Below are 72,089 nucleotides of genomic sequence, written 5' to 3' on the forward strand. Positions count from 1 at the left end.
GTAGCCGAGCTGGGACTCACTTGACAGTTAATAGAAGTGGAGGTGGCGGCGGCTTAGGCTTTAATGACCTAGGGCTCTTGAGGAAGTTCTGGTAGGAGCCTTGCAGCCTGACCTCCACAGGGCCGAGAGGCTAAGGGGTCTCTGGTGGGGCACGAAAGGATGCAGGGAGAGTCAATCATCCGGCACCAGCTACCTGCCCCGGCAAGCCGGGTCCAATAGGACCAGTGCGCGAGCCGCACCTCAACCTGCCGGAAACGTCATGACGCCGGGCTGACGTCGGACCAATGGGAGGCCGTCCTGGCCAGGGGGCGGGGCCTGAGGAGTTGGGCCGCTGAGGCAGTTGGAGGAGTGTGTAGGTTCTGCCGCCGGGCTGCTGCGGAGCCCCTGCCGCCGGTCTGTCCCGGTCTCCGCGTCCCGCGTGCTGCAGGCTGCCCGCTGAGCTGCGGCGAGGCCTGACGGACGCGCCTGCCGGCACGCCGGGCTCGACGCTTCCCTTCGCCTGCACTTCTTCCTGCCTCAGCGCGGTGCCGGCTGGGCAGGCGGGATGGCGGCCGCGGCCCGGGGGAGCGGCCGGGCCCCGACGCGACGGCTGCTCGTGCTCTTGCTGCTTCCGTTGCTCTGGGCCCCGGTCGGGGTCCGCGCCGGCCCCGAGGAAGACCTGAGCCACCGGAACCAGGAGCCACCGGCGCCCGTCCAGCAGCTGCAGCCGCAGCCCGCGGCAGTGCAGGGCCTCGAGCCGGCCCGGGCCGAGGTGAGAGCCGAGGCTGGTGGGGATGGGGCGGGCTGAGGCAGCGGAGCCGGCTGCCGGGTACCGGGCTCCGGCGCTGGCGGCGCCGCCCTCTTAATGAAACGGCTGGGGGAGGGGAGCCGGCCCCTGCTAACCTCGCTGGGAGGAGGGTGACAGACTGCTTTCCCAGGCGCGGCCTGGCTTTGGCTGACTGCTTGGGGGAAGGGAAAGTGAGAACTCCAGCCTGGGGTCCCCGGAGGTCCTCTAGATCCCTGGTACCGACAGGCTTGCTCTGGATTCTGCGTCCTGCTGATCAAATGTGCCAACCTGAAAAGACTGGAAATAGTCATCCCAAGTAGAAAGTTTTTAGTCCAGAGCAGCTGGGAGACTGACTTCTCTCAAAGTATCATCAGCATATCCGTCGTGTCATGGTTGAAGCAACCCAACCAGAGATGCTCACCCGAATTCAGCTCGGCACACCCTGTGGTTCTGTGCCAGATACAGTGTCTAGAGATTATGCATTGCCACCCTCCCTTTTTAAAAACGTGCTTTGGCTTGAAGGAAGTTGCCCTTGAACGTAGAGACTTGTGTCCGATGGTCCAGTGCTCTATAGTGAGGGATTCCAAGACTACACTTATAAGTTACCTAGAGCCTTGTGGTTTCTTTAACCTTTACCAGATAGCTAGAAATTAACCTTTAATCTATGTTTGTAAAATTTCTCCTTTCCATGCTACTTTCCTCCGAGTTAGACTTCATTTCCAATTTTGACTCCTGCATTCTGGAGTTTTTTTAGTCTCTTACTAGGGTCCATTCAATTTTCTGCTTCTGTCTCTATCTGCCCTCTAAGAGAATGGCTGTCTTGACTTCAGTACAGATCAGGGTGACGGCAGGATAGATGATGCTCTCTTCACCATTGTGTTCTAGCTAAACCCCAGTTCTTTTAGGGACCCACCACTGCCTCACTGTATTCTAAACCACTGGCGTCCAGAACTGAAACCTGACATGTGCTCTCTTGCCAGTTTCTCCTAAACAAAGACCTTACAACAGAATCCAAGCTTGAGGCCTGTGGGTCAGGATCATTCCCATCTTCAAGAGCCAACAGAAACGTCTGGAACATTTCCCAAGATGCCCTTGTTAGAAGAGCACTTTCTGAGTAATGGGAATTTTCATTTCTTAGTAGTTCATGTTATATTGTTTGGCCTTTCCAGTATTTTGTTTTTTCTATGTAGTATCAGGAATTTCTGTGATTCTGAGTTTGGTCTTTACACAGCAAGTACTTTCTAAGAATTGCCTGTCCAGAATGTAGTAATGGTCTTGAGAAATAAGGAAAAATTCTCCTTACTGGAAGTACTCAGGAAGAAGTCAGATAAATAAGCACCTGTTAGGAAATTTAGTTAGAGTGAAGTTAAGATGTGTTGAGAGCTGTTAAGCAGGCAGAGCAGGTGATATTTCCTGGTTGTGGATGGGGCAATGCAGGTCTGAGAAGAGTGGTGGTTCAGAAAACCTAATTCTTAGCAGAACCAGAGCTGGAAACCAGATTCCTGTTTCTCATCCCTCCAGGTGCTGTCTGCAGTCCTTGGTTTTGCTTGAATTCCCGCCTCCACCTCCCCAGCCATTTGTTTATTCTAATGGGTTTTTGTGTTGCTGGATAACACATTCAGCCTTTTCTCTTGATGCCCACCTCCCACTCCTTTTGAGAGCTTTATGTTTTATCTGTTTTTACACTCTTGCTTCTGACTTGGTTTCTTGGTTTCTGTCTGCTCTTCAGCCTGTTGATGACTTGAGAGCATTGTTATATCTTACTCTTTTTTGTCTCTTTCCAAAGACCTTGTATGTTGTTGGCATTTGCTAAGTAATTTTCTATGAGAAAATTCTAAGATTTTACATTTCAGTTCTTATCAGGTTTTAGTTACCTTTATGGAAAAACTATAAAATGAACTCAAGCAGGAAAAAAAAACTTTTTTAAGAGTATATATCCAGCCTCCTTTTACTTACTAAAGGATTTACTAGATGAAGTTAAGAAAAATTCAGCTTATATTATCTGCTACCTGTGATTTTGTTCATTAATTGATTGGTTGTAGCTTAGAAAATGAACTGCAATTGATTATTTAGCTGTTAATTCTGGGACCCTTGTAAAGTTTAACACAGACACTCAGACACACACGGTATGAGTGTATGGGCAGATCAGAAGTCTTTGAACTAAAGTAATAAGTGGCCTTCAGGTAGCAGTACTAGCCAGGTGGCAGATGTAGAAGTGGGAGTCACTGGCCCTCAGAGTTCAGTGCTCTAGTTGTTTGGCATAGAGGCACTGGGTGGAAGGGGCTTCTCTGCTCACTCTACCTCCTTGGATCAGCAGCATTGCTGCCATTCAGATGACGCTGTCAGGCATGGTCTGTCTCTATAGATCTGGTTCTGAACCTGCTCTGAAATGCTGAGTCGTCGTTGAACGACTGCCACATAGCTCAGCATCAGAAGCTTGCTTTAAACCAGTCACCACTGGGAGTGAAACAGCCCTAGGTGCCAGAGTGCAGTTTATGAATGTATAACTTTTTTGGCACTTCATGGACAACGTTGTAGTCGTACTACAACTTTTGAGACAAATGCTGGTAGGCACAGCTATATTTATTACAGCCCTTGAGGGGATGCTGGAGAAAATCTGTCCATGTTAAGTAAAGGTCACAGTGGTAAAGACAGTATGTGTTGGCCTCAGTTAAGTGGTCTTATGGATGCTTGTCTTTACAACCAAGGGGTTGGAGGGCATCCTGGTGCAGACGCTCTGGTTCTTTATTTTAATATTCTCATTTATTTTGGTAGTTCTTTTCCACTAGGAATTGACAGTTTACACTTAATAGCAAAACATTGTCTCATTTTATTTGTATAACTTTTCACATAGAATGGGAATTGCATCTTTGTTGTCATTTCCTCTTGATAATGGTGTGGTGGGTGACACACTATAATCTCAGCACTTGGGAAGCTATAATAGGAGGCTTCAAATTGAGTGCAGCCTAGGCTATGTAGTGAGACCTAGTCTCCCAAGAACCAGAGTTTCCTAAGTGAGGATTTATGTGTAGGAGTGTGTGTGTGTGTGTGTATGTGTGTGTGTAATATAAGAGAGTGAACACAAGTGTGCCATGATATGTGTATGGAGTGAGAGGGTGACTGTTGTTTGTCTTGAATTCTTGCTGTCCTCCATTTGAGGCAGGGTCTCTTGTTTTATGCTGTGTATGCCATGCTGGATGTCCTGCAAGCTTCTGGGGATTCTCTTGTTGGAGGAGCACTGAGGTTCTAGGCCTGTGCCTCAGCCAAGACCGAGCCGTCTCCTCAGCCCTCTGCAAAGATTGTTTGTTTCAGTACAAGTTGCTGATCCTGTTCTCAAGATGCAGTTTTTGGTTCACATATTAAAATACTGACATAGTGGAGTCTATGGAACACTCTAAGCAAACACTCTAGTATTTCATGTCTTCTTGTGGTGCAATGTTGTGTAACTGAGAAGTGAAGTGCCTGGCTTGAAACTGCACTCCCTTCAGCATGTTGGCTCCTGTGTTCATTCTGTCTTTTCACCTTTTGGATCAGGCTGTCATCCTTCCCCTTCTTCCTCCTCCTCCTCCTCCTCCCCTGTTTGTGATAGGAGGGGCAGTGTTGTGGGCTGACCCAGGGTCTGTGCCTGTTAGAAAGTGCTCCATCATTCAGCCACATCCCAGCCCTTCTCTGCTCTGCTCTCCTCTGACCTCCAGTGCATTCTGCCTTTGCTTCTTTCATTCTCTCCCCTCCTGTTGTTTCCTTTAGTTCCACTTACACAGTTTCTCCTATTTTGAGAAGGGAAGAAGAAATGAGGGACCTTTATTAGCACTACTTGGGTCCCATTAGTTTCTGTTCTGCTGCTTTAAAACCACTCTGCTGGAGAGATACCTGTCAGCTAATCTTTGCTTTAATCTTTCATCATCTGAGTTCCCTCCTTGCCCCTCTGTCCTTTTGAGACTTACTTATCTATAAAGAATACTAAGAGCAGCCGGGACTCTCACCTGCGGCGCCTTCTCTACAGGCCTCCACACCATCATTTTGAAGCACACTTGTAACCTAGCCAATTACTAAGACCAGAGCTCTTTTCCTGTCTTCATTTGACATGACTACCTGCTCTCTTTAACATTTTAAGCCTAACACCTCAGGTTCAGTTAGGATCACAGCCTTTATGGTTTTCCGCCAGTCAAGTGAAATGATGTGAAAATGACTGGCATCTACTTAGTAACGCAGGGACCCACTTAGTAACTGGTAGTTGCCCTGATGTTTGGTATAGTAATCAACAGTGTACTGTCACAGCCCAGTCAGCCTTTTCATTTCTGTCTGCTTGCTTGCTTGCTTTTTTTTTTTTTGGTTTTTCGAGACAGGGTTTCTCTGTGTAGTCCTGCCTGCCTCTGCCTCCCAAGTGCTTGGATTAAAGGCGTGTGCCACCACTGCCGGGTTTTCTGTCTGCTTTCTTCCTTTCTTCCTCTACCCCCACCACTAAATAGGCTTCCTAAGGTATCATATTATATCCCAAGTTTCTCTTTTAAAGAGAGGTTTTGCAGGGATTTGACAGTTGTGGAGACTGACCTGGCAAGTTAGTTATCTACAGATAGGTTGGTTATCCAACAAGCAAGATAATTCTCTCAGGTATGGCCTCAACATACTTTGGCAGCTGTACTTTGTGCTTTGTAGGAAAACCTCCACTTTGCCTTATGGCCTTTTAAATGATTGAAAGTGCTGCTTACATTATTCCAGGTAATCTGTTACTTAAGGCAGCTGGTTATAAATTATAACCACATCTGGAAATTGCCTATGTTGCAACACCATACTTAGTGTGCACAGGTGGGGAGACTAGAGCCCAGCTAAGGACATTCATAAAACTCACAATCCCATGAGCTCTTCCACTGGAAATGAGGAACCAAGACAACAGCGGTGCACTGGAGTGCTGTGGGGAGAACAGCACAATTGTTTTCACTGGAGTAGAAAATAGCTTCACTAAGCAAACCAGTTCATGTAGAGCATGGGTGCATGTGTAATCCTAGTCTGTTAAGTTCTACAAAGTAATATCCTATGTCTATAGGACCCCAGAAGCATGCAGCTAATACTAAAGGATGAATTTCTGAAAATATTCCTATTCTTTAGGCTTCTTAGCTCTAAGGCATCTCCCAACCCCGGGGTTTATATAAAGAAGAATATGACTATGATTTTACCTTGAACATTAAGGAAACTCAACTTTCTGGTATATGGTTCTTTGTATATGGTTAGGATGGCAAGGAAAAGCTATAGGAATAAACTATTTCTATTAGATTACACATAGTTGGGCAAGCATGATGCCTCAGATGTTTGAGAGAAGAGCTGGAGATTTGGGAAATAAGTTTTATATTTTAAATATTGTGATTTTGGGTGCAGATCTGTAGATGAATTCAGTTGAGGCATCCTTAAGTGAGATCCTCCTTTGGAACACTCAGCAGCATTGCCACTCAAGTGTTAAAGTGTAGCCTGTCTTAGTTAGGGTTCTACTGCTGTGAACTGATACCATGACCAAAGCAACTCTTATCATTTAATTGGGGCTGACTTACAGGTTCAGAGGTTCAGTTCATTATCATTAAGGTGGGAACATGGTGGCATGGTGCAGTAGGAGCTGAGAGTTCTACATCTTCATCTTAAGGCTATTAGCAGAATAGGCACTTTCAGGCAACTAGGACTAGGGTATTAAAGCCCATGCCTATAGTGACACACCTACTCCAACAACCACTCTCTGATCCAAGCATATACAAAACATCAAATAACCATTCTCAGAACAATGAGAAAAGCATCTGGGAATAAAAATGAAAAGACAGGTGAGTCTATGACTCCAAGTATGCTCTGAAATGAGGCAAAGGGAAGGACATAGCTAGAACTTTACCCTTAGTGTGGACTGGAGTCAAGTTTAGGAGCATGAACTTTGCAAGTCATGTGTAACCTGGGGATGGGGCAATGTTGTGATTTTCCCCTGTGCTCTCTCCATTTCTGATGCACAACACCCAGGTTGTCTGGAAGGGTGTTTTGGTTTTTGGGGTTTTGTTTGTTTGTTTGTTTGTTTGTTTTGTTGTGGGGTCGGTCTGTTTTTTTTTTTTTTGTTTGTTTTTTTTTGTTTGTTTGTTTTTTTTTTTTTTTTTTTTTTTTTTTTTTTTTTGTGAGCTTTAGCTGCTTGCCTGGGAATCTCATCCACTTGGAAACAGCCCTGGCTACTGGCACCAGGTCTATACCCAGAATCTGACCTAGCCATATCTTACGAACCACTTCTGACACTTCTCTTGGAAACCTTCATATGAAACTCTGCTTGTCACCTCTGATTGAATATGTTTAGAACACACTCCTTGCTTTGATTTTTCTTTTCCCCATAGCTTTTAGGAACATGACTTATCAGGCAGGCAGTCCTCCCTTCACTCTCCCCGCCCCCCCCCCAAAAAAAAAAAAAAAAAAAACACGTCTTACACCATTCTTAAGTGAACCCTGCTCTTCCTAAGATCTATTGATTTTTTTTTTCTTTTTTTCTGTCATGTGCATATATTTTCCTTCTGGTTAGTTTCACTATTGCTCTTAGGCAGTTCATCTTTTGATAGGCCCAGAAGCAGATATTTCCCACTGCCCTTATTATTAGCCACAGTGTCTCATCAATGTTTAGCTTACACTCAGAATCTTTTAGGGGCTTTCTTCTTGAGTTAGGTTATCGTTATCATGTACACTTTTAATTTGGGGTGTAGTTTTTTAGACCACAAGCATTTATTCAGTGGTTTACTGTCTGAGACAAACAAGCTTTATTGTTTCTCAGTGTTGGTCAGGATCAGGCAGAAAGCACATACTGTGTTATACTTTCTGGTTAGCTGTTCCAGTCCTGGATCCTGTGGAACTTAGAAAGAACCTCACACTCCACTTGTTCAGGCAAAGGTTATCCCACAGGTATAAGCTCCCTGACCTTTGAATGAGTGCAGAACATATACTTTTTTGTGGGATCTGCTTGAGGCCTGCCACAAGGAATTGATCTGTTGGCGTAGCAGGTCAGGTTGGCAGTCTTAGGATGGGGCTAGAGAGATGGCTCAGGTGTTAAGAAAAGGTACTGCTTTTGTGAAGAACTCAGGTTTGGTTCCAAGCACCCATGTAGGGTACCTAGAACTTTAGTTCCAAAGGATCCAACATGGTAGCTCACAGCCACTTGAAACTTTAGCTCCAAGGGATCCAACACCTTCTTCTGGATTCTGTGGACATATCTCATAATAATACACACAGTGTGTGTGTGTATGTGTGTGTGAGACAGACAGACAGAAACACACACAGAGAGAGAGAGAGAGAGAGAGAGAGAGAGAGAGAGAGAGAGAGAGAGAGAGAAACACAGAGAGAGAAACACAGAGAGAAACAGAGAGAGAGGCAGAGAGAGAGAGAGAGAGAGAGAGAGAGAGAGAGAGAGAGAGAGAGAGATTTTCTTCAGAGAGGTCTTTGAAGTGATACAACGTATCCGTACCTGGATGCGTGATGGCAGAAATGTAGAAGATACAGAACCCTGGCTGTATGATGAGAAGTACCGCTTTGCCTTCTCATATTCTAATTTGTGGCTCAACAGACCAGATTGGCTGGCTGGCTGGTGTTTTAAGTAAAGTTCCTTTAGAACAGAGCCATGTTGTTTCTTTTTTCTTTTAAGATTTTATTTATTTATATTCAGGATATGAATACTCTATCTGTGTGTATACCTGCATGCCAGAAGAGGGAGACCCCATTATAGATGGTTGTGAGCCACCATGTGGTTGCTGGGAATTGAACTCAGGACCTCTGGAAGACCAGTCGGTGCTCTTAACCACTGAACCATCTCTCCAGCCCCAGCCATGTTGTTTCATAAAGTATTTGACAGCTGCTCCTCTGAGATTATAGCAGCAGAGTTGTAATTACCACAGGAACTGTACAGGTCACAGAGCTGGAAAGTAGTTGGTTCTTAAGGAAAAGTGGCTTACCCATTCTGATTCTGATTCTTTCTCTGGAAATGTCCACTGTTTCTTGAGATGAGGGTGCATTTAGAATTATGTATGTAACTTCCGTCCCTCCATATATATATTATATACTATATTATATCCATATAATATCATATATGATATATGATATTATCATATGTATATCATATATCATATGATATATGATATATGATATCATATATTTATGATATAATATCATATATCATAAATATTTCATCTAAAGCATTTTAATAGTTTTTCAATATTAGTATTTGTAGAACATTATTATTTTTATACCTCCATAATCTTGAATTTTTAAAATTACATATATTTATCTGTGCATTTATGTGCATTAGGGCACCTGTGTGCCTTGTCACAACAACATGTGGAAGTCAGTTTTTTTCCCACCATGAGGGTCCTCGAGGTTGAACTCAGGTTGGTAAGTTTGGAAGTAAGTGCCTTTATTGTTGAACCATCTTTCCAGCCAGCATATTTTATGTAAGTATTAATAGATCCCTGTTGGTCAGACATTGAGTTGCTTTGTCTCTTCATCATCAGCATTTCTTTGGTACTGTTTCTACTACAGAACTTTGAGCGTCCCAGTGTTCCTGTCCTCACCTTTGCTGTTCCCAACCCTTCTGCGACACATTATCATGGTGTCCATGTGGCTGGATGTCAGGGACTGAGGATAAAAAAGGTTTGAGGAGTCTGGACAAGTGGAGCATAATGAAGAACACTGGGAAGGGGATTCTGACTGACTGAGGCTGTGGTCAGCAGAAGCCGCATGCGCTCTCAAGCTGCACTGCCATGACTGAGCCATGTGGGAGCTATCAGCCTATAACATACCACTTCAAAGATAGTAGCTATCAGCCTATAACATACCACTTCAAAGATAGTATGGAAAAAATGATAGATGATTTCTTGGCAATTTAAAAAATGCTGCCTATAAATTAATGCTGCATCCTTGCTTTCTCCAATAATTTTGCTAGTTTTTTACTTTTTAAAGTGGAAAATTTAAACCATTATAAGGCAAACTTTTTTAGCTTCTTGTGTTTTGTGTGAAGTGTTGCTGTGCTGGCTTCTTTGGGAGAAAGAAGATCTATTTTAGGAACTAGTGTGATTAGATAAAAAGTATTGAAATTGAATAGATAGAGGTAAGGGTTTACATGTTGTATCTAGGTGTAAAATATTCTCTATAGTTCATCAGTGAAGTGACATGAAGTAGTTCATTACAGAAAGTCTAGTGAGCTGGTTCTGTTGTGTTTTATAAGATCTGAGTGTTGCTGTATACAGGCATCATCCTGAGGACTTGATTCATCTGAAACTCTTAACAGTTTGGGGTCATGACTGTATTAGTTGGCAGATGATTAAGATGATTAAGGTCATAATGCTTTGGATGTGAATCCAGGCAGTCTGATTCCAGTGCTGTAGATTTAGCCACTCTACTAAGTCAGTGAAGGTTTACCAGACCAAGGAGCCATTCCTTCCATGGTGATCAGTAGATAAATGCTAACAGATTCTGATCTAATTAATATTTCATTTTTTTAAAAAAATGAGAATTTCACATAGGAGTTGTCACCAAGTTTCATTGCTGTGAAGAGACACCATTATCAAGGTAACTCTTATAAACAAAGACATTTAATGGGGCTGGCATACGGCTTCAGAGGTTTATTTCCATTGTCATCATGGTGGAACCATGGCAGTGTCCAGGCAGACGTGGTGCTAGAGAAGGAGCTAAGAGTTAGACATCTTGATCTGAAGGTCACAGGAGGAGACTGTCTTCCACAGGAGTCAGGAGGAGTCTCTCATGCACCCTGGGTGGAGCCTGAGTATAGAAGACTTCAAAGCCCACCTAAACAGCAACACACTTCCTTCAACAAGGCCACATCTCCTCCAATAATGCCACACTTCCTAATCGTGCCACTCCTATGGCCAAGAATTGAAACAAATGAACTTTTGGGTGCCAAACCTATTCAAATTACCACAGGAGTATACTGTATTTTCATAAATTCTACCTCTCTCTTTACCCCCTCTGATGCCACTAGTGTCCTCTCTCAAATTTATACATTGTTATATGTACATTATGTATGTGTAGATACACACAAATATCTGATTGTACACGCAACCTACTGAGTCCACGTAGTGCCGTTGGTCTGTACTTCCAGATGCTCACCCTTTCATCCATAGGTAATGCAGCCCAGTGCTCATCCAAGCAGCTTTTCCCAGCAGTCAGAGGCCACTACAGATACCTGAACTGGTCAGAATGCAGAGACTAAGTGACTGTGCGTGGCCCAGCCCCAAATGGGACAATTATGATGCTTAATTCTTAAACATCTCTGTCTTCACAATATCCTGATAGTTTGTTTTTGGCAGTCCAGGACTGGCTTAGTAAGTGGAAAGAGCTATAGATGTAGTTTTCTTGTCTTCTATATGGAAAGTTTTAAGACTATGAAGGATTGTGTTTGTTCTACTTTATTGCATTCTTTTGTTTTCATTTATTATTTTTTGTGTGTGTGTCTGTGTGTATGGACATGCAGATATATACAGAGATGAGCAGGTGGCTTGGAGGAGTTGGTCATATCCTTCCACTATGAATCTTGGTAATCAAGTTTGGCAGCGAGTACCTTTATTCAGTGAGTCATTTGCTAGACTTACCCTTAAAATGTGTGTGTGTGTGTGTGTGTGTGTGTGTATATCGATGTGGTTGTGAGTGTGCGTCACATGCATGGCTGTGGAAACCAGGAGAGGGTATGTGATGTTTTGTATGTATTTGGCCCAGGGAGTGGCACTATGAGGAGTTGTGGCCTTGTTGGAGGAAGTGTGTCTCTGTGAGGATAGGCTTTGAGAACCTCCTTCTAGCTCCACACGGGAGCCAGTCTGTTCCTGGCTTACTTTCGGTTTTTTTTGTTGTTGTTGTTGTTTGTTTGTTTGTTTTTCGAGACAGGGTTTCTCTGTGTAGTCCTGGCTGTCCTGGAACTCACTCTGTAAACCAGGCTGGCCTCGAACTCAGAAATCCGCCTGCCTCTGCCTCCCAAGCGCTGGGATTAAAGGCGTGCGCCACCACCGCCCTGCTCCTGGCTTACTTTCGATGAAGATGTAGAACTCTTACCTCTTCCAGTGCCATGCCTACCATGCTCTGGCTTGATGATAATGGGCTGAACCTCTGAACCTGTAAGCCAGCCCCAATTAAATATTGTTTTTATAAGAGTAGCCTTGGTCATGGTGTCTGTTTACAGCAGTAAAACCCTAACTCAGACAAGATGTCTAATGTGAAATGCCTTGTGTAGATGCTGAGGACCAAGCCTTAATCCTCTTGAAGAGCACTGAGCCATCTCTCTTCAGCACCTTCCTTTATTGTATTCTTCAGGCAAACTTCATTCTTTATTTCATAGTAGAACGGACTAAATAATATGGCCAAGAACTAAAGGCTTATAAAACCATGAAAATATAAAGTGTTTATTTCTATTGTAATTTGATTTAAAATGCAAATTTTTCTCTTTTTCAAGGTCTGGAGCTAAGTGATCTTAAATGCTACCTACCTACCTACCTACCTACATACATTCATTTACTCCTGAAATTTTTCTTGGACTTCAGATCCTGAAATTTTGAGAAGTCTTTTCACATAAACACTTTAGCATTCTGTGGTGATTGATACTTGAATCCCAGGGCTTAGGAGGACGAGGCAACAGGGCAGTGGCTTTAGGACAGTGTTAGCCGATAGTCATTTCCTGTGTCATATAGACAGAGGGGAGTGTAGGGAGGAAGGGTGAGGCAATCTGGCAGGTAAATAATGTGCTTAGGATGCCCTACTTGAAGTGCCTATGTGTTTTGGGGTGCTTAATGTTCATAGGCCATTGGACTAGATAAAACTAAAGTGCTGATGGGAAGACAGCCTGTAAAATGGTACTTGCTTAATTAATAGTCTGGGTTATTCTTATAGTTCTGTTGTGTCCTGTAGTGCTTGAAGTCAAATTTATGTCATATGTTAAGGAATAATGTACACAATAAAAATTGAAGATGTTACGTATAGTATAGATAAAGCCACATAACTTTCCCAGTTATGAAATGTACGCTCCATGTCCTTGCTAGTGTTTCATCTGACCTTGGAGTTCTAGCCAGTGAAGTAGCTTACTAATGAGCTAGGAACTAAATATATTAGATTTCACAGGTCACATGTATTCCTTGAGCTACAGAACATCTCTGGCTTTTCCCTCTTCTTCCACTTTCCCTTTCCCCCTTCTTTTTCTTGTTTATAATCTCTTTACATTGTAAACATGCTGGGTTGGCCTTTGCTGGAATCTCTTCATTTCAAGTGATCTTTAGAGATCTATGCCTTCTTCAGGGCAGGGCTTCAGAATGTTCCCGTGAACTTTGGGGAGGCCAATTAAGTTTTGTCATACTTTCATATTAATACCCACCAAGCCTGCTTTGCCTTTTTACCAAATGACATTTCAGGATATTTTTAGAGTTCATCATAGACCATTTGCACATGTAGCCATATTAAACCTTGTCTTAACTAAAGCCACCTCTGGCTGTAGCCTCTGGGAGCTTTTTGGATTCTACTTAGTCCTTTACAGTGTCAGTGAATGCTTGATAATCATGCCAAGTCTTCCACCCAGATTACTAGTAAAACTTGAATGAGAGAGCAGTGAATTGACTGTAACAGGTGCTTAGGATATCTAGATGTAATGCACTCTTCTGAAATACTTTGTATAGAGAACTTGATTACGGGCTACTGTTATGACTAATTGCATTCAGATAAAGCAGTAAATCACTGGAACGACCACTAATAATAATAATAATAATAATAATAATAATAATAATAACAATAACAACAACAACAACAACAACAACAACAACAACAACTACTCATTTAAAATAAAAGAATGTCAATTAAATGACTTAAAACTTGTGTTTATTTTTTTAATTTTCAGAAAGGATTGACACCAGCAGCCCCAGTTCATACCAACAGAGAAGATACAGCTGCCCAAACGAATCTGGGATTTATCCATGCGTTTGTTGCTGCCATATCAGTTATCATAGTGTCCGAACTCGGTGACAAGACGTTTTTCATAGCTGCTATCATGGCGATGCGCTATAACCGGCTGACTGTGCTGGCTGGTGCCATGCTTGCTTTGGCCCTGATGACATGCTTGTCGGGTAAGGGTGCTTTACTGGGGAGCACAATGAATTGAGGGAAAGCATATGTGTGGCTTGAGTCACCCAGTTAACATTGGAAACTGCTTTTCCCCAGAATTAAGTAAACAGCAAATGGTTTTAGTATATCACATTATTAAAACCCAGATTTTACCTAAGTGGAATTTTTAGTTCAGAGCCAGAGCCAAATACATAATTTATTTACTGGTAATTTTTATCTTAATTTTTATTTATATGTAAGATTGATTTATTCTATGTATATGAGCGTTTTGCCTGTATGTATGTATGTAGGTGCATCATATATGCCTGGTACCTGCAGAATTCAGAAAGAGGATTTAATAAGGTGGTGAGTCAGTCATCTTCTGGGTGTGGGGGCCTGAACCCAGGCCTCTGCAAGAGCAACAAGTCCTCTTAACCACTGAACCATCTCATAACCTTGATTCTTATTTCATGTATATGACTACACTGTCGCTTTCTTCAGACACACCAGAAGAGGGCACCGGATCTCATTACAGTTGGTTGTGAGCCACCATGTGGTTGCTGGGAATTGAACTCAGGACCTCTGGAAGAGCAGTCAGTGCTCTTAACCTCTAAGCCATCTCTTTAGCCTCTCTATCCTTGATTCTGAATTCCTTAATTTTATTCTATTTCAGTGGTTTTTGTTTTTATTTTCTTTTTCTTCAGTCCAGATAAGCTTATTTATATTTGCAGTTTTGGAAATAGGCTTCAAGAGCCCATAGCGAACTGCGTGTTCTCTTCCTGACCGTCATGAGGTAGCAGCCGTGAGCATCAGCTTCCGGTTGATTTTCTTCCTTCCTTTCTTTCTTTCTTTTTTTTTTTTTTTTATTTATTTTATTTTATTTTATATTTTATTTACATTTAAGATGCCACCCCCTTTCCACATTTCCCCTCCCTAGAACACCCCTGCCCCATGCCCCCCACTTTCCTTTTTGCTTTTATAGATTTTTTTTAAAATGTTAATCAAAGGATTTATAAGTTTGGTAATGCTCAATCAGAAGCGTAACCCAATACCCAACCTAGATATAAAAACTATCTTTGACTGGTGGAGACATGTGAACATCTGCCTCCATGCCCCCTCTCTCTTTCTCTCTCTAATCACCTAGCTTCTCCTCTTCTTCATCTTCTCTCCTTACTCCATCTCTTCCTCTCAGTACTCCTTCCCACTTAGCTCCTCCTACATATCACTCTTCCTGTTAAAGTAAAACTTTTCTCTCAAAATACAATTAGAACATACTTATTCCTAATTGTACCAGTGAGGTACAAGATAGTCCTAATACCCAGTCCATCATTTTGTTGACTAACGAGAACCACTGTCATCTCTCCTAACTAAAACACTTAGTTTTGAACCGGGCTTTTTTTTCTTGGCTTTAGAATGAATGTCAGCTGAAAACCAAACACTCAGATCTTTTCTCTCAAAGTAAATAGCCAGGATTGGCTATGAGACTATAGGTCTTCAACCCCGTCAGAAATCCAGAATGACTGAGTTAACTGAAATTATGGGAAGCACAAAGCATAGCTTTTAAAACTTAGCCAATTTATAGAGACCTCTGAACACCTGGTAAGCCCCTATACTACTGAACGTTGGAGCATCAAATCTTCAGCCTTCTGGCCCAGAATCATCTGACAGACCTTAGTGATGCAGAATTATTAAGGGCTGATTACTCTGTCTGGGCAGATATAATCAGTCGACTATTCTGCAAGTGTGTCCTTTTCTGGACAGTAATTTGTCTGTAGATGGAAAGAGGCAATTCTTGCCTAGTGGCTGTCACTGCACAACTGGAGTATCTCCAAGGATGCTCAATTTCGTCTTAGAATCCATGACAGGAAGCTATTAGGAGCAGATAGGTCTCTAATTAAAATGAACATTAATATAGAAATATTTGTAATGTCAATTCTATGGACTTCTGACGTTTTGAAAACCAACTATCCATGTAAGGTAACCTGGACTATTGTCTGTTAACTCCTCTCAGCTATTTCCAAATAAAATATGGAAAACACCCTAACAATAAACTCAAAGCCATGAATTTGCTATCGTCCCTTAACTCCTAGGCTAACCATCCCAAATCAGTTAAAAAAGTTAAAGAAGGACTGGGTCTAGGCCTTGTATTTCTAAATGTGTTATACAGGCACAATGCCCATGAGAGTATCAATATTCATCTCACTTTTATATTAATAAGAAGCTCGTACTAATGAAAACCTTAAATTTGAAATCAAAGTAAATTTTGTACCATTTAAGAAATTATAACTTCATCTTGATAATAATTCGATTATTATTATTATTATTATTATTATTATTATTATTATTAGCTAATCCCCCATTCCAACAAAACCACTACTTTTCCCTAGAAAGACAGACCATTATTAACCACATTAGTCCCCAAGCTCAGGGAATAGGGGCGCTGACTCTTCTTTAACATCTTCAAGCTGATTAAGGGCGTTGAGATTTTAGAAGAGGGGTGGAGGGGAAGAGTAAGTTGATAATCCTCTGATGCTGTGTCTTCACTGAATCCAGTTGGAATTCCAGGACATCGGAGGTTTGGGCAGGTCTGCTCAGTATGCTTGATGAGTAGATACACCAAGGCTGTGTATTCTGCAATATACAATTCTCAGAACAAGTTTTAGTATCAAGAAAAAAAAATCTCCCCTTCCCCCCCCCCCCCCCCCCCCGGCTCTGATATTTTCTTTTAAAGATGTTGGTTCTGACAACTTTTTTTTTCCGCTTGTTAAAATTGGTTGTAGTATTTACGTTTCAGATTTTATCCCCTTACCCTACTTCCTCCCACCACCCAGAAACCTCCTATCCCATCCCCCTCCTCATGCTTCTATGAGGCAGTGACCGAACCTACCCCCCCTCACTATCCCCTCCCCGCCCTCACATTCCCCCCCACTCTGTGTTCATTTTTTTTATGGGACCAAGAAACTCCTCTCCCACCTATGTCCGACAAGGCCATCCTCCCCTACATATACCTCTGGAGTCTTGGGTCCCTCCCTATGTGTTCCCAGGCTGGTGGTTTAGACCCTGAGGGGCTCTAGTTGTTTGGTATTGTTGCTTTCCACCTGGGGTCACTAACCCTTTCTGCTCCTTCAGTCCTCTCACTAAGTTCTCCATTGGGAAACCCCTGATCATATCAGTGGTTAACTGTGAGCATGTCCTCTGAGTGTGTTAGTCTTTGGCAGACCTCTAAGGAGACAGCTATATCATGTTCCTCACATTATGCACTTCCAGCCATTCACAACAGTGTTTAGATTAGGTGGCTGTACATGGGGTGAATACCCAGGTGGAATGGTCTCCTGATGGCCCCTCCTTCAGTTTCTGTTCCATGTTTTGTTTCCCTATTTGCTCCCTTGAGCATTTTTGTTTCTCGTTCTAAGTAGAACTGAGGCATCCCCTCTTGGTCTTCCTTCTTCATGAGCTTCATATGGTCTGCAGGTTGAGTCTTCGCTAATCCAAGCTTTTGGGCTAACATCCATGGAGATATGTTTGTGTAGCCACCTTTTACGGTTTTTGGAAGATTACTTTCTTGCTTTTTCTAGGTTGTAGTTTCCCTCCTTGTGTTGGAGTTTTCCACCAATTATTCTTTGAAGTGCTGGATTTGTGTTGAGATACTGTGTAAATTTGGATTTGTCATGGAATATTTTGGTTTCTCCATCAATAATGATTGACAGTTTTGCTGGGTATAGTAGTCTGGGCTGGCATTTGTGTTCTCTTAGGGTCTGTATGATATCGGTCCAGGATCTTCTGGCTTTTATGGTCTCTGGTGAGAAGTCTGGTGTAATTCTTATAGGTCTGCCTTTATATGTTACTTTGCCTTTTTCCCTTACTGCTTTTAGTATTTTTTCTTTGTTTTGTACATTTGATGTTTTGACTGTTATATGGCGGGAAGTATTTCTTTTCTGGTCTAAACTATTTGGAGTTCTGTAGGCTTCTTGTATATTTATGGACATCTCTTTCTTTAGGTTAGGGAAGTTTTCCTCTATAATTTTGTTGAGGATATTTACTGGTCCTTTAAGTTGGGAGTCTTCCCCCTCATCTATACCTATTATCCTTAGGTTAGGCCTTCTCATTGTGTCTTGGATTTCTTGAATATTTTGGGTTAGTAGCTTTTTGTATTTTGCATTTTCTTTGACAGTTGTGTCAATGTTTTCCATGGTATCTTCTGCACATGAGATTCTCCCTTCCATCTCTTGTATTCTGTTGGTGATACTTGTGTCTATGACTCCTGATCTTTTTTTTAGGTTTTCTATCTCCAGGGTATTGACCCTTTGTGATTTCTTTATTGTTTCTACTTCCATTTTTAGATCCTGCATGGTTTTGTTTAATTTCTTCTCCCGTTTGGTTGCATTTTCTTGCAATTCCTTAAGGGATTTTTGTGTTTCCTCTTTAAGGGTTTCTATCTGTCTACCAGTGCTCTCCTTAAGTTCTTTGAGAGTGTTATTTATGTCTTTCTTAAAGCCCTTTATCATCATCATGAGAAGTGATTTTAATTCTGATTCCTGCTTTTCTGGTGTGATGGGGTGTTCAGGGCTTGCTCTGATCGGGGAGCTGGGTTCTGATGATGCCATGTAACTTTGGTTTCTGTTGCTTATGTTCTTGCTCTTGCCTTTTGCCATCTGGTTAACTCTAGTGCTGCCTGTACTTGCTGTCTCTGAATGAAGCCTGCCTTTCCAGTTATCTAGCTTGTGTCTGATCTCCTAGGGGTCCAGATGTCTCTGTGATCTTTTCTAGCTGCACTGATTACAGTGGTACCTCTAGGATGCCTCAGGATATGGTGCCTCCAAGGTAGCAATCCAGCTAGGTGTCTGCTGTTCTGGGTGCAGTGTCTCCTCTAGAATATCTCAGGATATGTTGTTTGACACTCTGAGTTCAGTTGTTTTTCTGTGGCTCTGGGTTGAGTGGACCTTCCAGTATGTCTCAGGTGGAATCCGGGGTCCACACAACAGCAGACCTGGCAGAGGTCTGATCCAGGCCTCCGATCTGAGAACTAGTTTCTAAGACACTGTCCAAGTTAGAGCGCCTGGGATCCCTGCTTCCTCTGGGTTCTTGGAGGTTGGGGACAGAGCTGCCATCCAAGATCTGCTCAGTGCTCTGGCCCAGACCGGAAGGAACCAGTGTTCCGGGCCGGGAGTGACTTCCTGGGTCCTTGTGGGTCCCAGTTACTCCCTGTTTAGGGCGGGCCTTGCTGTCTGCTTACCTAATACACTGCCTGAGTTAGAGCGCCTGGGATCCCCACTTCTTCTGGGTTCTTGGAGGTTGGGGGCAGAGCTGCCACCCAAGGTCTGCTCAGTGCTCTGGCCCAGACTGGAGGGAGCGGTTGGTTTTCATTAGGCATTCGCTACCCTCCTTTGCTCCCTGCTCTGCTGACTGCTTCACGGGTTCTGAGGCTAAGGTGCTGAGCCATGGGAAGTCTGTTGAATCCGTAAGGGACTGATGATCATTCAGTTGGTACTTCAGAGCCACCTCAAGTGTTAGAGCACAGATTCTGCCTGAGCCACAGTTGGGGGTGAGATTGACCGCCCATGGTAGACCCTAGTAAATAAGTCAGCTGACCCCTGAGTCTTAGCTTTCCCTCTCTGTAAAGTGCACTTAATAGTTTTCTGCCTACCTTATGATTTCTGTTTTATAGTGATAAGATAATTTATTTGGAAGGCTTTGCCATTTACCTCTTAGCGTAATGAAACTAATTTCTTAAAATGCAAAACAAGGTCCATTTCTGATTCTCTGTTGCCTTGATGCTTAATTACAGCTTGTGTTTTTATAAACATACAAGTATTTTAGATATTTAGAATTTGAATACTAGTCACAATTTTAAAATTAGTGTAAGTATTAATATTTTATAGTAGCAACTAATTTTCTCCTTAGAAGTAATACATTACAGAAGAGGGGATTAAAGATTGTAAGAGCCCAGTGTCTCACAGTAGAGTGTCTCCTGTCCTCGTGAGCACACAGCAGCTGTGGTGGCCAGCACAAGATCAAACTCGTCAGCATCCACTTGTGTAAACCAGGAAGGGGCTCATGATCCCCCCTCTTAACCTCAGGAACTGTGGAGGGAGAGGCCATTTTCTTTACGAGTATAGCTTCTGGTAGGTCAGCTATTTTCTAGTAGATGGCTTCATACCCAGGAGTCTATGGCCTTGATGGGTTCTTTAAGAAAAAAAAAAAAAAGAAGAAGAAGTTGGGGTATAGAGAGGGTGGGAGTGATCTGGGAGGAATTAACAGTGAATCCTTCATATATATGTATATTTCATATAAAGATACACATTTTTATTTATATATCATATATATTTGAAAGAAGTAATATTGCAAGAAATAGAGTTGAACCTGGTGGTTTCACGTGGGATGTGTTGTCTGAACGCTGTCAGGAGGGGGTGTTCTGCTGATGCTGGTGGCTTCACCAGCACATCGGAATGCTCCTGTTCTGTGCCGCAGCATGCAGCTACGCAGCTCCACACCTCTCTCATTTCTCCCAGCTCTGTGTGTCTGGTCCTTTGCCCCCCTCTGCTGTCTGCTGTTCTTCTCTTGCCCTCTCCTGCCTCCTGCCAGCCTTAGGCAGGGTCTGATGGCCCTATTAGGACCTCAGCATCTTCGTATACTTTATGCGATGTTACCTTAAGTTTTGTAAACTTAAGCAGTTAAAAATACCTCATTTCTGGTATACTGTATAAAAGTAAAAACACTTTTTAAAAATAATTTAAAAATATACCCAATCAGGGCTGGAGAGATGGCTCAGTGGGTCAGAGCACTTGCTATGTAAGAATGAAGACCTGAGTTTTAATTCTCAGCATCCACATAAAGCACATAGCTGCCTGTTTTTGTAACACAAGCATTGTGGAGTGGAGACAGCGGTGTTCACTGGACAACTGAAACTGTTGAGCTTAGGATCAGTGAGAGACCTGATGTCTTCCTGTGGCTTCCATGTGCACACAGTATCAACTCAGGAATATACACACCAAAAATATAAAAACAATAAAAGAATAAAGTGTGAGGCTGGAGAGTAGATAAGCTGTTAACAGCCCTTGCTGCCTTTGCAGAGACCCAGTCTGGCTTCCAGCACCTACATGGTAGTTCGTTCACAACCATCTGTACCTCCAGTTCCAGGGTGTCATCTTCTGACTTCCTCAGGACAGGCACACATGCAGACAAAACACTGGCATCCATGAAATAAACTAATGAACAGGATCTACCCTATCCAGTGGAAGAATGAATGAGTGACTAAGATAAAATAAGATCTACCCACTAGAGTCTTAGGTGCCACTGGCCCCTGTCACTCCTCTGAGGAAGCACATAAGCTCAGCAGTTGGGAGTCTGGGACCTGTTCTTCCTGTGCTGCTTTGCTCATGGACCTCTGCTGCAGTGGCTGTTGGACAGCTTTGTATGCGTCCTACTGGCTGATCTTCCTGTGAGAAAGGTGTGCATACGATGCTGTTAGCATATAGTTAAAGGAAATCCATCACAAGTTCAATCATATTTTAAAATGGGAACTTGACCCATTTTATGGTCAGTTTCTGAATGAATATTTATTGCTAGAGTGAAGATACAGTATCAACACTGATTTTTTTTTAAAAAAATCTTTAATAGCTGAGAAATTATATATACATAAATAAATAGTTACTAAGGAATTTTTGTATAGTCATGCTACTCAGTTCAGAACTCGCGAGGTCAGTGTTACATCATGTGATGAAAAATTACCTCTAATGATTCATGACGGGATAGCTTGCTCAGTAGAGTTGTTGTGTTACTTTTGTGAGCCATCAACTATATCAAACAAAAGGTTTTCTGAAATGTATCAAATTACTGTTTTTATACATGGTAGTTTTGTATACAGAATTTTAAGTACCCTACCTGTTATATTTAACAATGGTGGAGAAAACTGAAATATTAATATTGACTAGCGTGAACTGCTATGACTTAAATGTTTGCGTACCAGGAAAGGTTTTATTTATTTATCTATTTGTCTATTTGTTTATTTACATTTTGTTTTTTTGAGATAGGGTTGCTCTGTGTGGCTCTGACTGTCCCAGAACTAAGAGATCTGCCTGCCTCTGCCTCTCTGCCCCTCTGCCCCTCTGCCCCTCTGCCCCTCTGCCCCTCTGCCCCTCTGCCCCTCTGCCCCTCTGCCCCTCTGCCCCTCTGCCCCTCTGCCCCTCTGCCCCTCTGCCCCTCTGCCCCTCTGCCCCTCTGCCCCTCTGCCCCTCTGCCCCTCTGCCCCTCTGCCCCTCTGCCTCTCTGCCTCCGCCTCCCAAGTGCTGGAATTAAAGGCGTGCTTCACCACCACCTGGCTTGGGAAATGTTTTTAATATAATAAAGGAAATCAGAAGAATAGCAAAAAGGAGGGAAAAAGCAGTGTACCAAACACCAGAAGGGTCTGCTGTCAGTGGAGATGAGATGCGAGTTAAAAGAGGGAAGCACTGCCAGGGTGCTCCGTACCCAGAAGCACTGCCGGGGTGCTCCCTACCCAGAAGCACTGCCGGGGTGCTCCGTACCCAGAAGCACTGCCGGGGTGTTCCCTACCCAGAAGCACTGCCGGGGTGCTCCCTACCCAGAAGCACTGCCGGGGTGCTCCCTACCCAGAAGCACTGCCGGGATGCTCCGTACCCAGATGTCACTTCTGCAGTTCAGCCGTCCGCAGCCAGCTGTAGTATTCTATAGTATCAGATGGGAAGCTCCAGGGAAACACAATTCTTCTGTTTATACCATACACCTTAATATGGTGGAATCACTCTCGTTTCATCTCCCTGAACACAAATGATCCTTGTCCAGTGGGGACCTGCATTATATGCTACACCATTGTTTAGTAGTCACCTTGATGTTCAGATGTGGCATGCCAACACAGTTGTGTTTCAGAAGCCATAGAAATGTTATTACACTTAACCACTGGCACCTTAGAAAGCATGGTGTGCAGAGGATGTGTATGTGGATTCGTGAGGGCAGGAACCTAAAGCATAGATGATGTGTGTGCTTCTGGGCCTTGAGATAGGAGTGCAGTGGGGCTTGGAAGTACCTGAGTATCCAGGCTCACTGGAGGGCTTCCTCATAGTTCTGTTTGGGTTGGGAGGATATTGTATCGGAAGAGAAAAAGAGAATACATTTAGGGGATTTCAAAAGGTTTTCTACATTTTATTTCATTGCTTAATTTTCTTATGGAAGTTTTGTTTTCTTTTTCTGTTGTGTATGCGTGTGTGCTTGCTTGTGTGACTGAAGTCTGTGCGTGCAGTGCCTGTGTGGAGCTCAGAGGACAGTCTAGAGTACCTGTTGGTCTTTGCGTTTCACTTGAGACAGGGTCTCTTGTTCACCACTCTGTATATGATCCCATGTGAGCACTCAGACTATAGATGTGTGCAGCCATCTCTAGCTTTATGAGTTTATCCCAACTCACAGCCTCACGCTTGCACAGTAAATATTTTACCCATTGAGCCATTTCTCCAGACTTTTATTGAAATAATTTTAAATCCATAAAGTCATACAGATAAAGAGTATAATGAATACTGGTACACCTTTCTTGTTCAGATATACCTACTGTTATTACCTTACCTGATTGCTTTAGCATTTGGGTACAATCTGTGTAAAATATTTTAGTATGTTATATATTATTTGTGTCTAGATAAATAATGTATACTTATACATTCATAATTTACATCTATGCAGAGATAGATAGACAGATAGACAGATAGACAGACAGACAGACTACCATTCTTTTCTTTTTTTTTTTTTTTGAGACTTGTGGCACCTGTTTCCACTTGGACAATATCCAGACAAGATCGGATGTTTGATTTTCTATTTTTAAATCTGAAATACAACCTAGACTTTTATTATACTTTATGATATCAACAGGTTTTAGAGAATAATGTCATGCCTTCTCCCATATCCCATGGCCTTCCTCTTTTTGTATGGGATGTTTCTGCATTAGGTAAGCTCAAGTTACATATGTCTTCAGAAGACTCAAATGGAATCATGTGGTATTCATTTTTTTCCCTCATTCATGTGACTTACCTAGTACAGGATTTTCTTAGTCTTCTTCTGTAGCTAATATCCTGCCTGTGAAGAGATACTGACATACAATACATACCTTGCTCTTTATCAAAATTTCCCCAGAGATTAAGTGTAATTCTTGCATATTTTCTCTTGATGCTTTCAAAATGCTAGCTTCCTAATTGTGGCATGTGCTCCAGACATGTGACCTCTGGTCCTGTGCACTCCTTCCTCCTGCTCTTATGCTCATGTGCCCTCTTCAGCTGTGTGTTGACTCCATTGTCCACTGGCCTGTGGGACCCTGTCTGGCTGCCTTCCTTATTCTTGTGGCAGGTTCTTGCTCTTCTCAACTTCTAGTAATAAGAAAAATCTTACAGGTACATTCTGTGTTTGCTTCATGGCTTCTGGAAAGCTCCCCAAAGTGCTCTTTGTTAGTAAAGTGTCTGTTTCTTGGCCCTTTCAGAAGGTAAGATACTAACAATATGTCAGATTGGTAGGTCTGCACACACCTATAAGGGATTTGTAGTGGTGTACTAAATTTACATAGTCAAAAAAGAGCAGTGTGATTTATGTTGTAAGAGACGCTTGTCCTCCTTGACCTTTTAATATCTGTGACAAAGAAACATCTACTTATGGAGTAGAGTGTGGCTTCCAGTTGATAAAATCTTGGCATTCTTAGAGGACAGCATAGCCTAGCTCAAGTACTGTGCCTAGCACAGATGTAAGGGAAGGCAGCCAGTAGGTGAGTATGAATGGAGAACCAGTCAGCATATTAAGAAATGCCCCTATAAGCAGGTGTGTATGCCATGCCTGTCTTGGAAAGCCATTCTAAAGTTGTTGTGGAAAGAAAGAACCAGAAGTATTTCAGGTTGTTACATATTTGATGTGTCTAATATGAACCAGTTTTCCTTTAATAATGTACATTATGATTTCTTAATTTAACTGTTTCTTTGGTCTGTTGTAGAAAACACTGTTAACACTGTTGACATTTCCTTACAGTTTTGTTTGGCTATGCCACAACAGTCATCCCCAGGGTGTATACATACTATGTTTCAACTGCACTCTTTGCCATCTTTGGCATTAGAATGCTTCGGGAAGGTTTGAAGATGAGCCCAGATGAGGGTCAGGAGGAGCTGGAAGAAGTGCAAGCAGAGTTAAAGAAGAAAGATGAAGAAGTAAGTTGTCAAGTGTCGTGTACATGCAGCTCAGCTTCATGAGTTCCCACTCTTACTGTAGTAGTGTGGCTCTGAGTATGGCTTACTGTGAATGTGGCAGGGAGGGACGTGTCCACCAAACACAGTCAGCTTTTTAGGTTGATGGCATATGTTGAAATCATGGGAACTGTTGTACATGCTTCTGAAGTATCTGCATACTGTTTGCTGAGGAGTGGGAAAATAGACAGTGTATGAGGCTGGTGGCTAAGGGGCAGTTGGAAGGTTTTCTTTGGAGACTATGCCATATGATTTAAAAGTGACTTTATGCTATATTGAAAGGCTTACTCGGGTTAATGATATTTTTTATTTGTTTCAGTTCCAACGAACCAAACTCTTAAATGGGCCAGATGTTGAAACTGGTACAAGCACAGCAATACCTCAGAAAAAGTGGTTACATTTTATTTCACCCATTTTCGTTCAAGCTCTCACATTAACATTCTTGGCAGAATGGGGCGATCGCTCTCAGCTCACTACCATTGTTCTGGCAGCTAGAGAGGTGAGTATGTTTGAACACTTCTATCTGTATCACTTTTCTCCATACCAGGGGTTAGTCACGGGCCACAGGGGACTACCCACACTGGAAGTTTGACACATCTGTTGATTTTATGACCTAGAATTAGCCTCCTGAGTTTTCTGTCTCTAGTTCTTTCTTCTTGTCTTGCTGAGTTCTTTTACTGTGTTTTGCCAAAATAAAGCTGTGGTGTATTGCTTTTTTGCTTGGTTTTCTGCTCATGACTTCTGCATGCTTATTGGGAATATAAATTAGTATATCACATGCTTATTGTCCTAGCACTGGAGTCTTAGAAATGCTGATCTTGAATTAGTATGTGGCTAGGCTACATACTAAGGCTGTCTTAAAAATATAAAAAAACAGCAGAATTTGTGTCATGGGGAATTTGTTCACTCATTCATTACATTCTGAGCAGCTCTTTGATCACTCATTTTTCAACATTGCTTTAATGGCTCAGAGAAAATTTCCAAAGTACCTTTACCTTACCTGCTGCGTTCTCTCACTGACCCAAAAAGGGTTACTTTTAAAATAGAGAAAAACCAAGTTGGATCTAAGGACATCAGAGTGCTTACAGTGCTCATCTTGGGACTGCTCCCGTCTTTTTTCTGTAGAGCATTTCTGGTCCACCTCAGCTCTAGTGCTGACTTTGTAAGTTAGAGGACACTGTCCAGCCCTGATAGAGCATATAAGAGAGGTGGGGTTCCTTGTGTCAGGGCCAGAAGTGAGTTTGTCTCTGTCTTCTTGTCTTTGGGTACATGTATTTAAAAGATTCTCTTGGTTTACTGTTAGGGTGGGGATGGATCACTATCCTTTCCTGGGAGCTGTCAGTCTTCTTCACTGCCAACGTCCTGAGGATGCCTGCTCTTGATCTTAAGTCTGTATAAATAGTTATACTATTGCACACTGAAACATTTAAGTCCTTGGAAATGTCTGTCATAAAATATAAGTTTAAAATAGGAAGCATTTCAGGCCAGGCCTGAAGTCATAGGGAAAAGTTTGTCAGAGAACTTTAAAAATGCTTTATTTGGAGATGAAAAAGACTAAAAAAGGGATCTCTTCCACTTGATTCTCAGAAAACAAACTTTAAAAAATTCTCCTTAATGGTTATGCCCTACCCTCCTTTCTGTTTTTCCATCAGCTCTTGGAATTTCAGAATTGGGCCTTGAAAATGAGGCCTTGTGATGGAAGAGGTCCTGCCAGGGTCCACTGGTGGGGTACTGCTCTTCAGTTACCCGTTTTGTGGGTTTCTGTCTGCAGATGGGATACAGCAGTGCAGAGGCCTGTCTAGCCCCCAACACAGCACCCTTCCATGTCATCTACACAGTAGCAGTGTTTAAAAACCTCTTAAACTGTCTGGTCTTGTTCCTTTAACATTAATCTTCTTTTTATGAATCATGCTGTTATGCTTTTGAAGGATCTTTGTTAAAATAACTTTAACTTAGTGATTGTTTTCCCTAGTGTTTTATTTTCAGATGGAATGAAGCATCTTCTGGAAGAGCAGTTTGTAGTAGTGTAGTGGTACATCCTCAGGTTCCAACTGTAGATATGTTACCTTTTAACTTCACAGCAGCTGGCTGCTGACCTGCTGCTCAGCTTCCTTCCTCCCAGCCAGCCATACTATACTCCTAGACCCTCCCACCCCCATAATGTAGATCTCTGCCTTTCTCCCAGCTCAATTTTGTGAGAATTTTTTTTGCATTACTCCCTTTACTCTGACTTTGAGGGGGAAATGAAACCCCTTGCTTGGTCCTTCTGTTTGATACTCTGTTCTTAATTTCCCCAAAATTCAAAAACATTGTGTTTGGTTAAGAGGACTGCTCTACCACCCAATTACCAGCCTCACAGAGTGGGATTCAACTTGCGATCTATGCTGACTGGGTTATGAGACAAGATCCCACTGAGTTGGTGCACCATTCCCTGGTCTAGGGCCCTGGACTGTATATAGGTGAGCTCAACACAAGCGGTCATTACCATTTGCTTCCTAATTGTGGGTGCCAGTGACCAGCTGCCCCAGGATGAACCAAAATACACCTACCACCTTTAAGCTGCCTTTTCCATTTTTGGCACAGGAAAAATAAAGACATCAGAGATGTTCACCAGTACTGAGACCATCTTTTTTATCACGTGTCTTCTCAGTTATTTGGTTGTCACACCTGATCGATTTCATAATATCCAGTGTCCTTCTCATCCATCTGCTTTTTCCTGCCTTCTTCTCCTCCTGCCCCGGTCCATCAGCACCCTTTCTTACCAGATTTGTCATGTCTCCTGGGCTTACTCCCATCTACTTCATGTCTTCATGAACCTTGAACAGCAGAGATCTGCTTGTGCTAAAACCAGCCTGTGTCTTAAGACAAAAGGATGACTTTAGAGTTCATGGGGACCTCCTGTCTTAGGCACTGAACCTTGGCCTCTGGTACAGGACTTACGTGGCAGCCTACAGCCCTGCACCCCCATCCCGGGCTCCCACCTTCCTGATGTCCTCTTCAAGGACTTCTCTCCAGAGCCTCCTTGTCTCTCTGTAGAAACATTCTAATATTCTGTCATTCTTCCTCCCAAAATATATGTGGAGTTCTTGCCAGCTCTTCTGGGTTATCTTTTCGTAAAGACTTCCTGTTCATTTAGTAGTATTTATTCCTTACCTTCAGCTAAAAGCATGAGGCTTAAGGATCAGGATTTCTGCCCCCAGGAAGCATAGCAGCACTATACCATGTAAGAGTTATACATTCAGATCTATCCTTGGACTGTCCACATTCCTTGAAGCAACTATTTCCTGTGTAATAAAGTAAAGTATACCTGGATTTAAACAAGCACTTCTGCTGCTGTTTGTGGTTCAGATCCCATATCCAGTTCTATTTAATACTGACCTTTCTCAAACTTAACATCTCCAACTTAACAAATTAACACTAGCTACATCTGCTTCCAGGATCCCTATGGTGTAGCCGTGGGTGGCACCGTGGGACACTGCTTATGTACTGGATTGGCAGTAATTGGAGGAAGGATGATAGCACAAAAAATCTCTGTCAGAACTGGTAAGGTCTCTCTCTTTTTTTTTTTTTTTTTTAATGAAAATGCCAACATCGTCTGTTCTAATGCTTGAAAATCATGGAGATAATAAAGAGTGCCAGCTCTTATTTTTCCAGAGACCACCTGATCTCTGCACCTGATCTAGGCCTCGGTACGCATTGCCTGTTACTGTGCACTGACTTCTTTTCCTATGTGTACAAATTAGAAAACCACAAGTTTATCTATAATACGGCCAAACTCGTTTTGTAAGCCAGTGAAAAACTTGTAGAAGTATGTGAATTTTGGCCTGAAGTATTTGATAAGCAGACCCTGTATGAGACTTGAACATTTTCAACATTTAAAATGGGTTGGGGTCGAGCTTGTGGGCATCAACTAGCAGGCTTGGCAGCAGTACTTTTTATATGCTGTGCCGTCTGGGTGGCCCTATAAAGACCTGAGTTTTTAAAATGCTGAGTTGCTACAGTCCAACTGCTGCCTGCCAACATCTGTCTTATCTTTCTATAAGCAGTGCCCAGAGAACAGGTCTGGTTATAAGGGAGAGAGAAGATTCAGGAATGCTGTGCCACTAACATTGTTTGCAAGAGCAGTTAATGAGATCAGAAAAACAGGGAAACTTGGTTTTGTTTGCATGTCACAGCGGAAGGAGTGCTGACTCACTTGTCTCTCTTTTCCAGTGACAATCATCGGAGGTATCGTGTTTTTGGCGTTTGCATTTTCTGCTCTGTTTATAAGTCCAGAGTCTGGTTTTTAAAAAGCTATTCATCTGTATTCAGCTTAAGATATGCAACTCTTTTTCTGTACATAGTGTACATTACAACTAAAAGTAATGGAAAATACTGTATTTTGTAGCATTAATTTGTAAGTTTGACCCATTTAATTATTATGCCCAAAAGATAAAATCATTGATTTTATTTGTAAAAATTTTTTAAAATAAGTTTGACTAGTAAGTGTGGCTTCCCTCTAGCCTAATTATGTTGACACCACTTCTGCTTGACATACATGTCCACTGAAGTGAGGCTGACCATTGAGTTTTCATATAGCATGACTACTTTATAAACACATTTTCTCCTTGGTCACTGGAGTGTTTAATGTATACCTTAAGCATTTTCTTGGGGAAAAAGAATGAATTATTTCTACTTTTAAAAACATATTCCTGAGCCAGTACAGTAATCAGTAGTTTTATCTTGTCTTTGGGAATTAAGATTAAACAGAGGAATGAGTGTTACTGCTGTATCAGTAACAAATGATAAGAGTTGCTGGCTAGATCCGTTTTTCCTCTTATTTTTTTTAATTGGGTAGGATACCCAATATAAAAATAGTCAATATTTGACAACATGGACTTACCAAATTAAAAGAGAATACTATGAATGTATTCATATTTTTCTATATTGAATAAGCAATGTAACAAACAATGTAAATAAAAGTGGTATAACTAGTACTTGTTTTTCTTGTGTTATGCAAAATACTTCGATTTACCAAAATAGTGATGTTTTCTATTATTTATTACATTCTGTTAGTTCCTACAAAGAACTAATATATACAGTATAGTGCAAAGCCTGAAGTCATTCCTTAGGCTGAGGTCGTTTCCCTTGATCATAGCAACCTCAGTCATCACCTAGTGTATTCTGACTATGCTGGTGCCCGGACAGTAAAGGCTGTTTCCTCCCAACCTGTGTTCTAGTGTAATATGGCAGCACTGCCATTAATTAATAGTCTTTCTAAATGTGAAGGCCAGTTCCTCTATAGAAATGTCTAGGCATTCCCTGTGTGGACATGATACAATAATTTATATTTACTGAGTGATGACAAATGTCCCCAATGTAATTTGTATTTGAAGAGATTCTGAAAACTGTTGAAAGTTATTTTAGTTGTTAGCTTTTCTTTCCAAGTATGGTTTCCAAGTAGCAAAAACTGAAGAAGTCTTTTCTGCAAGCTTTTAAGGAGCTTTCCAACTCAATAAACACACAGGATTAGATGATAGAAAACAGTTCCCATGAGTTAAAACACTTTAAAGAAATTCTGCGTCATATCCCCATCCTGCACCTTCTAGACTGGTCAGACACATGTAACTGTAGACAGCAGCTGGCAGCACTGCAACCTGAGGAGCCCCCAGTCTAGGCTGTCTAGCCCAGGCACGCACGAGGTGAGGATGGGGAAGAAGCTGTTGGAGGAGGAAGTCTTGTAGCAGCAGGACATTGTTCTTACAGAAAGTGGAAGGTGTAGGCTATAAGGTAAACATCGGTAACACAGTTAGGCCCCAGTGTTAAATAAAGAAAGGAAAATGTCACTGACAGATTTAAAAACATTTAATAGTCTTTCTATAAATCCAGATGGGACTCTTATACATTATGTGCCACATAGAGCAGGTGATACTGAAAAGCAGCACTGAGGTATTCTTTATTTTTAAATCAAAGGAGACAGGTCTAGATCTAATTATTTTTACATTTCCAAAAAAAAAAAAAAAAAAAAAAAAAAAAACCAAAAAAAAAAAAAAAACAAAGAAACATTGCTACTGCTTGGCTCTTTTGTTGTAGTTTTGGGTTCTGAACACATTACAAAGGCCCAGAGAAAAGAGCATTACGCTAATATGTTGAGACTGTGTGTTAGAGCAGTGTACACCCTACAGCAGTAGGCCTGAGTGAAGGCATGCTGGTGCAACACAGTTTTACTTCTCTATCAGATAACTGATAAACAAGTTTAACCAATTATATTGGACTCAATTAAAATGGCAATATTCAGCTGGTAACAGGAGTCTGCATTTTATTCAATACTATATTCCCAAACATAGCTTATGAAAACCAGGGAACCTAATATAGCACCATTGTAATCATTCATAATCCCTCATATTTCTGGTTTTAGTAAAGGGGTAATACCTGAAAGAATGTCAGTCTCAATTTTATGAATTAGGTTATTTCAATTAAATGTTTGCTTTAGGAGGGGAAGGATTCTTATCTGAAGATAAGTAGCCATATGCATGTCCCTCATAGAGCTGGAAACTATGAGCTCTATTTATTCTTGTTTTAATTTAAACCCAGAACCAAGCAGTAAGGACAGCAATGTCAAAAACAGCACAGCAAGACCACACGGAACTTAGAAAAATCTGGTGCACGTTTGTACAACTACTAACTGATTTAACAAAGTTTACAAAGATAAAACTTATATATATATATATATATATTTTTTTTTTTTTTGCACTAACTGGTTTTAATACAGCACTATTTTGTCTTTGGGCTTTAATCTTTACACAGGGTGAATATGAAAGTGCTATACTGGAGCTTTCCACAACCTAAACCACAGTAGAATAGACTTCAGATCATTTTAGGATGGTGTAAATTCCAGTTCTAGCTGACACACCTGTTGCTTAATAAGGGTCTGTTTGAAGGCAATGCCTTTGCTTTTAGATGATTGTCTAGTTATACATCAACTCAACAGTTTTTTTTACTATATATATTGGTTTTGTAGTACTCTTAAAACCATTGCCAGCAATAAATGTGAACCAGTATAGGCCAACTCAAACATAAAACATTTGAATGTCATTTCTTAAAGGGATGTCACAGTTTGTTTTCTCAGATTTAAAAGCAAACATCTAAACATGGTATATTTTGAATTTACCTCCTTCAGAGTTAAATGCCTTTTAAGTAATTAAACCCATTTTGTGTCTGATAGTATTTTAATAACTGTTCTCAGGGGATCCCTGTGTGTGTTAGACCTTGCCAGTGGGACTCCAGAGCCACAATAGCGCTACAGGAGGATCCTATCCCAGCTTGTGTGAGCAGGAAGGACCCTCACAGCTAGGCTTCCCGTGTTCAAGCACCACTTTACTGGACTATGGAGGCTCTAAAGACAGCCAACTTTTTAAAGTTTTCAGTGTGCATACATTATTCAACTATATATAAGGACTTCTATGTATGGATACAGTGATGACAACCATTATAGATAGATAGTAACTTTGCTAGCATTTCCCCAAAAGGGCAAACACAGAGGCAAAGTGTGCCCGTGGTTCTGTCATACTGGCCTTTGACTGTGTTGGGGAAACAACTATATAAAAAGTGCCCATGAATCAGAGAAGGCAACAAGTGACACTAGAAAAAGGTTGGTTATGTGACCAGAGCTGAAAGGAGTTAGAATGAGTTCAGAGCAGGAGGGACGTGCAGGGACATTCAGGATGACCCTCCACCACCATCCTGATGTAGTGGATCCCAATGATGTATGAGTGGAGAGTGGGGTAGTGACTGCCCCAAACAAGAGCCAGTTCTCCAAGGACAAGATAATGACGCAATAAATTAAATACAAGAGACCAAATCACTAACTAGACAATGTAAAGATACAAATACAAATACACAGCCATTTTATTTTATTTAAGAAACCCAGAGAACTGCTTTGGGAACACGTGTTCCTTGCAGCCTCTCCTGTAAATACTTACTATTTCACGTGATTGTCACTTGGTTCAGCACCTCAGTGTTTGCTGCTGGTGTTGATGGAATCTCAATAGTCTCCACAAACTATATACAACTATAACTTATTTCACTAGGACAGTTTCCTGGGAAAACCGAGGCATCTTAAAAAGTATTGTTGAATACTCAAATCTTTCACAAAGCATTATTTCAGAAAAACAAGGAATGTAGTGGTGTGACAACGGAAAAAATATGCAAAACAGTCATGTGGAAAAAAAGAATTTTAATTTTTAAATATATAAGTTTGCTTAATTTCTGATGAGCTGTTCAACACTGTTTTAAATATCCTGAATTAGTAACTATGCCAACAAAGTTACCTCCAGTGTTTCCACAGGAGACTTTAAAATAAGACCAAATTATAGTTTTCTTCAACCAAAGCAGTCTTTTCTCAGTCCTTTTTGTGCAAAAATATTACAAGAGCAACTCAAATGGGAACACTGAAATGACATGCCAACATTTCAGGGCACATTTAAAACACTCAATAATTCTTGAAATTACTGTATCCTAAAGTATTACTACCAACCGTTTATAGATTAGTTCTGTTTATCTACTCAGACAGATGCATATTCCTAGACCTCTGAAAATAAACAGGCTCATTGGTCTCTTTTGGTGTCCACACAATAGGCAAGATAGGTTTACAATAGTGTTTAAATCAAACTACGCATCTACAATCTCCTGACTCCACCACATTCAAAACAAAAGTCAGAGTTTATTTGGCTACCTTGAAATCACTCCCATAAACCTGCTACGGTTCACTGGATCTAAACATTTCTCAGAAATGTGTCATTTATAATTTCACCTAAGTGATGATTAGGGGATCCTTTAAAAATGGTTAATGCCTAAGATACAAACTTTATCTAAATGAATAATTGCAATAAAGTGCTTATTTACCTTTCAAAATGATGCTTTTAAACTGTGGTATGTTCTAAGTGTGTGCTATTCCTCCCATAAAGGATCCCCAGGCATGAGAGTCTGATCTCACCTGTCTCAGAAAGCAGCAGCACTATCTTTTGGTAGGTAGGCTGACAATAGGCACATTACCCATGCGGATGAGGCTGTACTAGGGCTATGGCAAAAGGGGAAGGAATTAGAAAAGTGGGAGGCATGTGGAGGGTTCCTACTACACTCATAGTTATATACAAATATATTAAATATGCTATAAAAATAGTCAACTCTTTTCCTTTGCATTTACTTGAGAAGCTCCTCTTAGAAGAGTGTTCACTCAATCCAGACAAACTTAGAAGGTCTCTATGCAATCACTATGAAAATGGCAAGTGCCGTTGTGCTGTTTCTTCACCACTGAGAAGTTCCAGTCAGCTCACTCCTGGCTATGCACCCTCAGCAATATTAATATCCAGTGTTTATACTTCCCATTGTGGACTCTGGTACTAAGAACAGGACCACAGGTACTGGAAAGATGATAGGCTTGAACAACTTTTACACAAATGTTTACCAACAAACTTTTAATCACCAAAGAAACAGAAAAAAATACTAAAAATGCTATCTGTGTTCCACTTTAAAAAATTGCCTCAACATAGTGGAAACATTTTAAACACAGTAATATCCAAGTGAAAAGAATCTACCTGTGTAGACGAAGGGTCCTTTCTAAGGCTTGAACAAGGCTCATCTCCCTCAACATGCTGTTCATATACAGCTGGACTGCTTCAGTGCTCCCAACCTCCAAGAGACTGCTTTAAGGCAACCACCAACTGCACAGCACACAGGATTCAAACACTTGCTAGTTAGCATGGAGTTTCCTATCACAAACCACTCAGAGCACTGGCATTCTTTTATTAGTAGTACATTCCTAAGCCATGTCTATGCGACAGCAGAGCACAGCCCTCTAAATGCTACCCTGACTTAGGATAGAGCTTGGGGAAAAGGGCCTTAATGCTCATTTGCGAGCAAGCCCCTACCACAGTTGCTTTCCTCCCGTAGTCTCCACTCTAAGGAAGAAAAGTATCGCATATCAGTATTGAGGCTCTGGTTTGACAGCAGCCTCAAGAGCAGCTCTGTGCTTACTGTTCTAATCCTGTGTGTTCAGCAACATCAAGTCACCCCATACAGAAGCAGTCCAGAGCAAGGTACCTGCAGTGCAACAAGAACCTGTTTGGCCTTCACCCTTACACTGTTCACCGTTACACAACTTCTTAACTAAAAAGCGCTGCCCAGAATCAAAATTTTCAAAGAAAATCGAATCCCCAAATAGAGTAAGAGAAGTTAAGTTTCTAAGAAGCTGAGAAGTGTTTCTATTTGGTATCTTTTCATGATTTAGATTTGGGGTTTCAGTCAGCTTTGGCTACAGAAATGAACAAGCAAAAGATGAACTTTTATCAGAATACTGGAGTCTTGTGGGGGACAAAGAGTTTGCCATCAGAGAAACCAAGAATTAGGGAGCTAAGAGGCAGCTGGTGCTGACAACTGCTGCCTGGCGTGAGCCTCCGCATGGACAGCAGCCTGAGCACCTAGGAGCTCCTTTATCATCTGCTACTTTTAAGCAGAAAGATGAACTGTGAAGAACAACAGGAATTGCATAATTAGCGTGTTGTATCTCACTATGTAATGCAAAAAGATAAATGAGGCACAACTCAGGACATGGAATGGCATAAGATAAGAAGGCAAGTTGGAAGGGAGAAAAGCAATGTGGGTGCTCTACTTGAATCCGTTTCATCCCGTGTGTTCAAACTTGCATAAGCGTGTGTATTCTCACAACTACTTCTGGTATTCCTATGACTGTCAGCCAGAAGAACTCTGACATGTGAGTTACTGACTGGTATCTAGCCAGACTTCTTTTGCAGAAGGGTAGGTACCAATTTTCTTTGGTTGTTTTCTTTTTCATCACTAACTTTCTAACTTAATTGCAGCCAGGTAACAGGAAAACAAAGACAGACAGCTGACTCCAAGTTCCCCTGAGCCCTTGTCTACCAACTCTGCCTCAGGTCATTTTCACTGCGGAAACACGTGTTTAAAACCTCACAGTTACACACTTTCTTTTTAAGGTCAATTCTAATTTGCCACACTTGTCCTCCCTTTTCTCAGTAATACTTTATATTCTATTTTCTACTGATCCTTTTGTCTATAATTGAAAAATTCATTATTAGTACCATAAAATCTAAAAAAAAAAAAAAATGTTTTTTAAAATGTATGTAGCTTTGTTGGAGTTTATCACCTGTAGAGAATGACACTGCCGAATGAAATCTGAACGGATGTTTAAGAAGCATGTGAATGCCATTACTTGGGCTGCAACGAGGGTTAAAGACAAGCTGTCCCCGTGTCTCTGAGCCTTTACTGGTCATTCTTAAGAGAATCACTTAGCTTTAAAGGAAGATATAAGCAGGAAACAATTTTGGAATCACATTACCAACTGTGACGCTGTTGGGGCAGTCCAAGAGACGCAGCAGTCTTCATGGGAACTTGAGATTGACACTGAGACCCACATGCTGCTAAAAATGTACTAAGGTTTCAAAACTGCTACTGAAACCAGACAATGAATTCAAGATGGTGAGTTATCACCTGAATTAAAATCAAGGCACTATGGGTTTTTCCCCCTCAAATAACCCTGAATCGTTTCTGAATAAAAGAAGCATTGAAAATTTTAAGGATAATAAAAAGATTCCAACAAATCCTAAAAGTTAAAATTCCCACCTCTGAGAATGTTAAAAAAGTGCCTAAAATGTTTTGTGTGCAAACTTTACTTTTATAACTGAAACATTCTTGAAATTACTTTCAGGCTTGTTGAAAACCATTTACATAAATATTCCAACTATGAAATATATCAAAATATGTGATCAAACTCTCAATCAACCATCTAAAATAATAAAGCAGTGCAATTCTCTCAAACATAATTGAAAAATAATGAAATAAGGGATATTTCTGAATAAGTGGAAATGTAGCAATAATTTAACCTTAAAAAAAAAAAAAAAATCCATTCCCAGCAGCACATTATACCTCACTGAACAAACTGTGACATCACAGCCAAAGCACGGACAAAAAGACTTGTGCCCTGGAAAAGTAACTAGAACACTACTGTGTTGTAAACAAAATGAAAAAAAGAGGTTGTTATTAGTTTGTACACGGTGTCAAACCTCATGAAATGTACTCATACCTGTGAGGGACAGACAATGCTTCATGCTGCATACAGAGTTGCGTTCTCTCCTCCATCCAGACACATAGACATCTCTACAGCATCTCTACAGAGAATTCAAACCTGCACAACATTCTCAAAGTAATCACAGTTCCATCATCATCTGAGCAGGGAGAGGAGTTTGGGGTAGGGACTAGTAACTACTGGACTATCTTCATGGCATTCTAAGCAAACCCCTGGCAGTGGTGTGTCCTCTGTACTGTCTGACACAGGCACAGACCCACTAAAGCTACCAACATTGTTAGTGCTGTTCTGATTCAGTAAAGATCTGGTTGATAGCTGAGCTTGTTAGCATTTGGCAATATACTCTTTCTATCAAAAAATACCTGGGCAAAGAAACTGTCAGAATTGGCTGTGCCCCTATAACCATTTCCCATTGGCTGGTATTTAATGGACGTAACTGAAGCACTGGGCAACATTTCCCTAACGACTAATCGAGGAACTGAACACTCATGACTATCCTCAGGAAACTGCTGAACTTCTGACCACATGTCATCCTTGCGTTCTTCCTGGCCGTCCCCTTCCCCTCCAGTGTCAGACAGGAAGTGTGTGCTACTGTGGCTGGGCCTTGGAAGGGTCAGTCAGGCTGTCTGTCCTGTGCCGATGAAGCTGCTGTTGCTGCTGAGGCTGGTGTTGCTGGTGGTGCGAAGGAGGGAAAGTGCTCTGTTGTAGTGGGAAGGCAGCAGAGAGGATGAGCTGTGTCGAAGGGTTCCCATGGAGCAGCCTGGACGTCTAAAACAGAAAAACTCTTCAGCATGGCTTGTACCTTCACACTTGTCAGTTCACACTGATGGGAATTTCAGGGTACAAAGTATAACTGGTCTTGAGACTAACCACAGTTTTACCTTATTTCCTACCAGATTCTAAGCAGTAAAGTGGAGCACAGCTGTGTCTGGCTAGGACAAGAACACGGCCTGGTCAGACAGACAGTGCACACAGGTCTGCCTGTGAGTAAAGAATCAAGTCCGGATTGAGAACACAGCTCCATCAGCTTGTAATCCCAGTATAGAGACAGAGGGATCTCAGAGGCTCACTGGCCGACCACCTAAGCTAATCAGTGAACTACGGGTCTCATGACCCTTGTAGAAGGCATTTGCTATTGGGTTCTTCTTTCTTCCACCCTTCTCCACTTTTTCTACCCTTTCAATCCCCTAACACTAGAGAGAAAATGACAGAAAGGAAAGGAAGATCCCTGGATAAAGTCAGGGAATGGAAGGCAATGTTCTCATTAGACCACTTTGTGCTGATTAGGGGTGTTGGGTTCCTTAGGGCAAGTTTGATCTTCACCATCAGAATATCTAACTACTTCTTTGTGTACAACTACTTAACAAACTTTAGCCAACAGCAACCAACCAACAACCCATCTCTTAACAAACTTCAACCAACAGCAATCAACTAACCCACCTTTTAGGGACCCTAGCATTTATATACCGGCTGAAAAGTCCCCAGAATTTCAAATGTCACACACTCATAGAACCTGTCTGCAGCTGGTCAAATCACACCCCTGCTAGAGGACTAGAGGATGAGGTAAATCATAGTCAGCAGCTGTGGACACTCTGAAGCAGCCCAGATCCCAGACCTGAGATAAAAAGGAAAATGTATTCTTATGTTCCCGTTTTTGTTTGTTTGTTTTTTGAAGAAACCAAAATTCTCACTACAGACCCTGTTTCCAAAAAACAAAGTAGACTGAGGAACAACACCTGAGGTTGACTATTGGCCTCCACATATCTGCACCTGCACACAATGTAAAGTCAGACAGCAAGCACAGGCCTTAAGTAAACTTGGGTTAACTCAGGGTTGTTCCATCTGTAGATGTGTGACTGGTCAAGCTGTCCACGTCTCTCAGCCTTGGCCTTTTCACTTTGTACAAACTCAGCATAGCAGTCACTTTTACTAACACTAAATAACAAGGAGGACACAGCTGGAGGCTGGAGTCCTGTTTGGCTGTATGAGGTACAGAACAAAGCACCAAAAGCACTCCCATCACTAGTCCACTGGTGTGCTTCATTTCCCATGTCTGACCTTCAAAGTCTCAGTTTTATGGCTGTCTCTCCCACCATGTTTAACTTCTGGCTGTTTGTTACTGTACACACAAAAGGGAGTAGCTGAGGGAATGAGGAGTCTCCAAGGAAAGTGCTCTGGAGACAACACACTTGCTCTGTGTTTGAACTGAAGCCAAAGTGGGTGACTGACATCTGCAAGTTTGTATGAAGGAAACCTATGCACACAAACTCAAGGACAGTCTTCAAATGGAAAACAAGGAAACCTGTCAAGGACCTTTACAGTTTTCTTCTTGATTTGTCACCAGAACAAGACTTAGTAAGACAAAGGGATTTATACTATTTAACTCCCTGACTACAACACAAGTACAGTTTCAAAGCAGTCCATTGGAAAAGCGAAATTATGTATGTCTTACCTACATAAATATGTTTAGGGAAGCACTGCCCGTCTAGTATCTTTATGGTTCTTTTGTTTTGGGGGTGCATTTTTGTGGTGGGGGCAGGGAAATATTTTTAAACATTTATTTCTTGTGTTTGTGTGTGCACCTGCCAGGGTTCATATGTGGAGATCAGAGAACAACTTCTTCCACCATGTGGGATCTGGAGATTGACCTCAGGACATCAGGCTCAGCAGGAAGCACTTTACTTGCTAAGCTGCCCCCATGGCCCCAAATGTTCATTCTTTTTAAGGGCTTGTCTTCATTGATAAATTTAGAACACTGAGACCTTAAGGCATACCACATTTTAAGTTTCTGTTTTTAATTCTCACAGGATATATATTCACATATATCATTCATTCATACATACATACACAGTCACCTAAAGAATAGTCTACGACTGGTTTTATTATTTGTAATAGTAGCTAACCCGTTATTAATTGCAGTACTTCAGACTTAAGCCCTATGAAGGCTATGGGTATGACTAGGCAGTATTTCATTTAGCCTAGATGGACTCCAGCAGAAAACCAACCAGATTCTCCAACACTGGAGCCTAAAAACTAGTTCTGTTGGTTCTTTGCTGAGGAGTCCCATCCAGGTGACTTCCTTCTAGATCCTATGGATAGGCATTCTGTATGATTTATCCACATGATATCTGGGTGGGTTTTGTCATGAATACAAATGTCTTACTAAACTTGTCAATATCATAGTCATCAATGCCAGCTATCTACATACCTTACAGTATACTTAGCAATTTACATGTTTTTTTTAAAAAAGGCATGAAGTATGAACTATTGTTATGTATTAATGAGGTTTGATGAGTTTAAATGCTATGCCGAAGGTCACATGTATATGGTAAAGCAATGACCCAATCAAGGACAACCTGAGTTTAGAGCTCAAGTTCTAATGATAAACTATATCGCATCTACACGGAATTTCACCTCTGACATTAATTTCTAACGAGAAAATTCTAATAAGCTGGCATAGTGGTGCATGCCTATAATCCCAGCACTCAACAGGCAGAGGCAGGAGAATCTCTGTGAGTTCAAGGCCAGGTAGGAACACAACAAAACAGAACCACAGTCTTATAAAATTTGATCTGATAAGTAAGGTAACTCCTAGGCTCAGAAGGGGATCCTTCTTGATGTCCCTTCCCAATAAGTGCAGTTTGATGGTATCTAAGGAAAAAATAGTTCTTTGTATTAAATACTGGCTTCAAGAGAGAAAATAGGCTCAATAGGTGACCTGATATGAGTAGGATGGCTCTAGCTAGGTAAGACTCTAAAAAAGACTGAAGATAAAACATCCAATCACACTGTGTTCTTTTTTTAGATACTGAAATCCCACAATAAGCTTTAAAGAATTTCCCAGATCCTCTACAAACCTATTCATTTAACATCTTATTTGACTATAAAACAGCCAATCACCTCGAGGCAGCTTCTACACGGGGAGTTACCTGTAAGAACTGCTGTGGTGGTTGGGTCAGCTGAGCCTGCGCTGGTTGTTGAACTGAAGGAAGCTGCTGTTCCTGAGAGCTCTGCTGCTGCTGCTGCTGCTGTTGTTGCTGTGGCTGTTGTTGTTGTTGTTGTTGCTGCTGCTGCTGCTGCTGCTGCTGCTGCTGCTGCTGCTGTGTTACCGATAATGTCTGTGCCTGCTGCTGTTGTGTGGCAAAGGTAGGATAGGCAGTCACCACCTGACCCATAAGCATGGTACTTGGTACCATGACGGCCCCACAAGCTACAGGAGCAGTCACTAATTTGGTCACAAGTTGCTGACCTTGAGAAAATCTGTGAGAGAAAACAAAATGAAGTCAAAAGGACAATGCATCACTCAGCCTATCAGTGGAGTATTTATCTCAGATAATACCCAGTGAAATGGTTCATTATGTTATAGAAGCATATGCTATTAGTTTCTGTTTTCAGAGGCTGTCCTTGGAGGCTAGGGATGTATCGCAGTGGTAGAGTGTTTGCACAGCACCAAAAATAATTTTAAAAGACTTTTTTGGGGGGATATCAGTAAAACAAAAAAATATATAGTATAATGAACATATTATAACAAAAATAGACAGAGCCAAACACAACTTTTAAAAATACTGACACTCAAGATGAAGGGCCTTTCATATCACATATAAACACTAGTTGAAAATGAGTGAAAGATCTAAACACAAGATGTAAACATCACACTCTTAGGCAAAACAGTACATAGGTTCCATGATACTGGACTTGACAATGATATCACTCATAACACCAAAACCACAAGGAGGTGGTGGCATTAAGAAAAAGATCAGCGGGGCAATGGTGGCGCACGCCTTTAATCCCAGCACTTGGGAGGCAGAGGCAGGCGGATTTCTGAGTTCGAGGCCAGCCTGGTCTACAGAGTGAGTTCCAGGACAGCCAGGGCTACACAGAGAAACCCTGTCTCGAAAAACCAAAAAAAAAAAAAAAAAAAGAAAAAAGAAAAAAGAAAAAGAAAAGAAAAAAAAAAAAAAAAAGGTCAGATCAAATGCACAATGACATCAAGTTTAAACAGGCATGTCAAGAGTTCTTACAATCAAACAACATTCAACACATTTAAAAACTGAACAGCAGTTAAAACTTAACTCCAAAAAATACAAATAGCCAACAGACACATATAAACAGTCTTCACTAGACCTAATCATTAGAGACATGAAAATGAAAACAACAGAAAGCCACTGCATACCAATCAGGACAGTTGTTACAGAAAACCTAACAGACTAGGAAAGCTGTTGCCTTCATGTGCTTTCTACTGCTACGATAAAAAGCCATGACTAAAAAGAAGCATGAGGAGGAACGGGTTTATTTGGCTTAGATATCCCAAGTCAAAGGGCACCGAGGGAAGGCACACAGGGAAAATGGAGGGAGGAACTGAAGCTGAAATTGTGAAGAGATACTGTTACTGCTTTGCTCTTCTGGGCTTTCTTATAAACCCCGGCCCAGCTGGTAGGGGACTGCACTGTCCGCAGTAGGTAGGACCCTTCCTTCCACACACGCCACTCACCAAGGAAATGCCCTACAGGCCTGCCTCCACACAGTATGAAGGAGGCAGTGCTTCAACTGAGGCTCTCCCAGCTAACTCTAGCTTGTGTCAAGTAGACAAACAAACAAACAATTAACCGGACAATCCTGTAACAGTTTCTCAAAGAATTACAGGAAGAGATTGCATTTCTGAATACAGCACAGAGCCAAAGTGAAATAAAAGCAAGGACCAGATCTGTATTTACTCACAGCAGTCAAAAGTGGGAAGCAACCCAAAGATCCACATACAGGATGGCAAGGCAAAATGTTATATATATTACATAAGGAAGAATCTCTGCAGTGCCAAGGATTGAACCCTGGGCTATTTGCACTCTACCACTGAGTTACATTCCCGTCCTTTAAAAATGTATACCTTGCCGGGCTGTGGTGGCGCACGCCTTTAATCCCAGTACTTGGGAGGCAGAGGCAGGCAGATTTCTGAGTTCAAGGACAGCCTGGTCTACAGAGTGAGTTCCAGGACAGCCAAGGCTATACAGACAAACCCTGTCTCGAAAAAACAAACAAACAAACAAAAAGATGTATACCTAACTCATGTCAGACCTTAAAACTTCAATTCTGTAGAATATAAACTTCAGGACCAAATGCTTGGGTACAAAAGAAAAGTAAACAAACCAAAGAAATTAACCATTCAAAATTTCTACATAAATCAAGTTCAAAGAAACAACAATTATAGTCTATTTAGTCACAGATGAGCTAAGGGTTTATTTCTCAGCAATGCTGACCACTCCGCCCACCCCCACCAATAAATGCACCAAGAATACTCTAGCTACTTCTGGCACCGATACATTCTCTACAATGATTCACCTCCTATGGCCATTTGGTTGTTTCTCTGCTATAATGCCTCTCTGAACTCTTCACACAGAAACCTCAAACCTTTTTTTTTTTTTTTTTTTTTTTTTTTTTTTTAAATAACACAAGACAACAAACTCTTCCACAAAAGCTTTTCCTGACCACACTTTCATTTGCTTGCTTCAACCCATAAACGCATTTCCTTCCATATAAAGTCCACCAAATATTTATGAGCTAGTTATCCTTTTAGTTTTTATTAATCTTTCATTCCTTGTGGAAAAAAAAAGGAGCCCTTAAATGTCTGCTGAAATATGTCTTCTCCCCCCCCCCAAAAAAGTATTTACAAATGGTTGCTAAAATACACCCTCCAAAATTCACATTCTAGTTTAATGTCTTTCTTCTTGTGCTTTAAAGTCATCTTCTGGTTAGGAATGTACATCTGGGCCCAATCACCAGAAACAAACAAACAACCAAACACAGATAAACGTCATCGCACAGAGGGCATTCCCAAGACTTTCCCAAGAACAAGACTGCTAAGCCTGGATTTTTTTAAGGTGAGGAAGGTGAGCTCCAAAGAACAGCAGATCCTCTCTTCACACTGCCTATATAATCCTGTGGCTTCCTTGGTCTTAACATTATGTTATTTTTAAAAAAAAATCACATTGCTCAATACAACTGCAAAATCTATAAGCAGCAGCATACTTGTGAAGGAAATAAAAACATGTAACTATTTCCTATCATGTATTTAAGACCACAGAGAACCTATAGTTTAAAAACAGCTTCCCAATAAACTGTAATTATGCAAAAAAATTTGTTTTAATTTAGCTATTTGGACTTCTCAGTCAAGACCCAAATGCCTTTTTTTCTTTAATCTATTTGGAATATCTATTTAGGCATCTAAGCTTTGAAACCATGAGTTCATAGCCACCTCCTCTGTTGTAGTAGTTGGCCAAACTATTAAAAATACACATTTTGTCATCTGAGACATGGGGAAATAAAGGAAGATACTAATACAAAGATTTAAAATTTTGAGCAGAAAGATAAGCTATCCTATCGCTGTTCTCTTAACATCTTTACTAAAAGGCCCAAGGCGCACTTGTACAGAGCCTGTGAAAGCTCTGTGTGACAGTGCACTACAATGTGTCTTTATCTGACAGCCCAGACTGGAATGAAGAATAAAATTTAATGTTATTCTGTTAAGTCTCTAATAGTAGATATGGCATTTATTTCAAATTTTAAAAGCTGTTTATAATAAGTAACAAACTAAAATTTTATGTTAAAAAAATAAAATTGTTGGCTTTGGAGAAAAGCATAATCCTAAGGATTGACCTGAGGGTTCTACCCATGCTGGGTAAGCTCTCTATTCCTGGGTTACATCACCAGCCCCTAAATGTCCATTTTATTTATTTATTTATTTTTTGTTTTTCGAGACAGGGTTTCTCTGTGTAGCCCTGGCCATCCTGGAACTCACTCTGTAGAACAGGCTGGCCTCGAACTCAGAAATCTGCCTGCCTCTGCCTCCCAAGTGCTGGGATTAAAGGTGAGTGCCACCACCGCCCGGCCTATTTATTTATTTTTATGATTTTCTTTTATTGTGTTGCCACATCCATGCAGGCATGGAGGAAACCAGAAGAGGTCATGAGACACCCCCCACACCCCCAGAGCTGGGGCTGGGAACCGAACTCATCTTTCTAGAAGAGCTTCAAGTGCTCTTAAGTGCCGAGGCATCCCTCCAGACCATATAGGGTTTTTTAAAAATTTTTGTTTTATTTATTTTATGTATATGAGTACACTGTAGCTGTCTTCAGACACACCATAAGAGGGCATCAGATTCCATTACAATGGTTGTGAGCCACCATGTGGTTGCTGGGAACTGAACTCAGAACATCTGGAAGAGCAGTCAGTGCTCTTAAATGCTGAGCCATCTCTCCAACCCTAGGCTTTTAATCAATCAATTTACATATCTGAAAATAACAAATGATGTGTGACAACTACCTTATCTGTCTGTCCTGAGTGAACGTAGTGACTGTAGCACTCTGGGTACTGTTCTGTGGCATACTGGATGGAATCTGGACCATGCTCCCAGCCGCGGGCTGAGAGATCACCATCGTATTGTACAGCGGGGCTGTAAGAGTGCTCGGCGTCTGATTTGGAAGAGACGTTTGCTGACTGTGTCCACTCATTACACTCTGCTAGAAAGGATTGTATAGAGATTATATAACAGTTACAGGAGACCATGCTTCTCCTAGTCACCATCTAATAATATTGACAGAACAGAAAAGGACTAGCAACATATATTTTTCTGAGAAAAATCTAGACTGACTTGTAGTAAATGACTTAGTCTGGATTCTTTGATGGAATGTAAACTAAGACTTTAAAAGAAGCATGCTCTTCACAGGAAAGTAAAAATATGCATAAAATATTGATTAAAAGCAAGTCAGTGATGGTCACACACTCATGTTTGTCAAATATAGTCACAGATATACAGTTATGAGTTGCCATAAATCTACAGAATGAGTAAACTGTTGCTGCTCCCCAATAGTCTGTCTATGCAGTATGTTTGCTGCTCAGCCGCTTTGGCAAGTCAAAGACTTTTTACATACGGAAAGTCTGCAAGTTATAAGGACTTGGCACAATTATTAAACTGGGTCCTTAAACAAATCACAGAATTATTAAATATAAAATATTTAACAGTAATATTTTCTACAAAATTAGTATTTTATGCTCTAATTTTTATTAAAATTTAAAAGCTGACACAATACAGCCTTTTTTAACTAGATATTTTAGTCAATTACCTGAGTTGATGTACTTTGTAAAGTCTGTTGTTGTATCATGTGCTGGCCTGTGCTGATATGTCCAGCATTCATTCCACTCTGAAGCTGGTTAGCAGCAACAACTTGGCCTTGCATATTTATAGGTGTGAGTTGCTGGATATTAGAATTTCCAGAGGAAAGTTGAACAGAACCAAAATTCAATCCAGGGTTTGATTGCTGCAAAAACATCTTTGAAAATAAAGATTACATTTTAATGAAATTTCTTTGGCACAAGAAGGCTCAGTAGGTACAAGTGTTTGTTGTACAAGTCTGACAGCCTGAGTTTGGTTTCTGGATCCCATAGTGAAGGAACAGATTCCTAAAAGCTGTTTTCTGACCTGCACATATACTCTGTGGCACATATTATTACATTTGGGGATATGTGTGCTGGGTATCAAACTTAGGGCTACAAGCATTTTACCAATGAGCTACATTCCCAGCCTAAATATGCTTTACAGTTAAAAAAAAAAAAAAAAAGAACACTGAAAGAAACCAGCAAAATTAAGTTTAACAGTCAAGTAATAAATCATTATTAGAACATTTCATGTGAACAGTAATAGCAGCAAAAAGTAGTAGCAATAAAATATGAAGCTACATGTTCATATTTTTAACTCACACAACATCAATTGTATTATGCATTGCTCCTCAGAGGGCTGCTGCTGGCAGCGTTGTATCTTCAACCACTCAGTTTGTAACCATGCACAGAAGTGGTGTTCACTTAGGTTCCCTTTAGCAAAGCCCTAGTGCCCTAGGTGACACTGTTGGTCTTAGCTAAGTAACAGGAATCATATCTATTGGTATTTTATTAGAACTATTATAAACTTTCTACCTTAAATGTTCTATAAAATACAATTTTATACTATGGACTTGGATTTACTAAAATTTTGAGTTCATTCGTCTAAAAACTAGTGATGCTGACAGAATGTCCTTAGCATGAGTATTTTTAGAGGCTCTATAGTATTAAGCAGGTAGCCAATATTTACAGAACTGGGAAGAATAGACCTCTTGCCTCTGACATTTCATTGAAAAAAACCAAAACAAAACAATTTTTAGGAGCCCAAAACATGAAAGAGATTCTCTGTGCTCAGACAGAATAAGTTACCTGTAGCCCTTGACCATGGACCATTTGAAGCTGTTCTTGAATTTTCCTTAGTTCTTCTTGCTGCCGATGAATATTTGCCTCTATCATCCGTGTCCGCTGCTCTAGCTGGTCTTTTAGATGCTGCATGGCTCCTAGCTGAGCTGAAAACTGAAACTGAAGCAGCACATGGAAAGAGAGTACAACAGATTTTAGAATCCCTTGGTTGCCAGCAGCTGTGCACTGGAAGAAGGGGGCAGTGACAGGAATATACACTGGAGCTGGACCTCAGAACCAGTCTCTGCCTGCAGACCACTGGGGGAGGCGGCACAGGAAGGTAGATGCTCATGCTCCTGGGAATGGCCTTGGTGCCTCTCTTCCATCAAGTGCCAGTGGCCCTAGACGGCTTCCCTTCTCTACAGCACTGCTCTAGTCTCTAGCCATACAAGCCCTTCCTGGTGTGGGGGAGGGGGTCTTTAGGAGGCTGAGTCAAAGGCTCTTCCCTGGCTCTTCTCCCTCTGACTTACATTAGTGGTTGTTCTCACATTTTTCCCCCTTACTCTTTTTTTTTTTTTTTAAAGTTACAATTTACTACCTGGGAAGGGCACATGCCATAGAGTGTGTGTGTAGGTCAGAAGACAACTTGGAAGTGTCAGTTCTTATTTCTTAAGAGATTCTTCTTTAAGTTACTAGTTAATATATTTTTATATTACCCCTGCTTGAATTTTGGTACACTTGATTTCTGAGTTGCTCTATACTGATCACAACAACAAACTACAGTTAGACGGTGTTAAGTGTGTCCAGGTGTGATTGCATATTCCTTTATTCTTAGCACTGGGGAGGCAGAGGCAGGTGAATCTCTGTGATGTCAAGGTCAGAAAGTTCTAGGCTAGCCAGGGATAGAGTGAGCTCCTGCCAAAAAAAAAAAAAAAAGAAAAAAAAAAAAAGAAAGAAAAACAACAACTTGAGCTTATATTGCAGCTTAACAATTTAGTAGAATGAATTGTTTAATTGCTCACTTCACTTTTACATTTTACCAAAGGAGAATGTACCCTGCACCTGGAATGAATCCATAGCAAATTCTGTCATCTCTAGAGTCCCCTCTGTGTGTACATCAGCAGAATTATCCAAAGTTAGGCAGGAGGATCACAAGTTCAAGACCTACCTGGGATACAGAGTGTTCAAGCCTAGGCAACATTTTAAGGCCCTGTCTCAAAATAAAGGAAGTAAACAGAAAGGGCTTGAGGGCTCATGTACAGAGTGTTTGTCCAGAATGTTCCAGACTCCAAGTTCCGGTTCTTAGTCTCCTCCCTCCTCTCCACATATCAAAAGCACTAATCTTCATGTGACTGACAACCAATATTTTATTCTTGTGCTATTTTGAAAAAATTATAAAACGTTTTATCCAATACTACCTTAGACCAGCTTAAACTATAGTTTTTAAAGGCTAAGCAATTCTAAGAAATCATGAGTGAATGCACACATGAGTTACTCTCCATTCAAGGCTTCAGCCTTCTGGATTCTCTGGCCAGTTAATGAGCTACAATGTAGACACACTGATGACTTACTGCTCCCCTAATTATTCTGTAGTATGTAACAGCAGAACATTTCACTTTATGGAAAAGTCTACTTTCACTTTTCTGCAGTGAACTGCACCAGTGAGTGGGAGTACCCACCCTACCCTTCCATGGCCTGCCTTCAGAAAGGCGGGACTAAATGAGCTCTTTTCAAACTTGTGCTAAATTTTTTTTAAATGGCTTTGCTATGTAGCCTTGGCTGGATTGGAACTCTCTTTCATAGACTAGGTTGGCTTCCCACTTCTGGTGATCCTCCTGCCTCTGTCTCCCAGGTATTGCACCATCATACCTGGTGACTTCTGATTATTACTTTTTAAAGCATAAAACACTGACTTTTGAAGATGGCAATGTCCAACCAATATCATGCATTAAATTCTATTAGGCTTGAGAAACATTATAAACTTAGTACTTCAACTTTCTCATGCCTTTTTAAAATGCTAGTTAAAATGTTATATTTATTTTTATGTCATACATATATATTTTATTATAACTAAAGTTATTTTTTTCCATACATAAATGTTGTCACAATTTTAAGCATTTCTAATATGTACAAACCAGAAAAATAGAAACAAGCACAGACTAGATAACAAGAACAAAAAGCAAAGTACATACTGAATGAAAACAGAAGACCGGTCGAATGCTTACTTGTATTTTTTGACACAGTATATATTTCAAGAAAACACCTCTATAAAGATGTTAACAATGCTTAAGTGACAACATGAGATTAAAGAATAATATTAAATGTCTGCATATTACATAAAAATTCTGCCAATACTTCAAAATAAGATGAAAATTTCAATTTAATATTTAATAATATTGTTACAGAGCTCTTAATAGGTTAGTGTGGCTAAAAATCAGGATTTAGTGCCAAATAAAATAGTCAGAAGATTTTCCACTCTATTTACTACTATTTCGTAGTGTTCTTAATGTTTCTGAAATGTTGAGTGAGCTCTAAATCACATGGAGGTACACAAGCATGCTTTGGGAATTCCTTTTCTCTTACTAATTTCAGCATTCCCGCCTCCTCTGGACTAGGGCTATCTCACATTTCTAAACACATTTCCTTCATTTTTTTTTTTTTTTTTTTGAGGTTCTCATGTAGTTCAGGCTGATTGTGAATTTACTATGTAGTTGAGGATGACCCTGAACTTCTGATTTTTCTGCTTCCACCACCTCCCACACATAGGCATGCACCACGAAACTTGGCTTTTTCCATTTGTTTAAGCTGCAGTTAAGGATCCAAGTCATGTGTGTAGAATAAATTAACATGGCATTTTAGTTATGTTATTCCCTCTAGATCAAGTAGCTTGTTAATACAGATATATAAATACTGTCAGCATCTGATATGTGTAACTCAATATATACACAGAACTAAATAAATAGCCTGTGTGCAAATAAATCAATCAATAGAATATATACTCAAGTCTTCCAATATCCATAAGGAAGAACAAAATGAACTAGTATATTTCATGTTTAAGATTATTAAACCTGTAGGTTGTTGTTTTATATATAAGATGTTATAGCACCATAAGCAAGAAGATATAAGACCATCATTTATCTTTAAAGATACATGTACCTGTGATTCTATCTAGTAAGGGTCCAGTGGCACCCAGTCATTATAAATAACAAAAATGTCACTACATATTCTAAATACTTCCAATTAAGATTTACTGCCTTTATAACTATGTATTTATATATACATATGTATAAAACCATGTTTGCGTAAATGCAATTATCATTTGTAAATGCTCAACTAAAACAAACAAAAATACCTGTGACATGCCTTGTGGAATTGGTAAATTTGCAGCTTGAGACATCGCTGGCTGTGTTAATGATGGACCAACTGACTGGGAGTTTATGGACTAGAAGTAAAATAAAAGATGACAATGAGGTGACACTCACTCATCTTCCACTACAATACAATACAATCTACTTATCACTCAGTGACAATCAATCTCAGACTTGGTTGGGTACAACGTGTGCCACCCTTTTTACTCTTCTCTTTTCTTTCCCACAGTGCCCAGCCCAGGCCCTTGGGTGTACATTCATGAAAAGGGGAATGGACTGAACTGAAGGCAATGGGAACTTACTAACACTTCTCACTTAGCACTTTTTCACAATTAAAAACAAAAGTCTAGCATCTTATTTCAGATGTGGAAAATATTTTGAGCATCCTATGTCAGCAAAAGATTTGATCCTTCCAGAGAGGGCAGTGCAGACGTCTGTGAGCACATCAGTGGCTCCTGAAGGGCTAGGGTATCAGCTGAAGAGCATACCTGGCTGCTGAAGGACGACCTCCGCTGTGCCATCTTCTCATGAACTTGCAAATGCTGTCTGGGAGGAGTGCTAGTCTCAGTAGGGATCTTTGTTGGTGTTGCTGAAAACAGTCAACAGAGAACAGAATTAATACTTACAAACAGTTTGAATGATTAATCTCAAAACACGCTAAACAAATAGAAAAGCTGAGTTAGCTTTCTGTTTTTAGATAAAAATTAAATCCATGCCTATAACTTTAACTACTTTTTAAAGGACACAGCAAACATGTGAGATAGTACAACTGTAAAAACAGTTTCTCTCATCATCTTCAACACCCTCAAGGGACAGGCTTCAGAACTCCCTATAGATACAAAAATCCATGCACACTAACCAACAGCCCAGTGTTTGCTTATCTTGCATCCTTCAGTGTAATTCAAGTAAACTCCTGATTATTTCCAATACCTAATACGATGCACGCTTGATAACACAGCTGCAGCATTACTGAGAAAATAACGGTGAGCAGAGAAGCCTGTACACACTCACTATAGCTATAACTGAGGAGGCATGTTTTATCATATGGCTGTAGATACTAATTTACAGACAATTATCAAGCCTTCATAAATTAAAGAAAAGGCTAGAGCTAGACTCTAGCCACTAGAGTGAAGGCTCAGTGGTTAATAGCACTTACTACTGCAGAGGACTAGGATTCTCTTCCCATCAGCCATGTGGTGGCTGACAACCATCAGTAACTCTAGTCCCAGGGTGTCTGAAAACCTTTTAACCTCCATGGGACACTGGGTGCACAGATCACATACAGGCAAAACATTCATAAATCTTATTTACCTAGTTTTACAAAGAAAGGTAGAATTTTCTCTTTTTAAAGAATAATTTAAGCAGAATATCACCACCTCCACTTCATCACCTTAACTCATTTCTCAAGATAAGTAATTTGCTTCTCAATGGAAGCTTTACTTCAAAACTGGAAAAGATTAGCATTTGAAGATGCGCTTGACAAAAGTACTGATGTCAGCAACACAAATAATTGAACAGACCCCTCTGAAACACATTTGTTTTCAGCTAAGGCACTTACAGGAAGGGTCTGACACTGCCGTGTGAGATGACTTTCTTGAGCTTCTGGAGGAGGCAGAAGGAGTTGGGCTGTGATCAAACCTTTCCAGTGCTTCCTTGAGACTCACTGTGTTTATACGATTGTCAGACCCAGAATCTTGGCTCTAAGGAGACAAGAGGAATATAAATGTTTTCTTGGTGCTCAATACAGAGTTCTCAACACAGTTTTATCAGGGCTGGAGAGACGTTAGTGTACAAAAGCACTCACCATTAAAGCATACGGACCTGATTTTGAATTCCCAGGGCCCACCTTAAGCTGGGTGCAGTAGTTCACCTTTGTAACCCCAACACTTATGTGGCAAGATGGGAGGCAAGGGCAGGTGGGATTCCTCAACATACAAGGGACAGTTAAGACTGGTGTGCAGAGCCAAAGGACAGAATGCCTCACCAGAGGCTGACTGGGAGGAATGACGTGTATACAGACATGCAGACACACACGTGTGTGCACACACACAGAAAAACTAAATCATTCTTAGTTTTTGCATAAGGCTAAAAAGTGTGTGTGTGTGTGTGTGTGTGTGTGTGTAAGAGAGAGAGAGCATGTGTACTAATTAAGAAAAACTTATTTTAATACTGATAAAGTTTGTCTTTATTCACTATTTAAAACATAACAAGACTCAGGTTAGACTTTTGTATTAAGTTCAAAAATTTATCTCAAAGTAGATCAAATATTATGAGCTAAAACTATAAAACTCTTAAAGAAAACATAAGAAAATGGTTTCATAACATTAGATTTACCAGTAAACTGGAATTCACAAAGTTAAAAACATTTATGCATCAAAAGACAATGCCAACAGAATAAAAGTAACCCACGAAAATGAGAGGAGGTATTTATACAACAGTATCTGATCAGTACTTAATATCTAGGATACACAACTCTCTACAATGATAACTCAATTATAAAAATGGAAACAGATCACTTCACATGTGGTGAGATGCACTTGTGGTTCTTGCTGAGACAAGGTCTCACACTACAAGCCATGATCCTGTGACAATCTTCCTACCTCAGTTTCCAAAAAGCTACGATTATGTGCATGAGCAACTGTACCTCGTTGGCCAGCACCTTCAAACACAACGTTTGCAAAGACTATTAAGAGCATCACCTGAGCTCAGCCTGGGCAACACAGCAAGATTCCCTGTCAAGAAACAACAAAACCCAAAACAAAAAGAGAACAAGGTGGACATGGTGGCACTTCAAAAACCTCTTGGGATGCAGAGGCAGTATGATCAGGAGTTCAAGATTATCCTTGGGTATGTAATCAGTCCAAGGTCAGCCTGGGCCATATGTGACCCTATCAAAAAAAATACAATACAATACAATACAATACAATACAATACAATACAATACAATACAATACAAAAGAGTAATGAATGAATAGTTAAGTAAGAAAACAAAAAAGGTAGAGGGAAAATAAATACTTCTCCAAAGAGGATATAAAACCCTCAACAGATATACTATTCAAACATACTAACCAGGGAAATACAAATCAAAAACAGTCATGCTATCTCATGTTCAATTAGCATGGCTAGGACCAAACAACCCACGCCAGACACTTGGGTGGAAGATCTCTGTTTGAAGCCAGCCTAGCCTATATATTGGGATCCTGGCCTCAGTGCTACACAGTGAGACCCTGTCTCAATCAAAACAAAACAAAAATAACAACAACAAAACCCCCTACTTCTCAGAAAACAATCATATAGTAAAGACGTGAAGAAACATGAATTCTTATGGCTTGGCAATGGGACTGTAAAAATGGTATGGCCTCTATAGAGAATAGTATGGTAGTTCCCTCAAATTTTAATAGAGTAACTTACCATATGATCCAGTATTCTAGTTTTTGGTATACACCCAAAGAGAAGTAGAAACTCTAACAGTTATCTGCAGATCTGCCTATGTTCACACTATATTGCAAATAAAAGGTGAAGACAACCCAGGTTCCATGGACTAATAAGAGGATACACCCATGGCGGAATAGTACAGCTCCAAACAAAGGGAAATCTGATACAAGGTATAACATAATGAACCCTGAGAATATCATACTAAATAAAATTAGCCAGGAAGAAAGGAACAAATTCTGTGTAAGTTTGTTCACAGTACTCAGAGTAGCCAAATTAATGGCAATAACAAACAAACCCATAGTTGAAAGGAGCTGGAGGAAAGGAGCGGAAAGCTGTTAACAGCGAGCTTGTGTGGGGATGAAGAGGTCTATTCGTGGGCAGTGGTGACAGCTGTATCACAGTGGGGATGTTACAATGCTCAAGTGTGCTCTTAAAATCATTAAAAGTGTCATCACGTTTTTACAAAGCAAGTAACAGAATAAATATAGTGCTTTATTTTACAAAGTTCTGTAAAATCTTTGGAACTCAGCATTTGCTCCAAATCTTCCAGTTCAACATTTCTCCAGGATTTTACTCTATGGATCAGCTACCCACTGCCCTGTCCTCCATTACCTGTCCATGACCCTTTTCCTAAACGCACCTCAGTCCCTCTGTCTCTGCTTTGGGACAGTAACACTGCAGCACCTCTAATCAGTACAGACTAACATGACACGTTAAACCCTGCTTCTTGTTCCTAAGGCTCAGGCTCTGTGGGAACACTGCAGGCGGCCTATGACGGCCACTCACTCTCTATGCTCAGTTCTAGTCAGCACAATCGCCCAACTGTACTAATGGGTTCACTTCCCTGTTCTTGAGAATTATCCTAAGCCTTTCCCACTGTACATAAATCGCTGTGGTCCCTCTCTCAACTGACAGCCTTTCCTTATAGAGATGAGAATACTTTACTTCACCATAACCAAAAGCAAAACCCAACCACGGATATAATATATATACTAGTGCTTCCTCCCCCACCCCACACATAAAATAGAATCAGTGTCCGTGTAAAGACTTTTCACATTCAGCAGTCAACAAGAACCACATACATGTCTTTATTTCAGGGTGACACACAACTGCATGCATACATGCCAATATGTGTAAATGCAAAACATCTGATCTCACAGCTCCTCACTCTGGGGTGGAGGGCATGTGCCCCAGTGCCTTATCTCCTCCTTCATTAACGTGCAGCCTTTCCCAGCCTGTATTGTTGAGCACACCTCTGCCTGCTTCTCAGCTTCTAGAACCTTCCACCCACCTTCAAAGTCCATAATAAACAAACTACTCAGCATTTTCTACCTTGGCTCTGAACACTTCTTTACTCATCTGCTGGAAGCACTGGACCTCACCAGCCTCACTGTAGGTCCCCTTAAAAGTGGGTTTTCTGTCTTCAGAGTCTGAAGCTGTAACTGCACAGGATGACGAGCAGCCCTGCTGCTAATGCTGCACCGTCCCTGTCTGCATTCCTCAAGCTCAGGTTGTGGAGTCTACATACTGTGCCACATGGTTTATGACTTGTGGTCATGGGTCAACCTTGTGGTGACTTCTGGCTCAGTGTTCCCCATAGTTAGTGCCCTCAAAGCACCTCTGCTCAAGCCCAACGCCAGGAGCACTTCCTTAGGATCGCCAGTTCAAAATCTTCCACTAGTTTTCAGCCACTAATTCTTGTCATATCTCAAGGTCAATCATCTTAACTCAAGCATCATCATTTTTGACCAAAACCTGACACATTACCTATTCATTCCAATTAATCTACTAATTCCAATATTTTCTCAACGAATTAACTTTTAAATAACAAAATCTTTAATTCCTTTCTAGATGCAAATGAGATTTTAAATAGCAAATTCAAAATAAAAATTATAAAGGATAATCAAATCTCTCTCACAAATTATTGGAAAACAATTGAAAAAAAGAGAGACTGTAAGAAACATACTTTGTCAGCAGCTGTCTCAGGAAGAGACTCTTCAATGCCAAGTTCTCGCCGTCTTTCAGCCCTAACTTCTGCGTAACTACAAATGGAAAAAACCAAATTTTAAATGTTTGGTCATATTTAAAATACTGCAGAGATGCGATCAATTGGTATTTGTTATGAGTCTCACTTAACCTGATTTTGAATTTTTTATATGTGCTAACAAACCTAACATATATCTATAGCTTACTGCCTAAATTCAATATAGCTTACTGCCTAAAGTCTACAAATCAGGCAATCTGCTAATGAACTGTAGGAGCGAAACACTTAAATGATGACAGACTAAACCACGGAAGAATGACTGGCGCACTGTTCTAGTTTGTGCTTTGCGTGAAGTGCACTGGCATCTGAGTGTTGGTACAACTTTTGCTATACAGCATAATACTCAAGTCAGGCCTTACGTATCTATACACTACCTACCATCATATTTCTACCTATTAAGTAAGCTTAATAGTAAAACATATTACATATTAAAACTGGGGCAAGATCACTATCATTCATTTAAAAACCACATAACAATTCTCTTTGGCTACTAGTACACCTTACAAATGTTCTTCAAATTATTACCTTACTACAGTGTGAGTACAAACGATGAACTCCGGCCTCGAGTTCCACTGATGGTAAGTAATGTAATAGTGAGTCTGAAGCCAAATCCACTGCTGCCCCTTGGTCAGGAACCTGTAGTAACAGGATTTGCCTTTTCCATATTGCATTACTAAAAAGAAAAAAAAGAAAGAAAGAAAAAAGAAAAAGGAAAGAAAAAAAGAAAACAGAAAGAAGCAAATATTTTTCTTTGATCTGTACTTAGCTATGAAGAATCTCAATTTTTCTAACAAAATATGGCATTTACATTTAACTCTTTATATAGATATAATTATTTTCTGGCTTTGAGAAATTATGCACAAACTACAAAAAATTTTTAAAGAACTACTTTAAGTCCCTAAGTAACCAGAACTCCCAGATCCCAGCTTTACAGTCAGTCATTGCTGATTTTACACAGTTTCATTCACAATAAATTCCATATACGGAAAGTCATACTCTTAACTTGCTTAGATAGTTAACATTTAGAAAGCAACAGCTAATAATATTTTTCCCAAAGATACTGTCACATATGATATCTCTGAGGTTTTTTAATTTTAAAGCTTTAATTAACCAAATATCAGAATAACATCATTGTTTGAAATAATTGTTTAGTAAAGTTTCCCAAGCTATTTCAAATGATAGTTTCTAAAGTATTTAACTAAGGTTAAACAAAAATTAAGTTTTGTAGTTAAATTGATTTGGGAAACTTTATGTAGTTCTTTAACATACTGTAAGATTTTCATTTGTATGCAAGACCAAAGTCAAGTATAAACCTGTACCTTCTGTATAAATTTATAAAAATAGTTCCAAATCTTTTCTGTCTTTCATTAACAGAACAAAGCATCTACTTGTGTTTTTAAATAGTTCTCAATAGAAACATTAAGATCTACTTACAGTGCTCATGACATTTTGCAAGATTTTCTAGGTCATCCACATGATAGTAATCATAGCCTGATGTTCCCAAGACTTCAAATGGCAAATAACCTATTATTGGTGGGGCCCTAAATTATATAGTAATAACAGATATCAGTATTACAATTTTCCACAAGTTACACTACAGACAAATTCATTTGGGGAATGGGTTTTATTTTTTTCAAAAATGGATAATAAATTTCAAATTTCACTATGTTCCTGGAGTCCATTACAGTCCAGAATTATAGTAATACTGCCTTTTTTTTTTTTTTGGTGAAATTTAAAGGTGATATTACCTGTGATCTAGAAATAGAAACTTCCATTCTAAACTGTGTCTAGATGTAAACTCTTCATTTGGTTCTTCAACAGTACACATTTCCTACAAACAAATTAACAAGTGTAATTTAGAAGTAATTTTCTGTGTCTGTGAAAACATTAAGTATTGTGAACAGAAGTCATTATTAAATTAACTTTCATCTAGACAAATTTTTATACATTTTAGATTTTAGTATTAAACACAAGTGTAACCAGCTGGCAATACAAAGTGCTAGTCTGGAGTTTGTGAAGTCCTAAGGTTGATCCCCAATGATTCTTTTAATCACCTGAGACAAAAACAGCTAAAACAGCAGCAACCTGTAGATGCCAGACTCAGTCAGTAGTTACAGTCTAGTGCATTCTCACTCATTCACACGCCTAACGCCTACTCAGAAAATCAGATCTTTCTTCTTATTTATGCCTCCCATATCTCAGCGTCTGGAAATGGCCCAGACAAGCGGGCTGCCATACTTTTCATATCTGACTCACAACTTCCCATCTCATCAATGGCCTCATTTGTGTAGTCAGAGTCTAGAATCAACACACTCTTTAATAATCGAAGTACCAAACTAAATGTTTTCTTTTATTTAATAAAGGTTTGTTTTTATTTATGTGTACGTATGTGTGTCTCTATGTGTGTCACATGTGTGCCTATGGAGGAGGGTGGGTGAGGGTACTGGATCTCCTAAAGGTGGAGTTACATCAGGTTGTGAGCCACCATCCATTGATGCCAAGTTCTTTGAAAGAATAGTAAGTGATCCTAACCAATGAACCATCTCTCCAGCCCCTAAACATTTCTAATTTGATCTTCTAGGTGTTTCACAATCCCCCCCCCATCTCCCCAGCTTTAGTGATGAAATGTACATCTTACCCTCACTGACTCACCTCACTGCCATCTCATCTGTCTTCCCATCTTTCAATCTGTCTTCTATTCAGGGGTCAGCCATTACCATCACCTTAGTAAGACTCAAATATAAGCATACAACTTCCCTGAATTAAACTCTTCTATGGTTTCTCATGCTGAAATCTCTTCATGGAGAAAAGCCACAGACAGAACAAATTTCATGCCTGACCTCTGCTTTTGTTTCTAACATAAGTTCTGACTATTTCTTCTCTCATATACATGAAACTTAGTTTCTGTTGTATAAAACAATCCATGACACTCCCTCCTCTCTGTCCTTCTATGATCTTCAGTAACAGTTAAAAGCCAGAACTTTGAAAGAAAAGTAATTTCAATCAAGTCCCACTTACTAGATGAAACTTTCAGCAAGTAACTTCCCTAAGCCTCAGTGTCCTTACATATAAAATATTGTAATAGCATCTATCTCAGAAGAGTAAGAATTATATGAGATAAAACATGTATCTGCCCTGCAATTTCCTAAGAGCACAACGGGCAGTTGCAAGACTAAAGTCTTCTAATTGTTACTCAGGCTCTGTCTTACCCTCGCTTCTCTCCTGTCTAAGGACTGAAGCAGTTCACCTTTCTACTTCCCTATTAAGCGTCTACTTACAGAAAGCAAGAAATAAAAAGATGTAATTTAAAATTCAAAGAGCAGGGTTGGTTACAGCGGCGCCTCTCCAGGAGGACTTTGGTTCTGTTTTCAGTTTTCAGCACTTACATGGTAACTTACAACTGTATGTAACTCCAGTTTCAGGACATTCAGGCATGCCCCCTCTGGTCTCCCTGGACATGCATGTGGTACATACACATACTTGCAGACAAAACATCCATCCACATTAAAAAATTAATAAAAAAAGAATCAAATAGCAAATTATAACCAGTAAAGCTGCATTCTTTTAAAAAACAATTCACCTAGTTTTTTTCCGACTTCTTGATAGTAAACTACACACACTAAATTCTACAAAAGCAGGGAAATGGTAATATCCTGTCATGAGATACCTGCAAAGAATACACTAAAATAAAAAAAGTTACATATTTAAAGAGTGCTTGTATTCTTAACTGTGGTAAAAATATAAAGTTTAAACATTTTTAGTAACTCACTGGCCACTACTACTTCAATGTTGGTAGAAGTTTCAGCCTTCTGAAGACAACAAAAATCTCACAAGACCAAATCTCATATCATGAACTGGAATGCACTAGAGCAATTAAAATTGGAAACATACCTTGATGAACTGAGGTGTAGCTAATCTGACAGTAGCTACGAAACAAACTCTATCTTCATAAGAAGGCCTATGTGTACGTTGTATAGTTCCTTCAAAACCATTATGTGTTGAAGTTGATACTAAAACAGCAAGGAGACATGCATCACTGGTTAACCCAGTAAAGTATAACTATTGCTGGTATTTAAGCATCTAAGAGCTTAGAAAACTAAAAACAGCCAGTTAAAATACATTATAATAGAAACATTTTAACTTACCATTGTTTAAAGATTTAAAATTTCCTATAAATCTCACATATTCATAGGTGGATGGCTCCTTGGGGTCTATTGTTCCTCGAAGCATGTGACAACAGAATTCTAACTGATTTTTTGCTGAAATAAGTGACAAAAAGTTGGGTAAATTCACAATCATTGTCTCCCACAGAAGTGTCACACTGCACTTCATGAAGCCCACTAACAGTACAGTGCCTGCAGCAGAGGACTGCAGCCAGCACAGGCTAACAGCTAATCTCTCCATTTCATCTCTTCTCCTGCCCTGCTTTTCATTCTAATTTCACAAAAATATTTTGTCCTCCATTTAAAGCTAACACTTTCCTTTATTTAAAGCTAATGCCTCCCTTTCTTTTCTGTCACTGTTGTTTTTTGGTGGGGTCTCTTTCAGTAACACAGTCTGGCCTGCTTCAGGCTTCCAGGTAGTAAAGTTATAGGCTGTTCCCATCTTTACCTTCAAGAGTCTCTCTCATATTCTATTTTTTAAAGAATTATTTATTTATTTTATGTATGTGAGTACACTATAGCTGTCTTCAGACACACCAGAAGCAGCTACCAGATCCCATTACAGATGGTTGTGAGCCACCATGTGGTTGCTGGGAATTGAATTCAGAACCTCTAGAAGAGCAGTCAGTGCTCTTAACCACTGATCCATCTCTCCAGCCCCTCTCTCATATTCTTTAGGACCAGGGCCATGTCACTTGCTATCATTCCTTTCGCAACTACAAATTCTGTGGTTCTTTACTGCCTACAATTTGAAATCTAATCAGGTTGTCCATCATTTCACCAAGCGTTTTCCACGCTAATCTATTTACAGGACCAGAGAACTCACTCCATCCTTTTTAAATGCACCCTGATTTTCATGTCTTCATTTTTCTACCATCCTCTCACCTCCAGAGCAATGTCTCTCCCAAATATTACTGACATTCTTACTGTAAAAATCACTTAGGTGGTTTTTCTCGTTCTTTCTAGCTAGCCTTAAAACGTGCTCTACTGGATCTATCCACTTATCAATCATGGTTTCCCTCTATCTTTACTTCTAGTGTTAACTATACACTTGCCCTTTTCAAAATTCTCAACCTTGATTTTTCCCCTTCCAACTACTAACCAAGTGCCCACCACTGGATCTCTCTATTGTGTAAAGAATAAAAATAAAACACCACAGGATGAATACAGGTCCTTTATAAGTCCACCTCATCTTCACAAACATCAGATCATCTGTACCAATTCACTGTCTTTACACCTAAAATAGCTTACTAAATTCTCTAGGCAAAGTACCCTGTACTTTAACTCATGGACATTCTTCCTTGGAAAGGAACTCTGTGGTGTACCAGGTCATCAGAGGCCATCAACAAGCCACTGAGCTAAGACTTCTCTGATCTTGAAAGCAGGTCTATTTTCCTAGCAGAAGCTTGCAATACAGTTTCCCAAGCATGTCTGCTCCCCTTGGGGTCCCTGAAGGCAGCACTGCTCATTGTTCTGTTGGGACCTGAGCACTAACTTTCTACTTCTCCTTTCTCTGCACATCTGCCTCAAGTAACACCATTCATTCTGTGACTTCAAGTACTGCCTAAATCTATAAAATTGATTTCTATATTAAATCCAGCCCAAATCGTTCTTCTAAGTACTGTATTAGAATGGTCTAAGGACCAGTGTAAAGCAAATCTGACTATAAAAAATTATATACAGGCTCCAAGTAAATCTCCATTTCTAACTTTTTATAATCCCTTCTGAAAGAATATTCATTCTTAACATGGATATGCACATGTACATATTTATGTATGTAAGCATATGTGTCTTAGTTCTTAATATTATAGACTCTGAAGACACAAATAGAATTTTTAAACTTGATTAATATCACTATTACCAGATAAGATAAAATTTAAACCTAATTAAAGATTATAAAGAAACCATCTAACAGCTAATGGGCACACAAAAACAACTATATATATATATATATATATATATATATATATATACACACACACACACACACACACACACACACACTATATATATATATATATATACACACTAAATTTAGACACACATACTTTTGTTTTGTTTGGGGGGACTGAGCCCAGCATGTGCATTCTAGGCGAGCACTTCAACACTGTCTGAACAAAGGACCACAGCTGGTGGTAGTGCTACCATGGGAAATTCTAGAAACCATAGGAGGACTGCAGCCTGGAGGAAACAGGCCATGGCAGATATGTCCCTGAGCCCTTCCTTCCTCTTTCTGCTTTCCCAGCTGTCATGTTGTGAACAGCTGTGCTCTACCAAGTCCTCTTCAGCATGTGAGACATCTCTAAACCATGAACCCAAATAAATATGTCCTCTGTTACTGTGTCTAGTGTGTAAGAGACTGTGTGAAGGTAACTAGTACAGCAAGAGTAAAGGCAGTCAAAGTTCCAGTCAACTGCTAGCCCAATCCATAGAAACTTCGCATTACTTGATGCTGTGCGGTACTTGATGGCAGGAACTTTTTAAAACTCTATTTGGTGCTCTAAAAATTATATTAAACACATCCAACAAAAATTATATATATCAATAAATATAATAAGATTTCATTAAAACTGTGGTCAATTTTCACCTTTTTATACACTACAGTTTTGTGGCATAATTGTGATCAATTTCTTACAACAAACAAGATGACACCTCATTGTAAACTAGAATAATTCTAATATCTTAAAATGAACACAATTCCTTTAGTTATATATACACCAATTTTAAAAGCAGTTAATAGATTTCATGAAATAGTGCTATTTTAATTTACTTAAGCATGTAATGTTCTTCACAAACTTACAGAAGTAAAAGATAATGCTGCCAAATATTAAGATTTCTCATCTCTGCTGAGTAGGACCTACTTACATTTTAAGTACTCGGGGGTTAGGGAGTCACTTTCCAGCAGATGAGCAGAGAGCATCTTATAAACCTCTGAATGCTCTCCCTCTGGGATAAAATTAAATATGCTTTGATCCACAAGATCAGACTGAAAAATAAAACATTTAAAAATTACACAACAGCACTCTGAGAGGCATTTATCTCTAACACATCTAATAGCTATTAAGTAACAGAGGTGTATGCACTTAATCTTGAATTACCAACAAAAATCAATAAAGTCAAGCTAAAAATTTCATATTAAAAGAATGAGATTGAGAACTTGGAGAAGGCTAACATACCAGCCATCAGATTCATGATCAATGTAATCCTGAAAGCCAGACACAGTATTCTAAAACCTTAGTGTCACCAAATTTGAACATTGTAAAATATAACGGAACTGAGAAGTTTAAGAAAATTATAGGCTCTAAGCCACAGCCTTGTAATTTATACAAACATCTGTTAAATGGTGACATCACACATGAATACAGAAACAATGACAAGCTCCATGAAGGAGATCTGACACTACTATCACTGCACCAATCCCCACGGCTCCCATTTTTAGTTCACCTTTTCCATGCATCTGTTCTGTGTCACACTGCCAAAGCCCTGTGTAAAATGGACAGCCAGCATGTAACTACCATTATTATAACTGCTTATTATCCGATAACGAACAGTAGTCTGTCAAATATCAGGAAACCTTCACCAGGTAATGGCTGTGGACTCAAGACTATGATGCTCCTATCCTTAAGTCACAGTGACAGTGACGCCTCAGCAACCTCACCTTTCCTACTGAGTCCAGCCCTTCCTGCTGGGCTTTTCACTTTCCAAACCATTCTAATTACAGGACAAGGAGGCAGAGCCATGGTGACAAAGCAGTTGCACTTTCCTTTTGTTTCTATTTTATACACCTGTAAAGACTGTATATGAATAGCTCTAACACTTAAAACACACTAGGAAGGAAAAAAGCAGATCACAAGAGCAAGGGCGATTTCCTACTCTGTGTGTATTTACATGACTTCTGCTTTTCTCTGTGATCCAAGTCTTCCCTACTACATCAAGTGGAGTAGCTGTGGCAAACTCCACATCTCTACCTTGCATTTTCCCAAGACCAACTGAGATCAGTTCCTTCAAGAAAGCATGCCTGGTACTAGAAACCTAGCCATGTACTCCCAGCTGTTGAGGTCACAGATCTTTCTGGAGAACCTACTGTAATCTACTTTACTAGACCAGTATACTTCCTAACTGCATCCTATCCTAAAACTTATCCTTATATACATAGAAGAGTGTAGTTCTCACCCCTCACCAAAACAAACAAACAAATAACCAACCAAACAAAAAACAAACCTGTCTTTTTGCAGCAGCAGACAGAGACCGTTATAAGAAAAGTGTCAAAATGCAGACAACAATTCATTGTGGTATGCCCAACCCCAATGGATACATCTACAACATGACCCCTGCACTTAAGGCTCAGGAAACATCTCAAAAAAAAAGGACTGAAAGATTGTAAGAGTCAGAGGACTAGGAAGTCTGCTGTGAAATTGTGTCTCCTAGAATGACAGGAAAGCTCTATCAATGACATCCTCACATTACTGCTGCCTAAACAAAACCTAGACAACGACAGTACCAACAGATATGCTAGTATGAAGGGAGAGCTCTCATAAGCCCTATGTCTAAAAGACAACTATGAGCTACTAATGACTACCGAGAGAATGAGAACTAGTCTTTCTCAGGGATAAGCCCAGTAATTGGTATTCAATACCAAAAGGTTAGCTCTAAAATAATATATTTACAAACAACACTAAAGTGATTTAGCAAGTTGTTTTTATATATTTACATGTATGTGTATATACATGTGTATAACAATAACAATCAAAGAAAAAAAGTCATCAATTTGAAACAGAGTAAGCAGGGACATGGGAGGAATTAAAGGAGAAAAAGGAGGGAGAAGTGTGCTTCTGTCTTCAATAGTTTCTTTAAAAAATAAATAAAAAAAAAGCCGGGCAGTGGTGGCACACGCCTTTAATCCCAGCACTTGGGAGGCAAAGGCAGGCAGATTTCTGAGTTCAAGGCCAGCCTGGTCTACAGAGTGAGTCCAGGACAGCCAGGACTACACAGAGAAAAGCTGTCTGGAAAAAAAAAAACAAAAAAAATATAAATAAAATAAAATAAAATAAAATCACATCCTTCAAAACAGCATACCATTAACACCCAAAGCCACGAATACATAAATAAATTCTTTTACAACTGATGGCTCGTGCACGCTTTGGCAGCACAGATACTAAAACTGGAACAATACAGAGAGCATTAGCATGGCCCCTGCGCAAGGATGACACGCAAATTCGTGAAGTGTTCCATATTTTTAAGAGGATAAAATCTGAAAGGTAAATATAATACCCAATTTTAAAAAAGAGAGAGATTTTTAAAAAAGGAAAAAAAAAGAGAAAAAAAAAGAAAAATAGGCGATTTAATAACACAAAGGGAAGGATTTAGAAATTTGGGAGGTAGTTTATGTTAACGAAAATAGCATCATAGAAACTGGAAAATCACACCCTCATAGAAACACAAGGACGGGGGATGGGTTAAGGGGTTCCTGGGTGGTGGGGGGAATGGGATAAGGGGATAAAATTTGAAATGTAAATATTACAACCAATTTTGAAAAGGGAAAAAAAAAAAAAGAAAAGTTAGAACCAACATCTTTTTAAAAAAGTCAGCCTTCTAGAAAAAAAAAATTTTTTTTCTTGATACTAAAACTTGTTCTGAGAATTGTATATTGCAGAATACACAGCCTTGGTGTATCTACTCATCAAGCACGCTGAGCAGACCTGCCCAAACCTCCGATGTCCTGGAATTCCATCTGGATTCAGTGAAGACACAGCTTCAGAGGCTTATCAATTTACTCTTCCCCCCACCCCTCTTCTAATATCTCAACGCCCTTAATCAGCTTGAAGAAGTTAATGAAGATTCAGTGCCCCTATTCCCTGGGCTTGGGGACTAAGGTGATTAATATTGGTCTGTCTTTCTAGGGAAAAGTAGTGGTTTTGTTGGAACAGGGAGGATTAGCTAGGACTTATTGCATAGCCATAACCTATTGGTAGAAATCTGTATAATTAATATCAAGATGAAGTTATAATTTCTTAAATGGTACAAAATTTACTTTGATTTCAAATTTAAGGTTTTCATTGGTATGAGCTTCTTATTGATATAAAAGTGAGATGAATATTGACACTCTCATGGGCATTGTGCCTGTATAACATATTTAGGAATACAAGGCTTAGACCCAGTCCTTCCTTAACTTTTTTAACTGATTTGGGACAGTTAGCCTATGAGTTAAGGGACTATAGCAAATTCATGGCTTTGAGTTTATTGTTAGGGTGCTTTCCATATTTTATTTAGAAATAGCTGAGAGGAGTTAACAGACAACAGTCCAGGTTACCTTACATGGATAGTTGGTTTTCAAAACGTCAGAAGTCCATAGAATTGACATTACAAATATTTCTATATTTATGTTCATTTTGATTAGAGACATGTCTGCTCCTGACAGCTTCCTGTCACGGATTCTAAGAAGAAACTGAGCATCCTTGGAGTTACTCCAGTTGTGCGGTGACAGCCACTAGGCAAGAATTGCCTCTTTCCATCTACAGACAAATTACTGTCCAGAAAAGGACACACTTGCAGAATAGTCGACTGATTATATCTGCCTAGACAGAGTAATCAGCCCTTAATAATTCTGCATCACTAAGGTCTGTCAGATGATTCTGGGCCAGAAGGCTGAAGATTTGATGCTCCAATATTCGGTAGTATAGGGGTTTTCCAGGTATTCAGCGGTCTCTATAAATTGGCTAAGTTTTAGAAGCTATGCTTTGTGCTTCCCATAATTTCAGTTAACTCAGTCATTCTGAATTTCTGACAGGGTTGAAGACCTATAGTTTCATAGCCAATCCTGGCTATTTACTTTGAGAGAAAAGATCTGAGTGGATGGTTTTCAGCTGACATTCATTCTAAAGCCAAGAAAAAAGCCAGGTTCAAAACTAAGTGTATTAGTTAGGAGAGATGACAGAGGTTCTGGTTAGTCAACAAAATGATGGACTGGGTATTAGGACTATCTTGTACCTCACTGGTACAATTAGGAATAATTATGCTCTAATTGCATTTTGAGAGAAAAGTTTCATTTTAACAGGAAGGGTGAAGCTAGGTGATGAGAGAGAAAGAGGGGGGGCATGGAGGCAGATGTTCACATGTCTCCACCAGTCAAAGGTAATTTACATATCTAGGCTGGGTATTGGATTACACTTCTGATTGAGCATTACCAAATTTATAAAGCCTTTGATTAACATTTTTTAAAAATGTATAAAAGCAAAAAGGAAAAGGGGGCATGGGATAGGGGTTTTCTTGGGAGGGGAAATGGGATGGCATCTGAAATATAAATAAAATATAAAATAAAAAAAAGAATGTTTACAATGTGCATAAATCATTGTTCTTAGGTAATGCAATAGACATACTGATTAGACTGCAGCATTTATAAATGTATACAGACATCAAAACTTTGCCTTGTATATCATATACACACACATATATGTATGTGTGTATATATATATATATATATATATATATATATATAATTTGTCAGCTATACATCAACAAGACAAAACTAAACTAAAGACAAACAAACACACCACACGAAGAGCACAAAGAGAGAAAATCTAACTTCCCTCCTTTTGAATTTTAGTAACCAATAAATTACAGAAGAGTTGACACTTGTACCCTAGAGCTCCTACACACTGGATCATGAGGTCACCTAAAAACCTAAAAAAAAAAAAAAAAAAAAAAAAAAAAAAAAAAAAAAAAAAAAAAAAAAAAAAAAAAAAGAGCTGATGCCTCATATTTATGCCCGGGGGGGGGGGGGGGGTTGGGAATATTTGTTCTTTAAACGTATATATCTTGTTGTCCCATAATGACTAAAAAGGACAAAAGGATCTCTTTTACACCTCTATCTTCTTCACTGTCAATCAAGGTACATTACACACTATGCCTTAGATATAACAGGTATAAATAAAGAAAATGATCTGGGACCAAGGAGTAATTTAATAATAGCTTAAGGGGTAACTATACCAAAATCACATCTGTATTTTAATGAGGAATTCTTCTGGAAAAGTAAAAAGCCATTAGTGCTAAAAGAATGGATATTTATAGCATTTGAATAACAAGATGCTAGAAAAACATTTTTTACTGACAAAGTTTAAGAATTTAGGCACAAATCAGAATGCACAACATATTCTTGATTAAAAAAAAAAAAAGAATCTGAAATAAGAACTAAAACGTCAATTGAGAACTACTTTTCTGTTTCTTCTTAATCAATGTTTTCTAGTTTTACTTCACCACACAGTGACTACACTTATCTAACCTTGTTCTTCTGTCTATACATAGCATCGCTGACTGCTACTCAAAGAGAAGAACATAACTGAAGTGCCAAGAGTACAGTCCCAAGGACTGCTTCCCCACTGCTTCATGCAGGGTCAAACTTCCCATTAACCACTAGTCTCCATGTTCCATTGATCACTACACTTAAAAGTTAACACATTCTGACATTAAAAAAAAAAGTCACTGGCATTATGTTCCCTCAGTGAATACACACAACAGGTCCACTGAGTTACCAAGTACAACTTACATGGAAAAAAAGAAAATGCCAGCTCTCTGAAATCTTTCACTCCTGCAATTATGTTCCTGAGAAACAGATACCTGGAGTCCTTCTCCATAATTCTAAAATTTGTTCTAAAGGATAAAAGCCTTTTAAAAAGCAGGCAGGAATGGGCAAGTGAAGCTGTACTGACCACTACTAACATCCAATACTCAGTACCATTACACCTGCCAGGCTGTCCCTGTCAAATGTAATTGAACTATCCCACACAGAAGATCCACCAGCAGTGGACCTGAGAAAATTCAGGGGTTGAGAGCACTGGTTGTTCTTCCAGAGGATCCAGGTTCAATTCCCAGCACCCACACAGCAGCTCACAATTGTCTATAAATAATTACTGAGTGGTTCTGAAAAACCAGCCAGTATTCTTACAAATAAGAAGATAAAAATTCCTGGCTTTAGCATTGTTCAACTACTCTACTGTAGTAAAACAAAACAACCAAAGTAACTCGGTTAAAGCACGTAACTATACTCATCTTCAGTTAATCATTATAAAAGGACGAATTCCTTGGTTTTACTGTTCTTTTGTTATCCTGCGTTTCACTGCTATTGTGTCTGGAAAGCTGGGGCAGGAACACAGGGTTCTGTGTATGCTAGGCAAGTACTCTACCAAAGAAACTACATCTCAGGCTTTTAGCATCCCCTCCCCTGTTCACCAGGATTTCTTACTGTGTAAGTATTTTTTTTTTTTAAAGGCTTCTGAAAAGTTCAAATAAAGCCCAAATTTAAAGAATGACTTGACAGTAAAGCATGAGACTGCAGTAATATTTAAGTAAAAAGTTGGCATGGACAGAGAGAATATCCACTTGATCCAATCTTCTCTCTGTCCATAAGAAACTACTTATATATTACCATAGTTTCATGCTTTACTTTCAAGTCATTCTTTAGTTTTGGGCTTTATTTGAACTTTTCAGAAGAAAGCCCTCAGATCAGTAAAGTCAAGCCACTTCTAGAAACAAATACATAAGGCTAGAGGGATGGCTCAGCAGTTAAGAGCACTTACTGTTGCTCTTCCAGAGTGCAGACCTGAGGTCTGTTCCCACTACCCACATCAGGCAGCTCACAACAACTTGTAACTGAGCTCCAGGGATCCAACACCTTTCTCTGCCTTGGTGGGTACCCATGAGGAAATGGTATATAAACACAGACATGCATACACATCAATAGAACTTAAAATTGATAAATAAAAAAAGAATACAATGCTTACTGCCTGACTTTCAGTAAAGTTTTCCTTGTCCTGTCTGGCATTTTAAATGTAGAATCCATTATCTATATAATAAGGTAATGAGAAGCAGAGAAATCAGAGGGAAGGGAATACTGGTTTTTGTCTGTCTGCTTTGATTTTATTTATTTATTTATTTATTTATTTTTTGTATTCTTAAAAAGAAATTTTTACAGACTGGTTTAGTTTGCACTATTGTAAATTTTCAAACAACGAACATTTCAGGAGTAATTTAAAAATATTGGATTTTTTTATATCAGGAGCCCATCTTAGATAAATACACATTATATAAAATTTTCAAATAATTTCAAAAACCTTTAATTATAGATAGCACTTAGCCTAGTGTTCAATACAGAATGAATGGTCAATAATTATGGGTTGAGTAAAAAAGTGAACACACAATTAAGGTATTTACCATATCAATCAAAGTTTCAATGTACTTCTAACTCTTCACTCGCTGAGGAAGCAGGAAAAGCCCTCTGAGTGAAACTCTAGGACATGTGACTTTTGACACAGCCACGGCCTGCAGGTCTCCATGAGCACCTGGGCCATGGGTAGCTGGCAAATCTGCTATACTTATGGGGCAGCTGAAGAAGAACGAATGGCAAAGCTTTCCTCTGAAGTCACACTGTTTATGAAGGATTGATCCACATGTACAAGGATTAGTAACCTCAGCTTCCTCCTCCTGGTTATTTACAGCCTGAGACTGACTGCTCTACTAAAAGGGTCAACCAAGACCAGGTAACCACTCCCCTCATACTGTACTCGGGTTCCGAGTTATGGAGGGAGCAGGAGCAGAACCCTAATGATATCATATTCACTGTACATGTTTGTGTATCTGCTCCTAGTTAGGGCTCTAACACATGTTAAATATCACTGAGCTACAGATCTCCAGCCCAGTGCACCCAGTTCAACTCATAATGCATACAAGTTCTGCATCTACTATTTTTTTAGTCTTTGTAAGTCACTCTTTTGAGAAAATTATTAATTCTGCTAATAGCAAGAAGTACTCAGTAACTCAGTAGAAATCTGGCTAGAAGATTTTTTTTTTTTTTTTGCTTTTTGATTGATACAATATTTTCAAGGCAAAAAGGCAAACATTGCAAAGTTGGCATTAAAATGCAAAGGGAAGAACAGAAGGTTACATTACTAGGTGCTACTGATGAACTTAGGACTGGTTTGAAAAACAGCAACACTAATATAAAAACACACCTGGAATTTGTGTCCCAACCCTTCAACCACTGTTCAAATATCACTCTCAAGGTCTACTTCCTAGTGAATTCTAATATGTAATATAGACATTAAATAATAGAGATGATACGGTTTTCATACTTACTGGTAAATGTTCAAGTAACGAAGTTACACTCTCAGATACATATATTATACTTCCATCTGTCATGATCGCTAAAAAAAAACCATCAAGAGCCTGAAATTAAACATAATGGTCAGTTAAGGGAAAAGAACAAAGCACTTTCCTAGATAGAAACAAGATAAATGACAAAGGACGTACTGTGGAACTATTCAGAGTACACCCAAAATGGCAGCAGTCAAAGCTGCTGCCAGTATATTAATTTTTGTGATTCTTTTGATGTTTCTGAGGGAAAAATATCACTCTGGCTATCTATTGGAAGCTAGTTTCTAAAGGTGAGAACTCAATGTTCTGCCTTTACAGCTGCACACATACACTGTGGTATCCTCTGTAGTAAGTACAGTATAGTGAGTATCAGGAGATGCTCACATCTCATAAAGGAATGAGGAATGTGAGCCTGAAGTATAGGAATGTAATGAACAAACAGAATGAAGGGACAGAGAGTAAGCCCCCTAAACTAAGCTGAGGCTGAATCTTATAAAGCCTAAACACTTGGTAAAGGTATCTTTATTCTGTACATAAAAGGAAGTCAACAGAAGGTTGTG

The 72,089-nt window shown here is 39.9% G+C and overlaps 2 protein-coding genes and 1 non-coding gene across 14 annotated transcripts in view; 2 read left to right on the forward strand and 1 right to left on the reverse strand.

Annotated features, from left to right (window-relative positions):
- Positions 1-307: 307 nt before the first annotated feature.
- On the forward strand, positions 308-30,044 carry Tmem165 (transmembrane protein 165). The gene is made up of 6 exons (XM_034509451.2): positions 308-751; positions 13,647-13,872; positions 24,857-25,032; positions 25,388-25,567; positions 28,506-28,611; positions 29,281-30,044. The coding sequence occupies exons 1-6, from the start codon at positions 545-547 to the stop codon at positions 29,355-29,357; spliced, it is 972 nt and encodes a 323-aa protein (XP_034365342.1). The 5' UTR covers positions 308-544; the 3' UTR covers positions 29,358-30,044.
- Positions 30,045-33,266: 3,222 nt separating this feature from the next.
- Positions 33,267-72,089, reverse strand: part of Clock (clock circadian regulator) — an 86,309-nt gene continuing 47,486 nt past the window's right edge. For 7 of the 12 annotated variants that reach the window (XM_076938666.1, XM_034508353.2, XM_076938667.1 and 4 more), the window contains 16 exons: positions 71,512-71,601; positions 63,250-63,370; positions 60,367-60,480; positions 60,113-60,231; positions 57,970-58,052; positions 57,656-57,762; positions 56,747-56,894; positions 56,144-56,219; positions 52,301-52,442; positions 51,231-51,331; positions 50,727-50,816; positions 47,402-47,554; positions 46,282-46,488; positions 45,482-45,678; positions 41,098-41,428; positions 33,267-37,936 (listed from right to left, as the gene is read on the reverse strand). In XM_076938666.1, the coding sequence (XP_076794781.1) occupies positions 37,757-37,936; positions 41,098-41,428; positions 45,482-45,678; positions 46,282-46,488; positions 47,402-47,554; positions 50,727-50,816; positions 51,231-51,331; positions 52,301-52,442; positions 56,144-56,219; positions 56,747-56,894; positions 57,656-57,762; positions 57,970-58,052; positions 60,113-60,231; positions 60,367-60,480; positions 63,250-63,370; positions 71,512-71,601 (2,259 nt within the window). In that variant the 3' untranslated portion in view covers positions 33,267-37,756. Of the gene's footprint in view, positions 37,937-41,097; positions 41,429-45,481; positions 45,679-46,281; positions 46,489-47,401; positions 47,555-50,726; positions 50,817-51,230; positions 51,332-52,300; positions 52,443-56,143; positions 56,220-56,746; positions 56,895-57,655; positions 57,763-57,969; positions 58,053-60,112; positions 60,232-60,366; positions 60,481-63,249; positions 63,371-71,511; positions 71,602-72,089 lie in introns of those variants that run through there. The other 5 variants (XM_034508355.2, XM_076938673.1, XM_076938672.1 and 2 more) reach the window with 5 other exon arrangements.
- LOC117713251 (U6 spliceosomal RNA) lies at positions 65,516-65,622 on the forward strand. The gene has a single exon (XR_004607420.1). It is a non-coding gene; the product is annotated as a U6 spliceosomal RNA (small nuclear RNA).

This window comes from Arvicanthis niloticus, chromosome 7, assembly GCF_011762505.2.
Source record: "Arvicanthis niloticus isolate mArvNil1 chromosome 7, mArvNil1.pat.X, whole genome shotgun sequence".
NCBI lineage: Eukaryota > Metazoa > Chordata > Mammalia > Rodentia > Muridae > Arvicanthis > Arvicanthis niloticus.

What these genes read in the sequence shown, in the direction of transcription:
- Tmem165 (XM_034509451.2), top strand. Translation starts at nt 545, where the DNA reads ATGGCGGCCGCGGCCCGGGGGAGCGGCCGGGCCCCGACGCGACGGCTG. An exon ending in TCGAGCCGGCCCGGGCCGAG is followed by an intron (nt 752 to 13,646) that starts GTGAGAGCCGAG and finishes TTTAATTTTCAG; the next exon opens with AAAGGATTGACACCAGCAGC. An exon ending in TTGTTCTGGCAGCTAGAGAG is followed by an intron (nt 25,568 to 28,505) that starts GTGAGTATGTTT and finishes ATCTGCTTCCAG; the next exon opens with GATCCCTATGGTGTAGCCGT.